This window comes from Monodon monoceros, unplaced genomic scaffold (assembly GCF_005190385.1).
Source record: "Monodon monoceros isolate NGI ecotype Baffin Bay Population unplaced genomic scaffold, NGI_Narwhal_1 Super_Scaffold_18, whole genome shotgun sequence".
Classification (NCBI taxonomy): domain Eukaryota; kingdom Metazoa; phylum Chordata; class Mammalia; order Artiodactyla; family Monodontidae; genus Monodon; species Monodon monoceros.
The window spans coordinates 67,994,973-68,067,061 of NW_021703774.1; the positions used below are offsets into that span (position 1 = coordinate 67,994,973).

General features: G+C 39.7%; 1 protein-coding gene across 4 annotated transcripts; it reads left to right on the forward strand.

Moving 5' to 3' along the window:
• Positions 1 to 11,291: 11,291 nt before the first annotated feature.
• On the forward strand, positions 11,292 to 52,129 carry FCRL3 (Fc receptor like 3). Of its 4 annotated transcripts, XM_029227203.1 has the most exons (15): positions 11,292 to 11,386; positions 11,459 to 11,591; positions 29,494 to 29,660; positions 30,584 to 30,826; positions 31,345 to 31,596; positions 31,833 to 32,117; positions 33,138 to 33,425; positions 33,734 to 34,009; positions 39,816 to 40,094; positions 40,460 to 40,579; positions 45,948 to 45,975; positions 46,852 to 46,964; positions 47,177 to 47,245; positions 48,772 to 48,803; positions 48,901 to 52,129. In XM_029227203.1, the coding sequence occupies exons 3-15, from the start codon at positions 29,591 to 29,593 to the stop codon at positions 49,042 to 49,044; spliced, it is 2,199 nt and encodes a 732-aa protein (XP_029083036.1). In that variant the 5' UTR covers positions 11,292 to 11,386; positions 11,459 to 11,591; positions 29,494 to 29,590; the 3' UTR covers positions 49,045 to 52,129. The 4 variants fall into 4 exon arrangements, with proteins under 4 accessions (XP_029083036.1, XP_029083035.1, XP_029083037.1 ...); XM_029227202.1 differs by having other exon boundaries at positions 11,323 to 11,591; XM_029227204.1 differs by having other exon boundaries at positions 11,323 to 11,591; positions 29,494 to 29,514.
• The last annotated feature ends 19,960 nt before the right edge of the window (positions 52,130 to 72,089 follow it).

The window sequence follows — 72,089 nt, forward strand, 5'->3', positions numbered from 1 at the left end:
TACCAAACATTTAGAAAAGAGCTAACACCTATCCTTCTCAAACACTTCCAAAATACAGCAGAGGGAGGAGGCCACCATCACCCTGATACCAAAACTAGACAAAGATGTCACAAAAAAGGAAAACTACAGGCCAATATCACTGATGAACAAAAGTCGTCAACAAAATACAAGCAAACAAAATCCAACAGCACATTAAAAGATCATACACCATGATCAAGTGGGATTTATCCCAGGAATGCAAGGATTCTTCAATATATGCAAATCAATCAATGTGATACACCATGTTAACTAATTGAAGGAGAAAAACCATATTATCATCTCAATAGATGGAGAAAAAGCTTTCAACAAAATTCAACACCCATTTATGATAAAAACCCTCCAGAAAGTAGGCATAGAGGGAACTTACCTCAACATAATAAAGGCCATATATGACAAACCCACAGCAAACATCATCCTCAATGGTGAAAAACTGAAAGCATTTCCACTAAGATCAGGAACAAGACAAGGCTGCCCATGCTCACCACTCTTATTCAACATAGTTTTGGAAGTTTTAGCCACAGCAATCAGAGAAGAAAAGGAAATAAAAGGAATCCAAATCGGAAAAGAAGTAAAGCTGTCACTGTTTGCAGATGACATGATACTATACATAGAGAATCCTAAAGATGCTACCAGAAAACTACTAGAGCTAATCAATGAATTTGGTAAAGTAGCAGGATACAAAATTAATGAACAGAAATCTCTTGCATTCCTATACAATAATGATGAAAAATCTGAAAGTGAAATTAAGGAAACACTCCTATTTACCATTGCAACAAAAAGAATAAATATCTGGGAATAAAACTCCCTAAGGAGACAAAAGACCTGTATGAGGAAAACTGTAAGACACTGATGAAAGAAACTAAAGATGATACAAATAGATGGAGAGATATACCACGTACTTGGATTGGAAGAACCAACATTGTGAAAATGACTATAATACCCAAGGCAATGTACAGATTCAGTGCAATCTCTGTCAAACTACCACTGGCATTTTTCACAGAACTAGAACAAAAAATTTCACAATTTGTATGGAAACACAGAAGACCCCGAATAGCCAAAGCGATCTTGAGAAAGGAAAACAGAGCTGGAGGAATCAGGCTCCTGGACTTCAGACTATACTATAAATCTACAGTAATGAAGACAGTTTAGTACTGGCATTTAAACAGAAATATAGATCAATGGAACAGGATAGAAAGCCCAGAGATAAACCCACACACATACGGTCACCTTATCTTTGATAAAGGAGGCAAGAATATACAATGGAGAAAAGACAGCCTCTTCAATAAGTGGTGCTGGGAAAACTGGACAGCTACATGTAAAAGAATGAAATTAGAACACTTCCCAATACCATACATAAAAATAAACTCAAAATGGATTAAAGACCTAAATATAAGGCCAGACACTGTAAAACTCTTAGAGGAAAACATGGGAAGAACACTCTTCAACATAAATCACAGCAAGATCCTTTTTGATCCACCTCCTAGACAAATGGAAATAAAAACAAAAATAAACAAATGGGATCTAATGAAACTTACAAGCTTTTGCACAGCAAATCAAACCGTAAATAAGATGAAAAGACAACCCTCACTATGGGAGAAAATATTTGCAAATGAAGCAACTGATAAAGATTAATCTCCAAAATATACAAGCAGCTCATGCTGCTCAATATCAAAAAAACAAACAACCCAATCCAAACATGGGCAGAAGACATAAATAGACATTTCTCCAAAGAAGATATACAGATGGCCATCAAACAAATGAAAGTATGCTCATCATCACTAATTATTAGAGAAATGCAAATGAAAACTACAATGAAGTATTACCTCAGAACGGCCATCATCAAAAAATCTACAAACCATGAATACTGGAGAGGGTGTGGGGAAAAGGGAACCCTCTTCCCCGTTGGTGGGAATGTAAATTGATACAGCCACTATGAAGAACAGTATGGAGTTTCCTTTAAAAACTACAAATAGAACTACCATATAACCCAGCAAACCCACTACTGGGCATATACCCTGATCAAACCATAATTCAAATAGAGTAATGTACCACAGTGTTCATTGCAGCTCTATTTACAATAGCCAGGAGATGGAAGCAACCTAAGTGTCCATCGACAGATGAATAGATAAAGAAGATGTGGCACATATGTACAATGGAATATTACTTAACCAAAAAAGGAAATGAGATTGAGTTATCTGTAGTGAGGTGGATGGGCCTAGAGAGTGTCATACAGAGTGAAGTAAGTCAGAAAGAGAAAAACAAATATCATATGCTAACACATATGTATGGAATCTAAAAACAAAAAAAACAACAAAATACAAGTTCTGAAGAGCCTAGGGGCAGGACAGGAATAAAGATGCAGATGTAGAGAATGGACTTGAGGGCACAGGGAGGGGGAAGGATAAGCTGGGAGGAAGTGAGAAAGTGGCATGGACATATATATACTACCAAATGCAAAATAGATAGCTAGTGGGAAGCAGTGCATAGCACAGGGAGATTAGCTCAGTGCTTTGAGTCCACTTAGAGGTGTGGAATATTGAGGGTGGGAGGAAGACGCAAGAGGGGAGAGATATGGGGATATATGCATATGTATAGCTGATTTACTTTGTTATACAGCAGAAAATAACACACCATTGTAAAGCAATTATACTCCAATAAAGATGTTAAAAGAAGATAAAAAACAAAGATACTAGATCTTATTCCAGTAACCAGCTTATTCCCGTTATCCAGGCCACTTGGTTGTTTCATCTAGCAAGCTCAGAAGAAGGAACAGAACATGATTTTACAATACAATGTGGTGCCTTTAAAGACTGGATGAAAGCATAAGGGGTGGGAAAGCAAAATGTCCACCAAGGACAAGGGTCCCCTATGTGAAGTCACCAATGGAGTGAGCTAAGGAGTAGGAGTTTTAGCATAACACCCTGTATCCATGTAAAATGTTATGTTTACCTTGACATTCCCTGTAATGGACTGAATGTTTTAGCCTGTTACCCATTCATATGTTAAAACCATATTCTCAATGTGATAATATTTGGAGGTGGAAGCTTTGTGAGGTAATTAGATTATGAGGGTGGGCTCTTCATGAATGAGATTAGTGCCCTTATAAGAAGAGGCTGGAGAACTAGTTGGGTCTCTTCCTGCTGTATGAGAATACAAGTCAGCAGTCTGCAACCTGGAAAGGGGTCCTCACCAGAACTGGACAATGCTGGCACCCTGATCTTGGACTTTCAGCCTCCAGAACTGTGAGAAATAAATTTGTGCTGTTGATAAGCCCCCTAGTTTATGGCATTTTGTTAGAGCAGCCCAAGTTGAATAAGATATCTCCTCAGGAAAAATAAGATGCATCTCTGAGTGACTAAGGAATGGGTTGAAACTTCTATCTTGTCTAAAGATGAAGAGGTTACACCTGACACATCTCATTGCCTAAGAATAAGGGAGATGGTCAGACATTGGATTCTCTGCAGAAATGAAAAATCCAGTTCCCCCCTCCCCTCTCTTTCAGACTGGTTCACTGTCCTGGCTCCCTCTTCTGTTTTTGAATGAAACAGTGTGGTTCTGATATGCCAGAGAGAAAAGGCTTGGAAAATAAAGACAGTGACTTATTACAAAGATAGAAAAGCATTATTGTTTTTACAGATGAAGTCTCAAGCTTTCCTATCCAAAATGCATTTTGAGTGACAGTGGCAAATATTACTGTACTGTTACTGGAAGAAAACTCTAAAAACAGAAATAGTAAAGAGTAGTAAGGATTGAAGTCTTAAGTAAAACCATCACTCCTGTGGGAGCTGGGGTGGATAGGAGACAGTGGTAGCAGAGCAGGTGGGTACTTCATAGGGGAAAGCTACCCATACACCAAACATGAACTGGAGTGCTTGTGGTTTGACCATGTAAGGGAGACATGGTACGTGGCATGCCTGGTTCTGAATGTCCTGTTTGCTGGGGTTGTTTCTCACCAGGTACTTTGCAGCAGGAACTGTAAATCTTACTGCTCTGAAAGCTGTTGTGATCCTTCTCTCCAGAGCTGTTTCCATGTCCTGGGCTGACAGTCAGCTCTTCTGGGCCCATTGAGGAGGGCCCAGTGACGTTGATCTCTCTTGAAAGACCCATCCCTCTCCACAGAGCTCAGATGCCCAGCTCCAGTTTGTTTCTTCAGAGATAGCAGGACCCTGGGGTTAGGCTAGAGCAGCTCCCCAGAGCTCTAGTTCCCTACCACGTGGAGTGAAGACTCAGGGTCTTACTGGTGCCATGCAGAGACAGTGACTCACAGTGTCAGAAACTGGAGCCTCCAATCTTAAATTCACGGGCAGAGTAAGTATCAGTGGGGCTGAGCATGGGGAAAAACATGAACACTGTAGCTTCAGCATGGATGGCTAGTCTTTTGTTTCTTTGTTCAACTTCTGTCCTTGTGGAAAGTAGGAGCTGGACTAGAGAAACTCTCCAAATTGCTCTTGGCATTTCATAAGAATAACAAATGGACTAAGCTCCTTATAATCTTTCTCTTCTTATTAAAGTAATATCATCAATCAAATCTTCATTGATCACCAACTGTGTGCATTGGCATTTAGTAGAGGGTTGGGAACTTTAAAAGACAAGGCTCCCGCTCTCCAAATGTCTCCACATGCTGGATTGCAACACATATGGGGCTAAAATGAAGAGTCAGAAAAGCAGAAATCAAAGTGAACTGGAGTGGTCAGAGGAGGGTGTGACAATTTGTGTTGATCCTTGAAACTGGGAATAATGGAGGAATTTTTATTGACATTATTAGGAACGTGCCTTTTTCAAGGTAGACTGATGCTACCAGTGAACTTCTTAATTCTATGCAAAAGGTATGTGTCTGCACAGTAACTCATCCAAAAAAAATGTTTCTTCTCTCATGTAGTGGATGATTCATCATGATTCTTTAATGATTGCTACCCATGAAATTAGCCCAGATCTGGGTTAGGACCTGAAAGTATCTGTATCCACATTCTTCAAGGATAATTACCATGGATTCCTTACCATTGTATACTTGTAATATGTTACATAAGCAATACCCATATTCCCACTCCTTGTATTAGAGGCTGAAATAAGTCTACCTTCTGTTCCCAGAGTACTTCATAGTCAGGGTTCTCATATGTCATCTTCTATTCAGCTAGAAGTCCTGGGCTCTAATGTAAGCTTAGATACCCAGGTCCCTGGGGGACAAGAGACTGAAGGAGGGGATCTCACCCTACTCTGCTCAGTGGCTGAGGGCACAGGAGACATCACATTTTCCTAGCACAGAGAGGCCACAGGAACAAGTCTGGGACAGAAGCCCAGCATTCCCTGTCAGCAGACCTGGAGATCCCAGCTGTGAAGGAGTACAATGCTGGCCAACATTACTATAGAGCTGACAATGGCCACAATCCCATCCAGAACAAGGTGGTGAATATTTCTGTGAGAAGTAAATTTCACTCCCATTCATCTCAGACAGAAATCCCCAAACCAAGAGCCAGGAGTCATGAGGAAATTCCAGGAGATCCCAGTGATCAGTGCTGTGGAGAACCACCAAAAACTTGAGGATGGGTTACCTTCACAAGTTAAACTGCTGACATCTTTTTTTGTCATAGCAGAAAACACAAAGGGGGTTGGGTTGGCATTAGAAGTAAATAAGATGAGAACGACAAATGATCATGTCTCTAGACAATGACCCAGAATTGATATTTCCCCAAATTTCTAAAGACACTTTGAAAAAACAACCTCTGATTGCTCTAATGGGGATACAGGAATGGAAGGAATACACAATGACCAAGAGCCAGGCCCGATGCTGAGATCCTGGTATGGGAATTCATGAGTCTAATGCAGCATCACAAATCCTCTCTGATAGCCGCCTTTGAGTCTGTTAGTTTCAACATCTTGTCCTGTCCTCACCCTCAGGGGTCCCAGGACCCAGGCTGTCATGGTGGATATGGTAGAGCTTTGCTGTGAGGCTTGGAGCTGCCCCTACATCCCCCACCCCAATCCTGTACCGGTTTTATCATGAGGACATCAACCTGGGTAGCAGCTCAGTGCCCTCTGGAGAAGGAGCATCCTTCAACCTCTCTCTAACTGCAGGGCATCCTGGAAGCTACTCCTGTGAGGCTGACAATGGCCTGGGGGCCCAGTTCTGTGAACTGGTGCCACTCTCCATCTCAGGTGGGTTGATGGTCCCTGGATAGAGGAGTAGTATTATAGTCAATGGCTTTTTATTGGTACCATACTTGGGTTTCAGAAAATAGGTGGAGGTCTAGGTGATGTCTGCTCTATGGGGGGAGTTGGAGAAGGTGAACTCCCTCAATGCCTGACTGCTTTTCTTCTCTCCACACTAACCTGAAAAGTACACACTATGCTTAAATTTACATGAATTTATATTTACTGTTTCTGCATAGTATTGGCAAGGATTCCAGGACCCATTACTGCTATAGATTGGATTTGAAAAAAAAAAGAGAGAAAAATGAAAACCTTCAAAAATCTGATCATTTATTTTCATGCTTCACAATTTTCTAAGGCTCCATGTAGTGGGCAACGTTGCCATATTACTAATTTTACAATTTGTCGTTTTTCCCTGTGTGCAGTCACTTGAGACAAAAACCATTAGCACATTCCTCCATGCTTGACTTTTAAATAAAAAGTCCAATTATTAAATGTAATTTAATAATTTTCAATAGACAAAATTAGTTTATATGCAATGGAGTAAAATGTAATTAAGAGTTTTATTTAAATAAATGAAAACAACTTAGTATAATATTTTATCTTTTATTTATCCATTTCTTCTCAGTTACCCAACTCATGACAAGAACAGTGACTCCTTTTTGAATTCTTGGATCTATTATATGGATCATAAGGGGCCATCTTCACCTGCGTGTCTGGTGGTTGATGCTGGCTATAGGTTGGGACCTCAACCTGGACAGTCAATTAGAGTGTGTATGTGTGACCCTTCAATGTGGTCAGGACTTCCTCATAACATGGTGGCCTTAGGGTAGTCAGACTTTTTATATGTTGGCTTAAGCTTCAAAAAAAATTGTGATAGTAAATCTACAACATCTCATCAACTAATTCAAAAATTACAGTATCACTTCCACCACAGTTTTATTGGGTCTTAGCACCTAACAAACTTGTCCAGATACAAGGGGAGGGAGTATAGACTCCACCTCTAAATTGAGGAACTGTCAAAAATTTTACAGCCATATATATATTTTTTATTGAAGTATAGCTGATTTATGATATTGCATTAGTTTCAGGTATACAGCACAGTGATTTGGTTCTGCTTCTGTTTTTTTTTTTTTTTTGCAGATCATATTCCATTATAAGTTATTACAAGATATTGAATATAATTCCCTGTGCTATACAGTAAACTCTTGTTGCTTATCTATTTTATGTATCATAGTTTTTATATGTTAATCCCATACTTCTAATTTATCCCTCCCTACCTCTCTCTGTATCCTCTTTGGTAACCATAAGTTTGATTTCTATGTCTGTGAGTCTGTTTCTGTTTTGTATATTTATTCATTTGTATTATTTTTTAGATTACTTACATGTAACTGATATATAGTATTTGTCTTTCTCTGCCTGACTTGTTTCACTAAGCTAAGTATTCTCTAGATCCATTCATGTTGCTGCAAATGGCAGTATTTTATTCTTTTTAATTTTACAATCATATTTTAAACATTTCCACACACACCAGCATGAATACCAGTCCATGTCTCCCAACCCCACAGGACTGTGCTAAAGCACAAGCCTCCCTGCTGCCCTTTCTGGACTTGGCAAGTGCCCTTTTAAACAAGTGGTTTCAGAAGCCAGGTTTTTCTCCCTGAGCTCCTTTCTTCTCTAATCGTGTCTCAGAATTCTTTGCTGTCTTATTATCCCTTCAGTACCTTGAAACAGACTTTTAAAAGAATTTCGCCCAGCATTTCTAGTGATCCTCAAAAGAAAGGTTAGTTCAGTTTCTTCTTCCATCATTACTGGAAGTGTAAATGCATCCACCTTTTATAACCAACACTTTCATAAAGGTGTTATGTTTTTAGCCTTTTCAGCATAACTTTATCTCTTTGTAATATATAATTTTTAAGACCCAAAACTTAGAGAATACCTCCAAATGATATATCATACTGATCCCTACTAATATTCTACTAGCCAAAAAATGTTACCAAAGACTAATTATTGGGTCTATTATGTATGGAAAACTTACACATATTATCTGGAATTATTTAAAAAAAAGTATGTTTTAAGTGTGTGATATTGTGCATGGTTAACAATCTTGGGGAAGTAGTTTGCCATGTTCATACAGTCTGTAGAGGGTAGAGCTAAGACCAGAATCCATATTTCCCTGACTGCAGAGGCTTAAACCTGACTTTGTTGCACCTCCTCACTTTATTTTCCTCTTATAAGTTTCACCAATTTTAGTAAGGCATCATTTATTAATCTGTAAGATACAGCATCTATATTAAACAGTATAAAGTTTCTAACAAAAAAAGATAGAACTATTGTATGATCCACCAATCCCAGTTCTGTGTATTCATCCAAAATAATTGAAATCAGGATCTTGAAGAGATATTAGCACTGCTATGTTCATTAAAGCACTATGCGCAATAACCATGATGTGGAAGAAACCTCACTGTCCATCAATAGATATATGGATAAAGAAAACATGGTATATATGTTACTGAGTCCAAGTTCCCTCTGCTCGCTGCATGACAGGCCAATAAATCAGGAGACAAGGTGTTGAGGCAAAGAATAATGACTTTATTTGGAAACCTGGCAGACAGAGAAAATGGCAGACTAGTGTCTAAAAAAAAACATCTTATAGGGTCTGGATGTCAGTTTCTTTTATAGAACAGAGGGTGGGAGGAGGTGAGGAAGTAAAATAAAAAGGCCATAATTCTTGCAAATATCTCCTGGAATGGCCAGCCTCGGAGAGGGGACATGCTAATTTCTTCTTTCTTGCAGCTGTTCCCAGGCGGACAGGGTCAGGTTGCTTCCCTAAACAAAGGCACTTTGGTTTAACATTCAGGCAGAGGGGCAGGGTTCCCGAAGGCAGTCCATTATGTATACACAGTGTCCTTTTAGTGAACAAAAGCAACAGGAAGCAAAGGTTAAAGTAAAGAAACAGATCCAACATGGAGTCAGGATTGGCTCTTCCCTGTTATATGTACATACAACGAAAAACTACTCAGCCTTAAAAAAGGAAGGAAATTCTTCAACTTGTGACAACATGGGTGAAACATGAGGACAATTATGTTGTGACATAGGCCAGTCACAGAAAAACAAACATTGCATTATTCCACTTACATGAGCTATCTAAAATAATCAAATTCATAGAATCAGAGTGGAACTGTGGTTGCCAGGAGGAGGAACTGAGGGGTTACTAGTCAACTGGCATAAAGTTTCAGTTAAGCAAGATTAAGTTAAGCTTTAGAGCGCTGCTGTATAACATTGTATCTATAGTCAACGATAATGTATTGCATAATAAAAAATTTGTTAAGAAGATAGATATCATGTTAACTGTTCTTTCTACAACAAAAAAAGAGAGGAAGGGAGGAAGGAGTGTAGGAGGAAATAAGGGATGGGAGGAAGGAAGAAAAGAAAAAAACGTGATGGAGAACACACCAGACTCTTTTCAGCCCTGTGGTACTACAGTCTAAGGAGAGAAAGGAACATCATAACCACGTAAATGCATACAGAAAAACAAAATTTGGTAACTGTCATGGGGGGGAAGAAAAGAATGTCATCTGGTTAAAGGAGAGGACTTCGTTCCATTATAGCCTCAGGATAGCCTCCACAAAGAAGGGAAACTTGATCAGAGGTTTCTGTTTCTAATACAAAGATGTCTTTGAATGGTCATAACTTTCTATCCTGGTAGTTAGATTGCTGAGAATGGTCTGTCTCTACGTCTCAAGCATGCATTCCCAACAGAGGTGATATCACCCTCAAAGCAGCAAAAATTGGTCCTTGTGGAGGTGAAAAAAAAAATCTTACTTTTTATGTCTATATATACATACAGCATATCTGTGCTATTAATGTTTCATAGAGGAGGGGGGTGGATAGAAAAAAAAAATCTGAAAAGGCCCCTTAGGGAAGTGCTAATGAAATAAATGTCAAGAAACCCTGGTCCAGAGTTTTTCATAGTTTCTCAAAAAATACTTATTTAATGCCTCCCTGCAAGAGAAAATTGGTAGAGGTACAAGGGATACAACAATGGGTAAGCTAAACATGGGCCCTTGAATGATAGCTGAGGAGAAGACGTAAAAACAAACAAGAAAATAGAGGAAATAATTACAAATAATGATAAAATGCTATGAAAAAAAAGCATACAGGGGCTTGAAACAGAAAATAATCAGGTGAGACCTCTTTGATTGCAAGGCCAGGGAAGGCCTCTCTGATAAAGGCTCTGGCTTTAAAAACAGAGGTTCTGTAGTATGGGCCTAACAGTTGTTCTTTCTTTCATAATGCAAGTGCCCGACTTAAACTTTGATTGCTGAGGCATCCACTTCAAAGAGCTACTTTGAATAAACACACTGCCAGCCACTAGATAAAAGGCAGCACCAAAGCCCACCCCACCGCCCTCCTTTGCCCCCCAGGCTCCTTTGTTTTAGAGATATTGGTTGATTTTGATAACTGACCATTTGGGCCTCTTGTTTTTTTCTCTTCCTGTGCTTTAACTTCTGGCTTTTATATTTTAAATTCACCAATAAAGAGTGAGCCCTCAAAACACTAAGCCCCACCCTCCACCCCAATAAAAGCTTTCCAGGACCTATGAGTAATAAACTTTTTTTCCCCAAAGTTTCTTCCTGTTTATTGCTGAGGGTGTCTTGCAATCATAATAAGAATCACAAGGGCCTGCCCAGGCACAGCACTGGTTATAGGCTGAGATGGGGCACAAAACAGTTTCCTACCTAATGCTTGTTCTTTTATCTCCTAATTTGCACAGATCTGGGAGGAATTTAGGGGCAGCTCCTTTTGTAGTTGGTGAATTTAAAAAAATTTTTCCTCCTCAACAACTTTGTGCCACTTTATGTAAAGTCAAAAGGCTTTCGTGTCTGCTTTGACCCTTTGACTTTTTGTGACTTACACCATAAAACATAGCAGGACACCACAGTCACCAGGTATGTCTATATTAGGAGCCTTATGCAGAACCAGATGTTGTATGAATTCAAGGTAATGGAAGGGTTTTTCCATTTGAAAAATGAAAAAAAGTTATTTGAATACTAGCAAATCTATAGTGTGGCATTTCAGAGAACCCAGCACAGCCTTGGAGACATTTCTCCAGAGAGAGTTGAGCTGCTAGAAGATAACTGTCAACGTCTAAAACTGCACAACTGCTGGGGTTGAAATACAAACAACATTTAGGAAGGTAGTTGTGTTAATTTTTCAGAACCCAAGGCAAAATATGATTTTTTTACTTCCCCTTTTCTAACTCTTGCAGATCTCATCTGAGTACCTCCCTTCTGTCCTCTTTCGTGGATGAGAAAGAAGCCTGGCTTGTGGTGAGAGAGACTTTCCCTGCCCTCAGCCAGGCCACATCCCCATGTTTCTGTGGCTGCTACTGCTGATCCTGGGTGAGTAGATGGGTTGGACTGGGACAGGGGTCTCAGCTCCTAATGTCATCCAGGGAAGACCAAGGAGCTTCTGTCTCTGCTTCCACTTGGGGTTCAGAGACAGATAGCAAGTGTCAAATGAAAGAAAAATGCACAACATAAAAGCTGAGAATTAAGTTTTATTAAGAAACTTACTGAGGACTATCACCCAGAAGACAGCCTCTCAGATAGCTCTGAGGAACTGCTCCGAAGAGGTAAGGGAGGAGCCAGGATATATACAAACTTTTTGCTGGAAAAACATGTAGTCAAGCATCAAAAGATTAGTGCTAATCACAAAGAAGGGAAATCTCAACTTAATGATTTTAGTGCTTTTCTCTGTATGGGAAGATGTAAGAATCAGGGGTCATTTAAAAATTTCCCTTAGGGGCTTCCCTGGTGGCGCAGTGGTTGAGAGTCTGCCTGCCGATGCAGGGGACACGGGTTCGTGCCCCGGTCCAGGAAGTTCCCACATGCCGTGGAGCGGCTGGGCCCGTGAGCCATGGCGGCTGAGCCTGCACGTCTGGAGCCTGTGCTCTGCAACGGGAGAGGCCACAACAGTGAGAGGCCTGCATACCACAAAAAATAAAAATTTCCCTTAGATATACATCTTAACTATTTAAGGACCAGTATATCCAAAACACAGAATGTTTCTTGTTTTTCTCTATCCTGAATTCCCCTTGGAGCTCCCTGTTTGTGGGCAACTGCAGTGGCTAATGGCTTGATCCTTATAGAACTGGAATGGCAGGCAACATTTTTTTCTTTACAGTGCCCTTTGTTGGTCATAAATTCGACCAAGGTTTGGGAGGCATTTCATGACCTATTTGTCCCGTGGCGCTAAGAACACTTATTCCTAAGTAAGGCGAAGATCTCAGTGATAGGCCATTCATGTGCTATATCTGAATTAGGCCCTGTTAATAACCTAAAATTCTCTGGATCATCTGTCTTACTAGTCTATTATGATCCAGGAAATGTTTTTCTCTTGTTACTTCTTCCCATATCTAGAGTTGCACTATTACAATTATTCTGTATAGAGTTATATATGTGATCATTGCCTCAAGACTTTTAGCCATCATTAATTTTGTTGGAGGCCTGGTTACACATCAGGTAATTTAAGAAACAACAATATTACAAAATAGACAGAATGTAAGTAATATAGCTCAGAGTGGAGCAGAGAGAGACAAAAAGCATAGTTTGAAAACAACAAAGAGAGAACAGATTAAAATAATGATGAGTATAACTAGTTGTAATCTGGATTGCAATAAGCTATAAAGTCCAGAGGGGAGCCAGCTGGAAAAGCCAAATTCTGGAGGGATCAGGTAGAGAGAAAAAGCTAAATATTTCATCTTTGTTTACAAAGGTATACTTTATCATTTTTTTGTAGGTCATAGTGTAAGAGGAAAGGTTTTCTGGAAAATAAATATTAAAAGTCAGTAATATTTCAGAAAAAAGTTATAAAATGCAAATTGTGTTTATTAGTTCATTCAGTCCCATGTAATTGATTCCTGCTGATCTGGATGAAGTCATCAGGTTTTCCATTAGAGTTTTGTAATTTCTTACCCAGTTCAGTGGTATGATCTACAAGTCATCAGAAACCTTATTTGTCAAAAAGTCCTTTCTGTGAATCTTGAAGATCTTGATTTTGTAAAAGCATAAAAAATGACTGTCTATAAAAGACAAAAAATTTTAAATGGCATGGTTAAATATCTGATTACAACATAACTGACAAAGAATATACAACATTCTGTGACATACAACATTTTAAGATAATAATTAGAATTATGACTAATAACACTATACCAGGACATATCGGATTTTTAGGAATTTCATATAATTTTTAGAAGTTCTATATTAATGACGTATATCCATATAATATAGCCTAAGAAAGTTTATCACAACTTATTTGACAATATTTCCCATGTAATTTAACATACTCAACAAACCTAATTAGTTTAATATCTCTCTTTGGGATGTTTCAGTGGCCCTTTGAAACATCACAAAGTTAGCTAGAAGTCAGGAGAATTCATTTGGAATTTGACTTGGGAAGTTTGTCAAAGATATCAAAAGGTTTTTAAAACACTTGGTCAAATAGGATCATAGGTCAGTGTAAAACAATACTTATTCACTCAACCAACGTGACATTAAAGATTTTAAAGGCAAATACAGAAAGCTACAACAAATTACTTAAAAGATAAAGAAACTTTACAATCTGTTATCAAAAGCAGATCAATATTCCAAGAAAACTTTGTTCTCTGACCTTGGAGAGAAAACCAAATTCTAGTTTTGTACCAGCTTACTTTTAATATTTAAACTTATTTACTCAATTAAATTTTATTTTAATTTTAGCCAGTCCTGACCATGCACAAAACTCTTTTCTCAGGGTTCCTTTCCCACAAACTTTCTGTAACTGTCTTTTTTACTTTCAGATTTAGTCCAGTGCTTTTTCTTCCTTTTTTTCTCTCCAGAACAAAATGACTCTCTTTTCCCATAACAAAATGTTCATTCTTTATGTCCTTTTCCTTTCATGCAAAGTTGTTACCCTTATTAGTTTTAATTATGTATATTAATTAGGATTCTTAATGTTTAAGTACTGTAATTTCTAGTAAAAGCTAAGAAGTAAGCAACGATGCACTGTCTTTTACATTGGCATTCTGTAGATTGGCAAACTTACAAATATTATTTATGATTTCTAAAAACATGTGCTTTTTTATAGACTATTTTTTAGTGTGGCACCAAACATTTTTATTAATAGTCCGAAATATCTTTAGTTTCTCTGCAAAATGAAGCCTATATTCAGTAATTAATATTTCAGTATCTTATTTTATTTGGAAATGGTCTAGGTATTTAATAAATTTCCATCATTTAAATTCACTTACCAAAATTCTAAAGTTTCAAGTTACCAAAAATCTAGAGAAACTATTTTTAAGTAGATATACCATAAAACATAATTATTCTTCAAGGGTTAGCCTAAAAGCTCTTACCCCATTTATATCTATTTAATTCATTTGTTCTGAACAATTATGTTTAGATTATCCATGAAAACTTTGAGACATGACACCAAGTCAGCCACCATCCCAAGCTATTTTTCTCACTGATAAATTTTATAATAGAGATAATATGACCTTATTTGACTTTTAGTAAAGCTAAGTGTAATAAAAGTAAGACATATCTGTATTAATTAAACCAACAAACTTGAACTTTAATACTGAATATTAATTTAATATTGAATATTTCCCAGATATGTGAACTTGAAATTCATTTGGGTTAGTTTCTACTACATTTAAAAATATTTAATTTGTAAATGCTACTTTTAAGTCAATTAGATAGAGCTCTTCTATAAATTTAATTTTGATAATACTATCTGAAGGTAAATATGTATCATATGTATAATGTACACACAGATGTATAAACAGACATAACTAGAGATCTCATAACTTCATTTTAAATCTGAGTCATGAATCAGGTATTACAATATAAACTTACTAATTTATAAATGACAGTTGGTGTAAGTTAAATTTATTTGCTCAGATAATTAAGGCTTTTTACTATTTGCAGAAAAGACTTTGAGATTTGTATCTGTCCTTGATAAATCCTTAAGGAGGCCGTTAATTCGATTTTGGGTGAGGGAGCCTTTCAAGCAGTTTGAGTTTGTTTGCTTTTGTTTTGTTTAGTTTTGTTTTGTTTTTACATCTTTATTGGAGTATAATTGCTTTACAATGGTGTGTTAGTCTCTGCTTTATAACAAAGTGAATCAGTTATACATATACATATGTTCCCATATCTCTTCCCTCTTGCGTCTCCCTCCCTCCCACCCTCCCTATCCCACCCCTCTAGGTGGTCACAAAGCACCAAGATGATCTCCCTCTGCTATGTAGCTGCTTCTCACTAGCTATCTATTTTACGTTTGGTAGTGTATATATGTCCATGCCACTCTCTCACTTTGTCACAGCTTACCCTTCCCCCTCCCCATATCCTCAAGTCCAATCTCTAGTAGGTCTGTGTCTTTATTCCTGTCTTACCCCTACGTTCTTCATGACATTTTTTTCCCTTAAATTCCATATATATGTGTTAGCATACGGTATTTGTCTTTCTCTCTCTGACTTACTTCACTCTGTATGACAGACTCTAGGTCCATCCACCTCATTACAAATAGCTCAATTTCGTTTCTTTTTATGGCTGAGTAATATTCCATTGTATATATGTGCCACATCTCCTTTATCCATTCATCCGATGATGGGCACTTAGGTTGTTTCCATCTCTGGGCTATTGTAAATAGAGCTGCAATGAACACTTTGGTACATGACTCTTTTTGAATTTTGGTTTTCTCAGGGTATATGCCCAGTAGTGGGATTGCTGGGTCATATGGTAGTTCTAGTTGTAGTTTTTTAAGGAACCTCCATACTGTACTCCATAGTGGCTGTACCAATTCATATTCCCACCAGCAGTGCAAGAGTGTTCCCTTTTCCCCACACCCTCTCCAGCATTTACTGTTTCTAGATTTTTTGATGATGGCCATTCTGACTGGTGTGAGATGATATCTCATTGCAGTTTTGATTTGCATTTCTCTAATGATTAATGATGTTGAGCATTCTTTCATGTGTTTGTTGGCATTCTGTATATCTTCTTTGGAGAAATGTCTATTTAGGTCTTCTGCCCATTTTTGGATTGGGTTGTTTGTTGTTTTGTTATTGAGCTACATGAGCTGCTTGTAAATTTTGGAGATTAATCCTTTGTCAGTTGCTTCATTTGCAAATATTTTCTCCCATTCTGAGGGTTGTCTTTTGGTCTTGTTTGTGGTTTCCTTTGCTGTGCAAAAGCTTTGAAGTTTCATTAGGTCCCATTTGTTTATTTTTGCTTTTATTTCCATTTCTTTAGGAGGTGGGTCAAAAAGCATCTTGCTATGATTTATGTCATAGAGTGTTCTGCCTATGATTTCCTCTAAGAGTTTGATAGTTTCTGGCCTTACATTTAGGTCTTTAATCCATTTTGAGCTTATTTTTGTGTATGGTGTTAAGGAGTGATCTAATCTCATACTTTTACATGTACCTGTCCAGTTTTCCCAGCACCACTTATTGAAGAGGCTGTCCTTTCTCTACTGTACATTCCTGTCTCCTTTATCAAAGATAAAGTGACCATATGTGTGTGGGTTTATCTCTGGGCTTTCTATCCTGTTCCATTGATCTATCTTTCTGTTTTTTTGCCAGTACCATACTGTCTTGATTACTGTGGCTTTGTAGTACAGTCTGAAGTTAGGGAGCCTGATTCCTCCAGCTCCGTTTTTCGTTCTCAAGATTGCTTTGGCTATTCAGGGTCTTTTGTGTTTCCATACAAATTGTGAAATTTTTTGTTCTAGTTCTGTGAAAAATGCCAGTGGTAGTTTGATAGGGATTGCATTGAATCTGGAGATTGCTTTGGGTAGTAGAGTCATTTTCACAATGTTGATTCTTCCAGTCGAAGAACATGGTACATCTCTCCATCTATTTGTATCATCTTTAGTTTCTTTCATCAGTGTCTTATAATTTTCTGCATACAGGTCTTTTGTCTCCTTAGGTAGGTTTATTCCTAGATATTTTATTCTTTTTGTTGCAATGGTAAATGGGAGTGTTTTCTTGATTTCACTTTCAGATTTTTCATCATTAGTGTATAGGAATGCAAGAGATTTCTGTGCATTAATTTTGTTTCCTGCTACTTTACCAAATTCATTGATTAGCTCTAGTAGTTTTCTGGTAGAATCCTTAGGATTCTCTATGTATAGTATCATGTCATCTGCAAACAGTGACAGTTTTACTTCTTTTCCGATTTGGATTCCTTTTATTTCGTTTTCTTCTCTGATTGCTGTGGCTAAAACTTCCAAAACTATGTTGAATAAGAGTGGTGAGAGTGGGCAACCTTGTCTTGTTCCTGATCTTAGTGGAAATGCTTTCAGTTTTTCACCATTGAGGACGATGTTGGCTGTGTGTATGTCATATATGGCCTTTATTGTGTTGAGGAAAGTTCCCTCTATGCCTACTTTCTGCAGTGTTTTTATCATAAATGGGTGTTGAATTTTGTCAAAAGCTTTCTAGCATCTATTGAGATGATCATATGGTTTTTCTCCTTCAATTTGTTAATATGGTGTATCACGTTGATAGATTTGCGTATATTGAAGAATCCTTGCATTCCTGGAATAAACCCCACTTGATCATGGTGTGTGATCCTTTTAATGTGCTGTTGGATTCTGTTTGCTAGTATTTTGTTGAGGATTTTTAAATCTATGTTTATCAGTGATATTGGCCTGTAGTTTTCTTTCTTTGTGACATCTTTGTCTGGTTTTGGTATCAGGGTGATGGTGGCCTCGTAGAATGAGTTTGGGAGTTTTCCTCCCCCTGCTATTTTTTGTAGGAGTTTGAGAAGGATAGGTGTTAGCTCTTCTCTAAATGTTTGATAGAATTCACCTGTGAAGCCATCTGGTCCTGGGCTTTTGTTTGTTGGAAGATTTTTTTTTTTTTTTTTGTGGTATGTGGGCCTCACTGTTGTGGCCTCTCCCACTGTGGAGCACAGGCTCCAGACGCGCAGGCTCAGCGGCCATGGCTCACGGGCCCAGCTGCTCCGCGGCATGCGGGATCCTCCCGGACTGGGGCACGAACCCGCATCCCCTGCATCAGCAGGCGGACTCCCAACCACTGCATCACCAGGGAAGCCCTGTTGGAAGATTTTTAATCTCAATTTCAGTGCTTGTGATTGGTCTGTTCATATTTTCTATTTCCTCCTGATTCAGTCTTGGCAGGTTGTGCATTTCTAAGAATTTGTCCATTTCTATCAGGTTGTCCATTTTATTGGCATAGAGTTGCTAGTAGTAATCTCTCATGATCTTTTGTATTTCTGCAGTGTCAGTTGTTACTTCTCCTTTTTCATTTCTAATTCTATTGATTTGAGTCTTCTCCCTTTTTTTCTTGATGAGTCTGGCTAATGGTTTATCAATTTTGTTTATCTTCTCAAAGAACCAGCTTTTAGTTTTATTTTTCTTTGTTATCATTTCCTTCATTTCTTTTTCATTTATTTCTGATCTGATTTTTATGATTTCTTTTCTTCTGCTAACTTTGGGTGTTTTTTGTCCTTCTTTCTCTAATTGCTTTAGGTGCAAGTGTAGGTTGTTTATTCTAGATGTTTCCTGTTTCTTAAGGTAGGATTGTATTGCTATAAAATTCCCTCTTAGAACTGCTTTTGCTGCATCTCATAGGTTTTGGGTCATCGTGTCTCCATTGTCATTTGTTTCTAGGTATTTTTTTATTTCCTCTTTGATTTCTTCAGTGATCACTTCGTTATTAAGTAGTGTATTGTTTAGCCTCCATGTGTTTGTATTTGTTGCAGATCTTTTCCTGTAATTGATATCTAGTCTCATAGTGTTGTGGTCAGAAAAGACACTTGATACAATTTCAATTTTCTTAAATTTACCAAGGCTTGATTTGTGACCCAAGATATGATGAGTCCTGGAGAATGTTCCATTAGCACTTGAGAAAAATATGTATTCTCTTGTTTTTGGATGGAATGTCCTATAAATATCAGTTAAGTCCATCTTGGATAATGTATAATTTAAAGCTTGTGTTTCCTTATTTATTTTCATTTTGGATGATCTGTTCATTGGTGAAAGTGGGGTGTTTAACCCTACTATGAATGTGTTACTGTCGATTTCCCCTTTTATGGCTGTTAGTATTTGCCTTATTTATTGAGGTGCTCCTATGTTGGGTGCATAAATATTTACAATTGTTATATCTTCTTCTTGGATCGATCCCTTGATCATTATGTAGTGTCCTTCTTTGTCTCTTCTAATAGTCTTTATTTTAAAGTCTATTTTGTCTGATATGAGAATTGCTACTCCAGCTTTCTTTTGGTTTCCATTTGTATGAAATATATTTTTCCATCCCCTTACTTTCAGTCTGTATGTGTCTCTAGGTCTGAAGTGGGTCTCTTGTAGACAGCATATATATGGGTCTTGTTTCTGTATCCATTCAGCCAATCTGTGTCTTTTGGTGGGAGCATTTAGTCCATTTACATTTAAGGTAATTATCAATATGTATGTCCCTATTCCCATTTTCTTAATTTTTTTGGGTTTGTTATTGTAGGTCTTTCCTTCTCTTGTGTTTCTTGCCTAGAAAAGTTCCTTTCTCATTTGTTGCAAAGCTGGTTTGGTGGTGCTGAACTCTCTCAGCTTTTGCTTGTCTGTAAAGGTTTTTATTTCTCCATCAAATCTGAATGAGATCTTTGCTGGGTAGAGTAATCTTGGTTGCAGGTTTTTCTCCTTCATCACTTTAAATATGTCCTGCCAGTCCCTTCTGAATTGCAGATTTTCTGCTGAAAGATCAGCTGTTAACCTTATGGGGATTCCCTTGTGTGTTATTTGTTGCTTTTCCCTTACTACTTTTAATATGTTTTCTTTGTATTTAATTTTTGACAGTTTGATTAATATGTGTCTTGGCATATTTCTCCTTGGATTTATCCTGTATGGGACTCTCTGTGCTTCCTGGATTTGATTAACTATTTCCTTTTCCATATTAGGGAACTTTCAACTGTAATCTCTTCAAATATTTTCTCAGTCCCTTTCTTTTTCTCCTCTTCTTCTGGAACCCCTATAATTCGAATGTTGGTGTGTTTAATGTTGTCCCAGAGGTCTCTGAGACTGTCCTCAGTTCTTTTCATTCTTTATTCTGCTCTGCAGTAGTTATTTCCACTATTTTATCTTCTAGGTCACTTATCCGTTCTTCTGCCTCAGTTATTCTGCTATTGATCCCATCTAGAGTATTTTTAATTTCATTTATTGTGTTGTTCATCGTTGTTTGTTTGCTCTTTAGTTCTTCTAGGTCCTTGTTAAATGTTTCTTGCATTTTGTCCATTCTATTTCCAAGATTTTGGATCATCTTTACTAACATTATTCTGAATTCTTTTTCAGGTAGACTGCCTATTTCCTCTTCATTTGTTAGGTCTGGTGGGTTTTATCTTGCTCCTTCATCTGCTGTGTGTTTTTCTGTCTTCTCATTTTGCTTATCTTACTGTGTTTGGGGTCTCCTTTTTGTAGGCCGCAGGTTTGTAGTTCCCGTTTTTTTTGGTGTCTGTCCCCAGTGGCTAAGGTTGGTTCAGTGGCTTGTGTAAGCTTCCTCATGGAGGGGACTAATGCCTGTGTTCTTGTGGATGAGGTTGGATCTTGTCTTTCTGGTGGGCAGGTCCACGTCTGGTGGTGTGTTTTGGGGTGTCTGTGGACTTATTATGATTTTAGGCAGTCTCTCTGCTAATGGGTGAGGTTGTGTTCCTGTTTTGCTAGTTGTTTGGCATAGGGTGTCCAGCATTGTAGCTTGCTGGTTGTTGAGTGGAGCTGGGTGCTGGTGTTGAGATGGAGATCTCTGGGAGATTTTTGCTGTTTGGTATTTTGTGGAGCTTGGAGGTCTCTTGTGGACTAGTGTCCTGAAGTTGGCTCTCCCACCTCTGAGGCACAGCACTGACTCCTGGCTGCAGCACCAAGAGACTTTCACCCACACAGCTCAGAATAAAAGGGAGAAAAAGTATAAAGAAAGAAAGAAAGAAAGAAAGAAAGAAAGAAAGAAAGGAAGGAAGGAAGGAAGGAAGGAAGGAAGAATGGAAAAGAAAAAAAAGAAAGAAAGGAGGAAGGGAGGGAAGGAGGAAAGAAGGAAGTAGGGAAGGAGGGGATGAAGGAAAGAAGAAGATAAAATAAAATAAAGTAAGATAAAATAAAGTTATTAAAATAAAAAATAATTATTAAGAAAACAATTTTCTTTTTTAAAAACAAGAAGAAGAAAAAAAAACGGACGGATAGAACCTTAGGACAAATGGTGGAAGCAAAGCTATACAGACAAAATCTCACACAGAAGCATACGCACACACACTCACAAAAATAGGAAAAGGGGAAAAAATAATAAATTTTGCTCTCAAAGTCCACCTCCTCAATTTGAGATGATTCGTTGTCTATTCATGTATTCCACAGATGCAGGGTACATCAAGTTGATTGTGGAGCTTTAATCCGCTGCTTCTGAGGCTGCTGGGAGAGATTTCCCTTTCTCTTCTTTGTTCTCACAGCTCCCAGGGGCTCAGCTTTGGATTTGGCCCCGCCTCTGCGTGTAGGTCGCTGGAGGGCATCTGTTTTTCGCTCAGGCAGGACGGGGTTAAAGGAGCCACTGATTCGGGGGCTCTGGCTCACTCAGGCCGGGGGAAGGGAGGGGCACGGAGTGCGGAGCGAGCCTGCGGCGTCAGAGGCCGGCATGACGTTGCACCAGCCTGAGGTGCGCCGTGTGTTCTCCCGGGGAAGTTGTCCCTGGATCACGGGACCCTGGCAGTGGCGAGCTGCACAGGCTCCCCAGAAGGGGGGTGTGGATAGTGACCTGTGCTCGCACACAGGCTTCTTGGTGGCGGCAGCAGCAGCGTTAGCATCTCATGCCCGTCTCTGGGTTCTGCGCTTTTAGCCAAGGCCCGGGCCAGTCTCTGGAGCTCCTTTAAGCAGCGCTCTTAATCCCCTCTCCTCACGCACCAGGAAACAAAGAGGGAAGGAAAAGTTTCTTGCCTCTTCGGCAGGTCCAGACTTTTCCCCAGACTCCCTCCCGGCTAGCCGTGGTGCACTAACCCCCTGCAGGCTGTGTGCACACCGCCAACCCCAGTCCTCTCCCTGCGCTTCGACCAAAGCCCGAGCCTCAGCTCACAGCCCCGCCCGCCCCGGCGGGTGAGCAGACAAGCCTGTCGGGCTGATGAGTGCTGGTCGGCAACGATCCTCTGTGTGGGAATCTCCGCTTTGCCCTTCGCACCCCTGTTGCTGCGCTCTCCTCCGCGGTTCTGAAGTTTTCCCTCTCCGTCACCCGCGGTCTCCGTCCGCGAAGGGGCTTCCTAGTGTGTGGAAACCTTTCCTCCCTCACAGCTCCCTCCCACTGGCACAGGTCCCGTCCCTATCCTTTTGTCTCTGTTTATTCTTTTTTCTTTTGCCCTCCCCAGGTACGTGGGGACTTTCTTGCCTTTTGGGAGGTCTGAGGTCTTCTGCCAGCGTTCAGTAGGTGTTCTGTAGGAGTTGTTCCACATGTAGATGTATTTCTGGTGTATCTGTGGGGAGGAAGGTGATCTCCGCGTCTTACTCTTCCGCCATCTTCCCCTCGTTCCTTGTTTAGTTTTTATTTATTTATTTATGTTTTAGATAGGTAAGAAGTGGATTTATTTATTTACTTTTAATATTTTTGATTAATTTTTATTGGAGTATAGTTGCTTTACAATGTTGTGTTAGTTTCTATTGTACAGCAAAGTGAATCAGCTATACACATACATATATCCCCTCTTTTTTGGATTTCCTTCCCATTTAGGTCACCACAGTGCATTAAGTAGAGTCCCTGTTCTATACAGTATGTTCTCATTAGTTGTCTATTTTATACATAGCGTCAGTAGTGTATATGTGTCAATCCCAATCTCCCAATTCCTCCCACCCCCACCCCTTTCCCCCTTGGTATCCATACATTTGTTCTCTACGTCTCTCTGCTTTGCAAATAAGATGATCTATACAATTTTTCTAGATCCCACATATATGCATTAATATACGGTATTTGTTTTTCTCTTTTTCACTTACTTCACTGTGTATGACACTCTCTAGGTCCATCCACGTGTCTACAAATGACCCAGTTTCATTCCTTTTTATGGCTGAGTTTATTTAGAGAGATACACTTTCCATAGGCAGAATGCTATTCGCGTCTCAAAAGGCAAGACGGCCCTGGGAGAAACACACACCACAGACAGAATGTGGGCCATCTCAGAAGGCAAGAGCACCAACAGTTTGAGTTTTATTGATAAAAGGCCTCTTTTTTCCTTTTTTCCCTCTTCAGCTTCAGGTTCAACCTGATTGAGCTAATTAGGCTCAGTCTCAGGTCACTGTGGGCTGTATTTACATTTCTGATTTGTAGATTGGCAAGACAAAGACAGTTGCTTTTAATTCCCCAAAGAACTGGTCTGCTGCCTAAATGATATTAAAATATTGATTTGCCCAATTACATTTTCTTTCATTTGCTTTTTTAATATCAGCAAGAAGATTTTTCACTAAACTGGAAATCAAGAGTTCTATGTTCTAGAACTTTGGGATTCAATTTATCATGCCTTCAAAAATTTATGCACAAGGTATTCTACAAAGACCCTCTTTGTGCATGCACAAATTAAACAGAGCAATTTACCCTAGGGGCAAAAAATATTTATTATTGCTTTTATTAGTCCCTGAATGTTGGGGCCCCGTTTTTACTTTATGCTGTGTGGGCACAGGTAACTATATTGGTTTCTTTCTTTTTTAAAAAAATCAACTTTTAATTAAATTAATTATTTATTTTGGTTGCACTGAGTCTTAGTTGCAGCTCTCCAGGTCCTTAGTTGTGGCATGCAAACTCTTAGTTGCAACATGCATGTGGGATCTAGTTCCCTGACCAGGGATAGAACCCATTTCCCCTGCATTGGAAGGCGGATTCCTAACCACTGTGCCACCTGGGAAGTCCCTATTGGTTTCTTTTAGTATGTTTAATTAATACTGCCTAAGGGGCAGATTTATATGCCCTGTCTTATAATACCAGTCAGGGGAAGCATTCCTCATAGAGATGTAATGTCTATCCCACAGTACAATTAGACAAAAGAGATGTAACTATCTTATATAAATCCCATTCAAATACATCAGTTTTTATAAGATTTTATTTCAAATTTATAACTATTGTACCTTTAACTTAAGCCTCCATTAGGACCCCATCAACAAGTCTTGGTCTTACAAGGAGTCCAGAAACTTTCCTTTTTATCCCCTGGCCATTTTATCCATTTTTGTATAAAAAGCTTTGGGGTTCCCAGTGAGGGGTCAAACCAAGGGACACAGGCCCTTTTGTTAATCTTAACTTCATTAATTGATCTCACTGTTGTCCCAAGCAAATGCTAGTCAGGTATCTCAGTGTAATTTTCTTCCAGCCTTTAAATTTTGTTTCAAAATAGGGGTTAATAGAGTGCACTTTAATGTTGGGGGGACTAATTGGGGGGTCCCTTTGGTCTATCCAACCCCAGGTAGTCAAAACTTTTGTTTTAATCCTATCAAAATCCATTTTATTTATCCCATTTCCTAATAATCATCTAAAGATTTCCATTCTGTTGGGATAAGTCCCTTTAAAATTTTCACTTCGTTGGGAAGAAGTCTCTTGACTTTCCCCTCAGTTTCTTCTTATTCTCCTGTTAATCAACCTAATTAACATTAATTAAGCTAATGTTTTTATTAGCATCTGCAAGAACCACTGAAGGGAAGCTGAGACCACAAATAAGGCTTCCTAAAACATTTTTATTTGTTAGTTTTAAACTAAGAGAGGTTTTTTTTTGTTTTGTATTTTTGTTTTTGTTTTTTTTTTGCAGTACGCGGGCCTCTCACTGTTGTGGCCTCTCCCGTTGCGGAGCACAGGCTCTGGGCGCGCAGGCTCAGCGGCCATGGCTCACGGGCCCAGCCGCTCTGCGGCATGTGGGATCTTCCCGGACCGGGGCACGAACCCCTGTCCCCTGCATCGGCAGGTGGACTCGCAACCACTGCGCCACCAGGGAAGCCCTTAAACTAAGGGAGTTTTTAAGGTTACCTGTTTTACTTATGTATGTATATATATATATTTTGCATCTACCTTTTAATTTGGTATTTTCATAGGCACCAATAAAACAGCTGTTCAAAATGAGAGCTCTCTAAAAATTTAGCAATTTAGAAGTTTCTCCAATTTAAAGAATCCAATGTCTGGCCATTGATGAATAGTATCTTAATAGCAACTCAAACCAGTAAGACGCAAGAGGCAACCCCACAAGAGAGCGCAAAGAATGCAGCCTTCTTAAAATACAGAAAGTTTACTCCCCATAATAGTCTAAGAAACTAAAGGTCTTTTTTGTGCAGGTACACAAAACAAAGGTTGAGATGACAAGGCCCCTTATGGGCTGGGACTCCTTATAACAAATTTTCCTGAGAGCTGGCATAGCCAGACAAGATGACTGCTTGGAATCCCAATCTATTCAGCTGGCTGCCAAATGTACACCATATGTGTACCTTCCGGATGGCAAAGACCAAGCTCTCGAAACACGGAATAAAATGCCTAAGAAGATCAGATATAACATTTACATCTCAAAAGCACAGGGAGAGAAATGCAAGTTCCTCCTAGAAGGGCTTTTGTTCCTTTAAGGTCAAAATTTTGAAAAGATGTTTTATCAAGCTGGCTTTCTTCTAATCATTTTTAGAATGTCAAAAGAACCCTATCTTGGCCATTTTAGGGCAAGATTTCCTTTAATTCCCAATTAAACAAGTATTCAATATTTGTAAGTATAAATTCCATATGTACATAAACATGGCTGGAGTGTTAGTTGGAGGCTGGCTTTCTGATGCCCTTCATTTTACCCAGCCCAGAGGCTCAGTGTCTTTCAACTGAATAAATCCTTGTATCTTTTAACCAGGCTCCCCCAGTATCTTTAAACCGGGGTGGAGGTGATTTTGGAGAGGCAAAAGTGAGTGGTGGCATGAAGCGAGATCTTAATTCCCTGCCCAGGAATTGAACCCGGGTAGCCTGGATGAAAACCAGGAATCATAGCCACCACACCCCATGGCTCTTGCCCCCAGTGAAAAATGCATTTCTCATGGAGGTAAAAACTGTAAAAACAGGTACAAAGTTTATTATTAGAGACATAGCACAAGTGGGAGACAACACAGAGAAACAGTTTGTTTAGCAAGGCAGAGATGCACGCCCCGAGAGAAAAGGTGTGGGCATCCTCCCTAAGGAGAAGATAAAGAGGCAGTTAAGTCGTTTATATAGGGCAGTTCTTCCGGGTCTTTGTTTACCTTTGGCCAATTATCTGGCTTCTTTTTCCACACCTGACCTGCCCTAGGACCCTCCCCAACATGTGTGTGCAACTTTTTTCCAAGTTGGATTTCAGCCCAAAGGCCTATGGGGTGGCCTTAGCATCACATATTATGGGGTGGTGAGCCCTCCTTTTTGACCCTAAAGGAGACTTTCTGCCCATGTGCAATGTGTTCCTTGCCCCAAGAAGGGGAAATGTGTGACCTCTTGACCCTTTACTCAAACAAGGTTTAGCCCCTCTCTGTTCCAGCCATGACTGTTATCTTAAGGTGGCCCCGAGCAAGGGCAGCCGGGGAGGGGGACACAGGATGCTGGAACCCAGCAGATCCTCTCCTGTTATTCAGCTGTACACACCCTGCATGCATACACATACACACACAAACACACTTGCACACATGTACACATGAACAGAACTGAACACAGAGTGGAGACTCCCAGCCTGGGCGGCGTGTGGTTGGGCTTGTCAGATCACCCCTCAGCTTTTGAAGGTGTCCACAGGAGATGAAGCCTGGCTATTTACACTGTCTCTGTCATTGCTTCCATTTCGGAGAGCAAACAGGAGACTGATTTTCAATGTCTAACCTGGAGGCCATCTATCTCCTGTCCCAGGAAATGCAAACGGAAGTCTAGCTGTAAGCGTCCAGCCCGAAGCCCATGTTTTCCTGCCTCATGAAATGTAAATGGGAGGCCAGTTGTAAATGTTTAACCTGGGGCCCATCTATCTCCTGCCTCAGGGGGAGGGGGGGACAAATCCCTATTATATACCACAAAATAGAACTAACTCAGGATCATCAACCAATAATTGGGAGATCCTACAAACAATAAATGCTGGAGAGGGTGTGGAGAAAAGGGAACCCTCTTGCACTGTTGGTGGGAATGTAAATTGATACAGCCACTATGGAGAACAGTATGGAGGTTCCTTAAAAAACTACAACTAGAACTACCATATGACCCAGCAATCCCACTACTGGGCATATACCCTGAGAAAACCATAATTCAAAAAGAGTCATGTACCAAAAATGTTCATTGCAGCTCTATTTACAATAGCCAGGGCATGGAAGCAACCTAAGTGCCCATCAACAGATGAATGGATAAAGAAGATGTGGCACATATATACAATGGCATATTACTCAGCCATAAAAAGGAACAAAACTGAGTTATTTGTAGTGAGGTGGATGGACCTAGAGACTGTCATACAGAGTGACGTAAGTCAGAAAGAGAAAAACAAATACTGTATGCTAACACATATATATGGAATCTAAAAAAAAAAGAAAAAAAATAGTCAGAAGAACTTAGGGGCAAGACAGGAATAAAGATGCAGACCTACTAGAGAATGGACTTGAGGATATGGGGAGGGGGAAGGGTAAGCTGTGACAAAGTGAGAGAGTGGCATGGACATATATACACTAGCAAACTTAAGGTAGAGAGCTAGTGGGAAGCAGCCGCATAGCACAGGGAGATCAGCTCAGTGCTTTGTGACCACCTAGAGGGGTGGGATAAGGAGGGTGGGAGGGAGACGCAAGAGGGAAGAGATATGGGGACATATGGATATGTATAACTGATTCACTTTGTTATAAAGCAGAAACTAACACACCACTGTAAAGCAATTATACCCTAATAAAGATGTTAAAAAAAAAGAATATATGAAACATTATGCTGGGACTCTATAAAGCCATGGACATTATATCATGATTATATGTTTAAGTAGCTGAAAGTCATTTGTAGTCTTAATATGCATGGATGATATAATAAAGGACATGATGAACATGGGCCTTAAACCAAAATAATAATAATAATAATTGTGAGATCCGAGAACCAGGAGAGACTCACCCAAATTTCTCTAAACTCATGGAAGAGGCAAATGGGCACAAGAGGCTCTTGCTGGTACCAAGGCTCCTGATCCTCAGGCAAAGGAGTGAAGTCTGCTCTGGGTCCCTTTGTGGTCACCAAAACTATTGACTGAAAGAAAACTGCACAATGTGAAATCTGAGTTAAGTTTTATTTGGGGAAATTATTGAAGACTATAGCCCAGAAGACAGCCTCTCAGATAGCTCTGAGGAACTGCTCTGAAGAGGTAAGGGAGGAGCCAGGATATATATAAACTTTTTGCTGGTAAAACATGTAGTCAAGCATCAAAAGATTACTGCTAATCACAAAGAAGAGAAATCTCACCGATTTTAGTGCTTTTCTCTGTATGGGAAGATGCAAGAATCTGGGGTCATTTGAAACTTTCCCTTAGATATGCATCTTAACTGTCTAAGGGCCAATATATCCAAAGCCCAGAATGTTTCCTGTCTTTCTTCATCCTGAATTCCTCAGAGTACACTGTCTGTGGGCAACTACAATGGCTAATAGATTGATCACTGTAGAACTGGAACGGCAGGCAACACTTTTTTCTTTACACAAGAGATGAAGAATGAGCAGAGCTGGGTCCCAGGAAAACCAAAGCCAACAGAGCAAACCAAGTATATTACCCTTGATTCTTCAACCATTTCTTTTTCATCTCATCGGAAGCTTGGATGTTTCTTTCCACCAAACCCCTTCTAAATCCCTCACATAAACAATTATTTTCAAAATTCAGTTGAGTAAGGGAAGATCTACTGAGAAATATGACCCCGCTTCCTGAGACTTTAAGCCAGTATTTAGCCAGAGATTGAAAATGTAGGAGGAAGAGTACCCAAGTAATGAGGGGAGGAGAAACCATTTCTCCAAGGCCTTTTCTGTCTCTACATGGCTGAGTTCAGGCTAGGGAAGACAGGGGGGAATGAACTATGAAGCTGCTAAGTATTAAATAGCAAAGAGAAGAGTCAGGATTGTGGGTACAAGTCATTCATGTTTATACAATAAATTATAGGCTATTCTTTTTTGTTTCTTTGTTTGGGGACTATGGGTATCATAGAATAGGGGCAAAGAAATGGGAAGGAAAAACCGAAGAAGTGGTTGTGGCTGGGTTGTTGGAACACTTCTCAAATTGTGTAAGTGAAAAGGTTTGAAAAACATTGCTCTGTGCTAACCTTTACATCTTGGCTCCCTCACAGCTCCTGGAAGAGATCAATCAGGTCAGTTTTCCCTTTTCTCTGTTCCTCCTGGTCTCTGGGCATTGGTCCTCCCAGCCAGCACTGCCTGGACCCATAAATGAGGCCTGTGGTGATGTGCCAACATCAGTGGTATTGCTACTCCGAGGTCACACCTGTTGCATTAGTGGGTGAGCAGACCCTCCTCTGACTTCTCCAGTCTTCAGTTCTTTCCCTATTACCGAATGTCACAGTGCGGAGGGGAAGGAAATATTTGCAGAAGGAAAGGCAGAGGCAGGAGGCTGATATTGAGAGAAACTCAGATCTGATCTCCTCTATTCCCTAAGACCCCTCTGTATGTCCAAGCTGGTGCCACTATCAAAGAACATAGAAATATATCCTATTCACAGTGGAAAATGCTAAAGCCAAATCTTTATACATCTCCAAAAGAAGCTCATGTCACTACACTGTTTCAATTTCTGGTCCCATTGGTTAGTTGCAATTATATATACAAATATGATTATGCAAGCAGTCCATGCCCCTTTGTTCAAATTTTTTATATCCTGTATCAATTACTGATTATACTCACCTTAGGCGGAGAGTAGAAAAATGTTGCCTTCCCCATAGACTCTCAAATTAAGCAAAGTTTAAAAGAATTGTAAGTGAAACAAATCTTGTTCATTAGATATTAATAACCAAGTAGGTACTGGTTTTTCAGAGTCTAGAAACTGCTTCTGAGGTATATACATCGCAGGCTGACTTTTACCTTGACAGGAATGTATAGGACAAGAGCATTTCAGAATCAGCCCACCTTCAGAGGCCCTCACAGTGTTTGCCCAACTACGAATCATGTCTCCTGAACTTTTCTGAGCCCATACCAGGAACCTGAGACCTATCCCGCATGACACCTACCCACCCACTGCTACTAGGCAAAAAATGACAGAGAACAGATTCTGTCCCAGGCAGTTCCCCAAGTTGTGTCTGCTCCATTTCCAGCCCTGGTCCTAATAGGATTTAGCCCAGAAAAACTCCTAGTTGCAGCTGGGCCCTTCCTTACGCTCCACCCACCTCTCATTCACCTTTACCTGCCTTCGTCTTTCCATTTCCTATTCAGGAGTAACTCCAAAAGCTTTTCTTCTCCTCAATCCTCCATGGTCCACAAACTTCAAAAATGACAGAGTGACTCTCACGTGCAGAGATTCCCTTTCTCCAGCCCGAGGAGACATATCTTGGTATCATAATGATCATTTGTTGGATAATAAATCTGAAGAGATCCAAATACACAAGACTGGATATTACAAATGCAAGACTCGAAGATCTTCTCCCAGTGACCCCGTACATATGGATTTTTTACCTGGTGAGGAAAGAAAGGAGGGAGCCTCTGAAATTAAACCACTGGGCAGGATGTCTAAGGGCTAGGCTAATGCAGGGAGCCTAGGCAGGGCTGTAAACAGGCATGAGGATATTTGATGTATTGACCCCAGTGGGGAAAATAAGGAGATAGGACAGCAACAGGATGCTGCCTTGTCCATCCTCTCCATCCAGAGAAGTATTGGTAAGTATTGGTAGGAAGTATTGGTAAGTATTGGTAAGTATGGGGGAAGTCACCAGGAAAAAGGGACTTGTGTCTGAAGAAATGTATGGTATAAAACTTCTCTTTTAACAATATGTATGAGGATTTCTTAAGGATATTTTCTGGAAATTAGTTCATTATCCTAGGACAAGGGAGAACTGGGTTTTGGGATCATGTGGAAATGTTGATGGAGGACAGTTGCAGGTATGTATAGGATTGCAGCTCTTTCTTCATGGGCAGAAATGAGTTTGAAGAAACAAGCATCAGGAAATAAATTGATTGCATTCCTCCACTCTTTGCAGACAGACTGATCATCCAGGCTCCACACCCTGTCTTTGAAGGAGATGATGTTGTTCTGAGATGCCAGGGGAGAGAAGCAACAAGTGAAACAGTTTTATACAAAAATAAAAAAGAAATTAGGAAGAGTTATATATCAAACTTCACACTAAATTCAGTCTCCAGGGACAATGGCAAATATCATTGTACTGCTTCTAGGAAACACTTTTGGGGAATAACGAGAGACATTTCAAAACCTCTAACAATTCAAGTTCAAGGTAATGACTGCCCTCCTGTGGGTAATAGGACTTGGCAGGGAAACTGTGTGAGGATTTAGGGAGGGGCTCATCAGTGGGGATTTCATGAAAATCCTCCAGTCATGGGAGGGAGATGGGAAGTGGTTCCACCTACTTGGGTCTCTGTGTTCTGATAGCTGGTGCTGAAAGCACACGTGCATCTTTCCAGGAGCCCTGAGCCTCACTACCTTGGGAACTGTGCTTGTTCTTCTCTCTAGAGCTGTTTCCCCCTCCTGTGCTGACAGCCAGACCCTCCCAGCCCATAGAGGGGAGACCGGTGACCCTGAAATGTGAGACTTGGCTCCCTCCACAGCGGTCATACATTCAGCTTCAATTCTGCTTCTTCAGAGAAGACCAGGCCTTGGGATCAGGCTGGAGCAGCTCCCCAGAGCTCAACTTACCTACCATGTGGAGTGAAAACTCAGGGTCTTACTGGTGCCAGGCAGAGACAGTGACTCACCATGTCAGGAAAAGAAGCTTGAGATCCCAGATACATGTGCAGAGTGAGTGTCTGTGGGGCTGCACTTCCAGAGTCAGAGCCGGGGAGAGGAGAGGAGAGCAATGACATTTCCTGCTCCCTAGGACACTGAACATAACAGAGAGGAGAATTTCAGCTGTCCTGGTATCCTTCTCTCTTCAGGTTCAACACTGGCCTAATGTCCCTAGAACATTCTCTTCCATCTAACTCAGTTAATAACAGTTATTGATCAGTTACTGGGTCCCCAACCCTGTGGGGGGTTACAGAGCCTTACAGGATATGTTCTCTCAAGAGTCAACAGATAGGGCTTCCCTGGTGGCACAGTGGTTGAGAGTCCGCCTGCTGATGCAGGGGACACGGGTTCGTGCCCCGGTCCAGGAAGATCCCACATGCCGTGGAGTGGCTGGGCCCGTGAACCATGGCCGCTGAGCCTGCGCGTCCGGAGCCTGTGCTCCACGACGGGAGAGGCCACAACAGTGAGAGGCCCGCGTAGCGCAAAAAAAAAAAAAAAAAGTCAACAGACACAGATGACCACAAGCAGTCTTTAGAGGTCCCTATGCTGCTTCCGTTTGTTGACCTAAACATATTCCAAAATAAAAGTGGAAGATAAACATGAACTGGAATAATCAGAAAAGAATATGAGAAGATGGAGGTGAGACTGGAGAAGAGTCTTGAAGGATAGGAAAGGGGTTTGAATTTCAGGATAGAAGTAATATTCTCAGGGTTCACTCTTATTTTGTGATCCATCAGTGCACCAAAGATTCCTTAGATATAAATGTAAATAAAATGTGACTGCAGTCAGCATTAGGTTTAAGAAGATCCGGAGCCTAGTCCCCACATTCCCCAAGAATGGGAACTGTTGTATGTGGTGGGAGGGGTGTTTCTGCCTTTATAATAACATGCACAATTAATTCCTTATTGCCCACTTTGGACTCCTGCTTATTGTACCTGCTGCTATGGGCTTGTTCGTGACAGAACCAGCCTTCTCCTTGACCCTGAAGTTTCTGCCATGAGAACCCTCATGTGTCATCTTGTGTCCTCCCAGGAGTCCCTGTGTCTGATGTAAATCTAGAGATCCAGCCCCCCGAGGGGCAGCTGATTGAAGGAGACAATCTGCTCCTTATCTGCTCAGTAGCCAACGGTACAGGGACTGTCACATTCTCCTGGCACAGAGAGGGCACAGTGAGAAGTTTGGGAACAAAGACCCAGCGTTCCTTGTCGGCAGAGCTGCAGATACTCACTGTGAAGGAGCATGATGCTGGGAGATACTACTGTGCAGCTGACAACATTCACGGTCCCATCCTCAGTGAACTGATTAGAGTCACACTGAGAAGTAAGTTCCCGATTCCTTCTATTCAGCCTCGGTTCACAAGCCAGGGTTTAGGCTTTCTATCAGCCATGAGGCTCTTTGGAAGAAGGCAAAGGAACAGAGTTGTGAAGATTTAGAAGCTAACCAAGGAATGGCAAAGATGACAAAAGTTGAAGATATTTTACTTGTGGAGAGGACCGTAGTGATGAAAACAAAATTATCTAGGATTACTCTTAATGGTTCAAGAGATATATCTATATTTAAGTTTCTTGAGTGGGGTTATGAGTCTGTCACAGCATCAGAGTCCTCTGACAGTCTACTATCTCTTTCAGTTCCAGTATCTCACCCCGTCCTCACTCTCAGGACTCCCGGGGCCCAGGCTGTGGTGGGGGACATGATGGAGCTTCACTGTGAGGCCCAGAGAGGCTCTCCCCCGATCCTGTACCGATTTTATCATGATGGTGTCAGCCTGGGGAGCAGCTCAGTTCCCTCTGGAAAAGCATTCTTCAAATTCTCTCTGACTGCAGAACATTCTGGAAACTACTCCTGTGAGGCTGACAATGGCCTGGGGGTCCAGCTCAGTGACAGAGTGACTCTCAGTGTCACAGGTTAGTAGGGATGCCTGCAGCAATTACAGCCCAGAACAGACTGTGTCTTCTCTTTTGGGCTACTTGCTGGTGTGACATTCCAGCAGACTCCCCACTTTTTCTTCCTCTACCTGAGAGTCCTGGGATTCTTTCTTCTGACTCTACATTCAGGAACTTAGGCCATTCCTAATGGTTTTTCTGCATTTATCAAGATGATCATATGATTTTTATTTTTTATTTTATTGACGTGATGTATCGTGTTGATTGATTTGCAAATGTTGAACTACTCTTGCATACATGGAGTAAATCCCACGTGATCATGGTGTATGATCCTTTTAAAGTACTGTTTTATTCGGTTTGTTAATATTCTGTTGAGGATTTTTGCATCTATGTTACCTGAGATATTGGCCTGTAATTTTCTTTTTTGTGTGTTGTCTTTGGTTTTGGTATCAGGGTGATGTTAGCCTTGTAAAATAAGTTAGGAAGTATTCCCTTCTCTTCAGTTTTTTTGAATATTTTGAGAAAGATAGGATTTACAGCACCTTTGAATGTTTGGTAGAATTCACCTGTGAAGTCACCTGGTCCTGTACTTTTATTCTTGGGAGGTTTTTGATTTCTATTTCAGTCTCTTTCCTAGTGATTGGTCATTCAGATTTTATTTTTTTATGATTCAGTCTCAGAAGGTTGTGTGATTCTAAGAATTTGTCCATTTATTCTAGGTTGCTCAATTTGTTGGCATATAACTGTCCACAGTATTCTTGTATAATCCTTTGTATTTCTGGGCATTCATTGTTATAGCTTCTCTTTCATTTCTGATTTTATTTATCAGAGCCTTCTCTCATTTTTCTTAGTGAGTCTAGCTAAAGGTATGGCAATTTTGTCCATCTTTTAAAAGAACCAGGTCTTAGTTTTTATCAATATTTTCTATTTTCTTTTTAGTGTATATTTCATTTCTCTTTGAATCTTTATCATTTCCTTCCTCCTACTGACTTTTGGCTTCATTTGTTCTTCTTTTTCTAGTTCCTTTATGTGCAAAGTTAAATTTTGGTATGTCATATTTTCATTTTCATTTGTCTTCAGGTATTTTTTCAATTCACCTTTGATTTCTTGTTTGACCCAATAGTTGTTTAGCAGCTTGTTGTTTAGTCTCCACATATTTGTGATTTTCCAGCTTTCTTCTTGTGGTTGATCTCTAGTTTCATACCATTGTGATCAGGCAAGATGGTTGATATGATTTCAATCTTCTTAAATTCATTGAGACTTGTTTTGTATTCCAACATATGGTCTATTCTTGAGAAAGTTTCATGAGCACTTAAGAAGTATGTGTATTTTACTGCATTTGGATGGAATGTTCTGTATAAATTTATCAAGTCCATCTGGTCTAATGTATCTTTTAAGGCTGCTGTTTCCTTGTTGACTTTCTTTCTGTACGATCTATCCATTAATAGTGGGGTGTTACAGTTCCCTACTATTATTGTGTTGCTGTCAATTTCTCCCTTTAGGTCTGTTAATAATTGCTTTGTATATTTTGGTGCTCCTATGTTACGTGCATATATATTTATCACTATTACATCTTCTTGATGAATTGTCCCCTTTATCACAATTAATGTCCATTTTTGTCCTTTGTTATCTTTTTTGGCTTGAGGTCTATTTCTTCTGATATGGGCATGGCTATACCCACTTTTTTTTTTTTTTTTTGGCTGCCATATGCATGGAGTATCATCTTCCATCCTTTCACTGTGAGCCTATGTTGGTCTTTAAAGGTAATGTGAGTTTCTTGGAGGCAGCATAGAATTGGGTCTTATTTTTTACTCCATCAAGCCACTCTATGTCTTTTGATTGGTGAATTCAACCCATTAACATTTAAGGTTATTATTGATAAAGGAGAATTTAGTATTGCCATTTTACCTTTCATTTTCAGGTTGCTCTATATCTCCATTGTTTTCTTCCCCTTAAGTTTCTGCCTGCCATTTTGGTTTTGTGGTTTTTTATGATATTTTTCTCAGTTTCCCTTTTTTCATGTTTTGTGTCTCTGTTCTAGACTTATATTTTGTGGTTACACTGAGGTTTGCATAAGACCTCTCCTAGATAAAATAGTCTGTTTTCTGCTGATAGAATCTTATCTTCATTTACCTATATGGGTTCCATCCTTTTCCTCTTCCCTTTTTATGTTTTTATTGTCTCAAATTATCTCTTTTTGTATTGTGAGTTTTTTACCAAATTGAAGTAGCTATAGTTATTTTTCTGGCTTCCCCCCTTTTACCTTTATGCTATAATAAAGTGTTTAAAACCTATTCTGATAAAGAGCTGCAATTTTCTGATTCTGTCTATTTCAGTTTCCTCAAAGTTTTGTATACTTTTGCCTTTTTGTTTTTTGTAGAAGAGCTTCTTTCAACATTTCTTGTAAGCAGAACCAGTGTTGATGTATTCCCTCAGCTTTCATTCATATGGGAAGGTCTTTGTTTCTCCTTCATATCTGAATAATAACTTTGCTGGAAAAAATATTCTTGGGTGACACTTTTTATCTCTCAGTATTTTGAGAATGTCATTCCATACCCTCTTGTCCTGTAGAGTTTCTGTTGAGAAACCTGATGATAAGCTCATGGAGATTCTTTTGTAGGTTACCATCCTTTTTTCCCCCAGGCTGCCTTAAAATTCTTCCTTTGTGATTGACTTTTGACAATTTTAATATAACATGTCTTGTAAAAGGTATTTTTGCATTGAAGTAATTAAGTGTTCTCTTAGCTTCATGGATTTGTATATCCAGTTTCTTTCCTAGGTTTGGGAAGTTCTCAGCTATTATTTATTTAAATATACTCTCTGTTCCCCTCTCCCTGTTTTCTCCTGGGACACCCCTTATACTAATGTTGCCTTTCCTAAAAGAGTCAGATAGCTCTTGGAGAATTCCCTCATTTTTAAATTATCTTATTTATCTCTCCTCTTATACTTGTATCATGTCTAGATTTCTATCTTGAGATTGCTAATTCTCTCTTTCATATAGTCTGATCTATTTCTAGTGCTTTCCAAGGCATTCTTCTCAACATTTATTCAGTTCTTCAATTCCAGAATTCCTGTTTGGCTCTTTTTTAGAGTTTTAATATCTCTGGTAAAGTATTTCTTTTGTTCATTAATTTTATTTCTGAGCTCATTAATCTGACTTTCTGAGTTTTCTTGTAGCTTGTTGAGTTTCTGAATGACAACTATTTTGACTTTCTTTGAATTCTTTCTCAGTTAGATCACAATATTTCATGACTGTAAGTTTGGTTTCTGGAGAATTGCCAGTTTCTTTTTGTGGTACAGTGTTACTGTGATTCTTCATGGTACTTGATGGGTGGTTTCTCTGCTGGTACACTTGATGTGGTGACAGTTAGAAATCAGAGGCCTTTCTTTTGTTTTCCAGTAGGTGGTGGTATGGCATAAGTTTCTGGTTTCTCTTACCTAAGCTGTCTCTGGCTATGTTTGAGAGTAGTCACTTTCCATCCTCCCCTTTCTCTATAAGAAGTGTGGCTCTATTATCGCTTCCTGTGCCTCCGGAGTTACTGCTGCTTTGCTCCTGAAGTGTTGCTGTTATCATCACCTGGTGCCCCAGGATGGTGGGCTGTTCTCTCGTGTCTGGGATCCCTTGAGTCATAGGCTCCACCAATGCAGGCAAAGCAAGGGGGTAGTGTGGGAGCTAGGGTCAGGCTGGCACCTATACCCTTTCTGATGTCATAAGGTTTGTGGGCTCTGCCGCTGTGGGTTGAGGGGCAGGGGCTGGCGTCATGGGGCACTCATTAAAAAAATGAGTAAAGGACTTGAATAGACATTTCTCCAAAGAAGACATATAAATGGCTATTAGATACATGAAAAAAATGCTCAACATCACTCATTATTAGGGAAATGCAAACCAAAACTACAATGAAATACCACCTCATACTCATTAGGATGGGTACTATAAAAATAATAGAAAATAACAAGTGTTGGCTAGGATGTGGAGAAATTGGAATCCTTGTGTAATGTTGGTAGGAATGTAAAATGATGAAATCATTATTGAGAACACTATGGAGGCTCCTTGGAAAATTAAAAATAGAGCTACCATATGATACAGAAATTCCACTTCTGGGTATACATCCCCCAATGCTGAAAATATATTCTCAAAAAGATATTTGTACACGTGTGTACAGAGCAACATTATTCATAATAGCTAAAACATGGAAACAACCCAGTCCGTTTATCTGTTGATAACCCAATATCCATTATCAATAGATAAATGGATAAGCAAAGTGTGGTATGCACATAATATGAAATATTACTCAGACTTAAAAAGAAAGAAAATTCTGCTACATGCTACAACCTGGATGAATCTTGAGGTCATTATGCTAAGTGAAACAAACCAGTCAAAAAAAGACAAATACTGTATGATCCCACTTATATAAGATGTTTAGGTTAGTCAAAATCATAGAAACAGAAAGTAGCCTAGTGCTTGTCAGGGGGTGGGGAAATGGAGTATAAGGAGTTATTGTTTAACGGGTATAGAATTTCACTTTTAACAAGGTAAAAAGTTATGGAGATGGATGGTGGTATTGGTTTCACAATGTCATGAAATTATTTAATACCACTTAACTGTACACTTAAAAAGTTTATGATGGAAAATGTTAAGTTAAGAGCATTTTACAGCAAAAAAAAATTGGATAAAAATATATGAGGTGGTGACATGGGTGGAAAGACACACTGAGATGTGCAAAGAATGTATAAAGCCTTACCCCTGAGACCCTTCGCATTTGGCCCAGGTCACTATATATTGTAAAGGATGTACAGAAGGGTGAATTATTCCCATTCAATGGATTGTCTCCATGCTCCCTCCCCTTTAGCCAATCTCAGATGCAAAGCAAAGCTTAAGATCCTTACCAAACTTCTCTTGCCAATGAAGCACACAGCTTATATCTAAAGCACTGCACACAGATTGGCTCATCCAGGTTCCCTCACAACTTAGCAGAATCAGCAATCTCACAGTTCACATTTCACATTAATTAATTATTGATTAACAATTCCATATATTAATTAAAAACATAGTGATTTTCTGTTTTTCCTGGCTGTCCTATTTCTATAATCACAAAGTAAAATGGAAATCATGTTGTTATTGCTGTGTCTGGATATTTTGGGGCCAATCTGGATCAATTTTGTCATCCACTCATTCACGAATTGTTGATGAACTATTACATGCCAAGGCAAAGTTCCAGCAGCCGGAAATACAAAAATGAACAAACAGATAAGTCCTCATCCTTATGAAACGTACGTTCTATTAGAGGAATCAGATATACAACAATGATAGATGATAGATAGATAAATAAGAGAGAGATACATAGATACATAGATTGATAGATGTTAGTATTAATGCTATGCAGAAAAATAAAGCAAGGTAACTGGGTAAAAGGTAATGAGGTCTTACTTCAGATAGGTGTGGAAGTCTAGGTTTAAAGCTAAGTCTCAGGAGTCAATCAATGATATGGAGAAACAAACCTTGCTTTTAGTTATTATTTCTATCAGTAATAGTAGCTAACATTTATCGAGCATTTTACATACATGATTCTTATTACCATAGCTTGTGATATAATTATTATTAGCTCCATTTTACGAAGGAATAAACTGAGACTTGGAGCTAGTAAAAAGTTTTTAAAACATCAAGATCACAGGGCTAATAAAGAGCAGAGACGGGATTTAAACTCAGGTTTTCCTGAATCCCAGGTCTCTGTTCCTACTACTAAACTAAACTAAATATTTCCTTTATTAACTTATCTTGTACACATACTTAATTAAAGCTGCTCATGAACTATGTTGCTTCCCTCAGTTCCAGTGTCTCATCCTGTCTTCACCTTCCACCCTGCTGGGGTCCAGGCTATAGCGGGAAATGTGTTAGAGCTTCGCTGTGAGGCCCAAAGAGGCTCTCCCCCGATCCTGTACTGGTTTTATCACAAGAATGTCACCCTGGGGAGCATCTCGGACCCCTTTGGAGGAGGAGCATCCTTCAACCTCACTCTGATGACAGAGCATTCTGGGAACTTCTCTTGTGGGGCTGACAATGGCCTGGGGGTCCAGCGCAGTGAGATGGTGACACTCAGCGTCACAGGTGGGTTGGTGGTACCTGGGCTATAGGTTACATTTATAAGCAATAAAATATTTCTCCAATAGACTGTAGAAATTCTCCCAGTGCCAGAGTTATTAACATGAAAACAAGGCTTGAAGCTTCTGGAGACTGGTACTGATTTCATGGGGGTGGGGGAGGGAAAAGGAATACATTTTAATGTTAGATTCTGGCAATCACTCATGTGCTATTATTTTGAAAATTACGAATTATACTGTAAATGATTCAAATTGAGAAATCAGAACCTGGCAAAAACCTGTCCTAATATATCGCTAGCCCCCACCTACATGTTTTTTGTCTAGATAAAAAAATATTTGGCCCTGAACTCAAGTATAGGTCTCTTTACTTAGGGCCTCCCAGTAACAAAATAACGCTTATCACCGAGGGGGTCACTGCAGGGCTGCTAAGCATCCTTGGCCTTGCTGCTACTGCTGCTCTGGTGTGTTACTTCAGGACCCAAAGGAATTCAGGTGAGTGACTATATCTTACTCTTTGATGTTGTGACTTTTGCCATTGCTGTAATAACTTGGACTTGTGTAGTATATCCTATAAAGGTCAATTATTCCTTTCCAAGTACTAAGCCCTCAGTTCTAATCACTGCCACTCTGTGGCAGTGACAAAAAGGTACAACAAATTTCTTAATGAAGTTACTACTCCATGTGTTTAATTTGAGACTTAAATCAGAGAACAGAGTTTAGCTTCCATTTAAAAACTAGAAAGTTAAGTATTTACTGTTCCAACCCCAGTCCAAAGCTTACTGAAAACAAAAAGAAGGAAAAACAAAGTCCTCCACTTGTAACAACAACAAAAATAGACAATAGCCATAAGTACAAACCATAAACTCTGAGCTATATTTGAAAAGCATATAAAGACAGTGATATTTATTAGTAGATAAAATTAATAGATATTCTGAGAATGAAATTAAAATTTTAATTTCTGATTGTTGCTAGTATATAGAAATTCAGTTGATTTTTGTACATTGATCTCATATCCTGCAACCTTGCTAAACACACTTATTAATTCTAGTATTAGTTTTGTAGATTCCATCAGATTTTTCTGCATAGATGATCAAGACGTCTGGGAATAAACATAATTTTACTCCTTGCTTTCCAATCTGGATTCCTTTTATTTCTTTTTCTTGCCTTAATGGACTGGCTAGAACCTCCTGTACAATGTTGAATAGAAGTGTTGAGAATAGACCTACTTGTCTTGTTCTTGAACTTAAAGGGGGTAAGTATTTGGACTTTCACCACTGCATATGATAATATTAGCTGTGGATTTCTTGTAGCTGCTGTTTATTAGGCTGAAGAACTCCCTACTAATTGTAATTTGCTGACAGTTTTTACAGAAGAAATGACAACTGTTTTTTCTACATTGATTGAGATGATCATATGATTTTATCTTCTAGTCTAGTGATACAGATTTTGGATTTTGAATGTTGAACTGGCTTTGCATTTCTGGGGTCAACCTCACTAGCTTATAATTTTTGAATTTGATTTGCTAAAATCTTTAAGAACGTTTGCACCTATGTTCATAAGGGATATTGATTTGGTAGTTTTATTTTCTTGTCATTTCTTTTTCTGGCTTGATGTCTAGGTAATACCCACTTAGTTATCACTTCCAGAATTCTTCATTCCTTTTTGTATATACATACATCCATATGGTATCATTCTCTCTCAGTTTGAAGGACCTCTTTTTAACATTTCTTGTACTATGGGTTTGTTTGTGAACTTGATTGACAGTGTTGCTGAAGTCTTCTATATCCTTTCTGATTTTCTTTTTACTTGATCTATCAGTTATTGAGAGAAGGGTATTGAAATCTTCAACAATATTTGTAAATGTTTCCATTTCTTCTTGCAATTCTATCACATGTGCTTCATGTATTTTGAAACTTTATTATTAGGTGCACAAATATTTATCATTGTTATGTGTTTTTGATGAAATGACCACATTATCCTTATGACCTTTTTATTCCTGTAGCATCATTTACTCTGAAATATTCTTTGATATTAATATATTAATATAAATAATGTTAGCATGATATTTATTTTTTCTACCCTTTTAACTTATTTGTGCCTCTATTATTATTATTATTTTTTTTTTTTTGCGGTACGCGGGCCTCTCACTGTTGTGGCCTCTCCCGTTGTGGAGCACAGGCTCCGGATGCGCAGGCTCAGTGGCCATGGCTCACGGGCCCAGCCGTTCTGCAGCATGTGGGATCTTCCCAGACCAGAGCACGAACCCGTGTCTCCTGCATTGGCAGGCGGACTCTCAACCACTGCGCCACCAGGGAAGCCCTGTGCCTCTATATTTAAAGTGTATTTTTATAGATAGCATATAGTTAACTTGGATTTTTTAAATCTAATATGGCAGTCTCTACCCTTTAATTTTAAAAATTTAGACCATTTAGATTAATGTGATTATTGATAGGGTTAGGTCCCTAAATCTATTATTTTGCTATTTGTTTTCTATTTGTCTCATCTGTTCTTTGTTTTCCATTTCCTTTTTTTTTCTACCCTCTTTTGGACCACTTGAGTATTTTTTATGATTCCATTTTATTTCCTTTTTTGGCTTATTATCTATATAACTCATTGCTTTGTTATTTTAGTGGTTGTTTTAGAGTGTATGGTATACATATCTAACTTATCACAGTCTACTTACAAGTGACATTATATCACTTCATGTATAGCATAAGAATCTTACCATTGTGTACTCCATTTCTCCCCTGCCTGTTACATTGCTATTAATTTTGTAAACAATTCTCTTTTAAAGAAGTTTACATATAATTTTAAAATATTATACATTTACTCATAAAGTTACCACTTCCAATGTTCTTCATTCCTTTTTGTATATCCATATGTTCATCTGGTATCATTTTCTTTCCACCTAAAAGATTTCTTTTAACATTTCTTGTAGTATGGGTCTGCTGGTGGTGAATTATTTCAGCTTCTGTATGTCTGTAAAAGTCTCTGTTTTGCATTCATTTGTGAAATATATTTTTACTTGCATAGAATTCTGGGTTGAAAATTTTGTTTTCTTTCAATATTTTAAAGATGCTGTACTGTCTTCCTGTGTGCATGATTTCTAACAAGAAATCTGCCATAATCCTTGTCTCTTTCTTATGTGATTGCTTTTATTTTTCTCTCTGAATGTTTTTTCATGGATCAGAAATCTTTGAGTGCATAGACTGTTTTATTCAGTGCTTTGGGTGCTTATAAGGTTTCAAGACTTTATATCTGGAATTACTAATCCTTTACTTTCTGTCTTTCTCTGTGGTGTAACATGAACTCTCTTTTTCTGTCATACCAAATGGTTCTGTTTTCCTTTTTCAGGGCTCATATTGAAAATCAAGCAAATAAACAAATAATTGGGTCTCAATTTAATGAAGGCTTTACATACTTTCCTTAATGATAGTGGTTAAGCATTGTCTTCTGACTTCCACTTTCAGGTCAATCAATGAGCATCCATCCTTCCTCTTCTTTGTACAAAAAATGGCATCATCATTTTATGACTGATATTTAAAGCTATTTAATAGTTTCTTAAATAATATTACATATACAATTATGTGTGTAGCACTAACCCTGATAGTACTCATCACAAAATCTGTCACTCATGTAGAGTCTATTATATGCAATTTTATGGTGTCTAATTCTCTCAGTTTTTCAGTATGTACATTTCACTTCAATTCTACCAATATCATTATAACCATATTAAAGATGAAGAAATGAAGATTTGGAGAAGTTAGAAACCTTTCCAAATTCATGTGTATCTACTAAGAGTCAGAGTTAGGTCTTAACTGGGGTCTCCCTAGCCCTTGAGTCCATATACTCTCCATTAAATCTTGGTGACTTGTAAAAGGCTGGTTGTACCTCCTACTTTAAAAATTACTTTTCTATCTCATTACCTATCTGGATGTCATTTATTAATCAGTAACATACTAGAAGTGCAGACATTAGAACCTCAGTATTGCAGTTGATAATATTAAAAAGACAGGTTGCTCAGTCAGTACAACACCAAATAACACAAGGGAAGGAAAGATTACCAATCATTATTTAATGTGATCCATGAGGGCAGAAACTCAGGAGATTCTGTCCTCTATATCTAAGGGAAATGTTTTTTTAAATAGCAAACTCAACTAAGGCATTCTGACAGTGTCAATCAGAGGGTCTCTGCCTTTCACATCTCAAAATCTTGTCTACTGTGCTTCCCTCATAGCAAAGTCTTCTTTCTCATTATTGACCAGTCTTCTCAGGGAAGAGCTCAGCCCTTTCAAATTCATCTAAAAGTGAAGGACTCTGGTCCTTAAGCCTGAGTGTTTCCTCCAAGTTACCTAAGGGAGTGATATATTTATTGACTCTATAACTGCTTGGAATTAAATTCCAGTAATGTAACTCTCCAGACTCCAGTCTCCTTAGCTGTGTAGTGGTCATAATAATCGTATATACCTTTTAGGTGCTATGAGACAATCTATGTAAACTGCTCAGCACAGTGCCTGGCCCATATATCTTTAGTGAATACTAGCTTATATTATAAATAGCCACCTTCTGGGTCTGTTTTCCTTTATGCAGATGAAGAGATAATCTGACTCTCAGAGGCATCCTGGGACTTAGTTAACCTGCTTACAAGTAAGGGTATTAGTGGTTGATTGATATGGTTACAATGGCCCTGAGGAGAGAGGTATAGGCCAGGATCACGCTTACACACCTCTAGTTTAACTCAGGACACCTGGTTCCCAAAGATGGGGCTTGTAGGCATTAATCAGTCATTTTCCATGAGAGGTAAGGCTGAATATGTTTACTTTGGGAAATAACTTGTATCCTCTAAGACCAGTGAGACAGATATAGAGCCACAGATAAGTAGGCAAAGGGCAGAGAAGGCTGTACTGGGCAGGCCAGAAAGATTTCAATATTTTTGTGTTGATGGAAAGCTGGCATATTTTCAAGGCTGATGGAGTAGGCTTCCAAATTAGGTTTACCTGTAGTCACCTATTAAAAAATCGTCAACTTGTTTTTCTTTTAGTCCTCATAGTACACAGTTTAATTTGTTCAGTCGTTTAACAAATCTTTACTAGATATTTTCAACCTTCTAGGCACTGGAAATAGAAAAATAATTAAGACAAGTTTTGCTCCCTCAAGTAACACACCTTTTCACGAAGGAGAGAGTTAGAGGCAAACACAGAAATAGATAATTAAAATACAATATAGTAATTTTAATATTGCAGGGTTCTATGTGCATGGATATAGGTCACTTAATCCAGCCTGTTGGCATCAGGGAAAGCTCTGGAGGAGGAAAGATAAATTGGTATTAGCCAGGTGAAAGCGAAGGAAAGAAGGGGTATGGAGAAAACAATATGCACCCAATGTTGTTGACATGGATTTGCAAGGTCAGAGATAAAGAAAGGTCTGGGCTTATTCTGGTAGTCCTATTGAGTCATACTTGTGTAACAAGTATTAATTTTAACCCCCCTCTAGGCCTCAGTCTCCTTGTCTCTACCTCATAGGGCTGCAGTGAGAATAGAGAAGTGGGAATATGGGAAGCACTTGATCTAGAGTTAAATATTAAGTTGTCTCTCTTCTGCTACTTCGTCACAACTACTTAGAGTTCATGCTGCTATTACTGATTGAATGATGGAGAATAAGTGTGATTCTGTGCAAATGTCTCTCCAGACCCCACCTTCTTTATCTATAACATGACATAAGGGGTGGAGCCGGATGTTCTCAAAGATTTGCCATAGCTGAAATCTAGGCTGAATTTGATTTCTGGGAAAGGATATTCTAACATAGAGCACATTGTCCACAGAGATCACTTATCATCAATGTTCCTTTTTTCGTTTTTCAGGAGGACTTTCCACCACTGGAACACCTAGGTGAGGTCTCTTCTTCTTGTGCTGTCAGCATTTTCATTTTATTTATGCTCACAAGATAGAACATGGAATTATGTACATTAAAAATATTTTACTCATTTCCTATTAAAATTTCAAATTCTTATGAAATAAAAAATGTGATTAAGAAGGCCACTTTCGATCATAGTTGTGAATAATACTCACTTATACCTACTTATACACAGAATTAATATTATTTACTATCCATGGTTAATTTATCTCCTTCCTTAAGTGTGCGCCAGTAGAGAATTGATCACTGATGTCTTAATGATATCATCTTTCATAAGGCTACATTTATTCACTCCCTTATTGCTCATTTCCCCACTCATACACTCATTCAGGAAACAATTATTGAATGCTGGCAATGTTCAACTCACAATATTAACTGCAGAAGGAAATGAAATTGGAAAAATATACTTTCCCTGAAGATTCTTCATAATATTTTACAGGAAAGGTAGATCATTGTAATATGAGGTAGAAAACTGAAAGGAACCTAAAAAATGACAAAGGTCAACTTCTGTGGAATGCAGAAGCCTTTGTGTACTAATGTTGAAACATTTAAACTTTTGAAAGCAATAAAAAATAGGCAAACACAAGTGTTTACTCTATCAAAGGGTCCTTGATCTATGTAGCCTTTGTCCTCTGACCTTGCCTCAACTGGCCTTCTCTGTAATGCTGCCCTGGCTCTGTCTTGTGCCATACTTCTGACGTTTTCTCAAAAGAAGCATGAAGACTCAGAGTAGCAGCCATGATATTTTCACATGAACCATGCTGAGCTCTTCCTGGATATTGATTTTCCTGAGATTCTGTGTAGTCCACAAATACTTTTCTCCTTTTTGTCTCTCTCCCCTTCTGTCACAGTTACAGTCCCAGGGAGTTTAAGGAACCTTCTAGAACCTCCAACACAGACCCCCAAGAACCCACTTACTCTGAACCACCAGACCCAATGGAACAGCAGCCAGTGTACAGCAATGGTGAGAACTTCCTAAGGAACAGAAGGCTCCAGGGAGGAACAAGGGAGGGAAGAGAGATTGAGCAACAGTCCATGGTTCAGTCATATTCAATATAAAAATGTCATTTCTGGCACTATGTCAAGGTTAGAGGTGGTTATAAACTTGGTGACTGGGAAGAAGAGTTTATAGTGTGAGCTCTTGACTGCAGCCAACTGTGATCTATTGTTTTGCAGTGGATCTTGGTGAGAGCGACCTGGTTTATTCCCAGATCTGCAGCATCCAAGATACAAAAGAAAATTCAGGTGAGACACAAGTAGAGGTAAGGTGGCAGTGTTTTATCAAATCCAGCAAGGGGTTTTTGATCAAAGAGTCATCTCAATATGAATCCAACATGAGAGGCATTAACTGCTCCTCTTATATTACCAATCCTATAATCATATCCATTCCCTCTTACCTGTCTACACTGCCACCATTACCTCATAAACTCTTTAAGGACAGACACCTTATTTCTTTGCTAATATATCAGTAGCATATAGTGTTATGCTTAGAAAATGTTAGGCCCCCTCAAATTTTTCTTTAATGAATGAATGAACATAGGCATAATAAATGAACATAATAAATGAACAAAGGCATAATAAATTAAGCCTTTAATTATCTAATGTGTAGACAATTGTAATTCTCTTAACTGGTCTCTTTATTTCTAATCTCATTCTCCTTCAAACCTTGTAACGACCTGTTTCCAGCGTGATCCCTCTGAGATGCACAATTGATCACATCATTGTCTAGGTTAACTGCCCTCAGTGATTCTCCATTTTAAAGCATGACCCTTGCCTTCCCCTGTGATTTTGTCCCTCCTCTAAGCTCTGCCTTATGTCCTTACTTTAGCCATATTGAACTCTTAACATTTCTTTGATCAAACTGGGTTGTTTTGTGCTTTGGTGCTCATGCTTCGTATTTGTCTTGTAATGTTCTTGCCTCTAGTTTGTCTGTGACCCTTGCTCACATTTCAAGAAATAATTCAGTTACCATCGTGAAACTCAGTAATTCCCACCGGCCCTCCCTATCTCCTAACCTGAGAGGAACTGATTACCCTTTGTGGCAACAGCATAGTTTAATACGTATTTTTATCTTGGTGCTCATAATACTTCTTGCATTTGTTTCCATGTCTATTTCTCTATTTCTTTCCTTAAAAATGATAAGATTCTTAATAGTATGGACTGAGTTTATGTCATTTTCCCCACTTTATGGCTTACCAATGCTTAATAGAAGGTCATTGTTCACTGAATGCTTATTGGCTGAATAACTAAATGAAAGAGATCCAAAGAATCCCTTGGAAGGTTAGGAGAAATACACACACACTGAATTTTCTCAATGTTAGCACTGCATATCTTTGGCTTACTGGGCATTTTCTGTTTGGCCTTAGAATGCCAAGTCCCTATTGGAGCTGCCTCCTCCAATTTCTCTGTGCAAAGTGAAGTGAATCATATTTACTTCCTTCTCCCAGATGATCAATGTAGCCATAGAGACCCTAAATAGTAGTAGGGAGGTGGGAATAACAGAGTTGCTCTGCTGGGGTTGTGATGAGCCGTGGAAAAAGGAAGATATTTTCAAGAAAGTCATTCTGGGCATTTTATGGGCAGAGGAAAGGCTTTATTGTTTGTGTGAGGGTGAGATTCTTGCTCTGTGAGGGCTTTGGAAGAATTCAGCAGAGGAGACAGGAAATGAGTCAGCAGAGGAAAGATTGGCTTGGAATGCACTGTGAGTAGGTTGTAAGTTACAATGTATTACCCACAGTTTAATACTTTTCTTTCCTCTTCCCATCCAATAGCAAATTCACCAAAGAAACACTGGGAGGATAAGGTGGGTCATATTTCCTGGCTTTCTTTCCCCTCTGCTCTTCCTCACCTACATTTAGGTACTTACTATTTGTGTTTTGTTTTGTTTTGTTTTCCACTAGGAGCCTGCAGTCATCTATTCAGAGTTGAAGAAGGCACATCTAGATGATTCTGCAGGGCTGGCCATCAATCAAGACAGGGACCTTGAAGATGCTGCAGAAAACTATGAGAATGTCCCATGTGCATTGTCAGCCATAGACCACTAGCTCTGTACCCATAGTGGCTCACAGAGACCCTGAGAAGCAGCCTGTGTCATTATCTCTGTTATCTCCAGCCATGCTACCTCTTTCCCCCCAGGGCTCAGCATCCCAAGAGGCTGGGCTATAGGGGACATCAGGCTGGGTGAAAGTTCTGCCAACTTCCTCTGTGCCTGAGTCTGTGTATTATCTAGGAACATAGTGAGCAGCATTTGAGTAAATTCTGCATTCTTTTCACAGTAGAGACACATGTGAAGGCAGGGCAGTTGGGCCTTCAGCTCCCAGGCCTGTTGATGAGAAAGGAGAAATGGTCTAGCCAGGATCACGAGGATGCAATCGTGACCAGCTGATCTAAGTGGGATCAAAATCTTTTTATGTACTATCTCTACATAAACAGTTTGTTCTAAACATCTTGTTTCCATTTTTGTGGGGTTGATAGTGGCATGGCTGATGTTCTGTTGTACATGCTTTGTTCCAGTTACCAAATTGGAAACAACCAAAAAGCTTTGTTCTAGCCACATATATACTATTTCTTCATGAACTATACATCAGTATTAAGATTTTTTTAAATAACACATTCTATTTAATGGGAGAGAGCTTCCAAATTGTCTGATTAGATAGTATAATGTGGACTGAATTGTATTCTCTCAAAATTCAATGTGACTATACTTGGAGATAGGACCTTTAAGGAGATAATTATGGTTAAATGAGGTCATAAGGGTGGCCCCTAATTGAATTGGACTGGTGTCTTTCTAAGAAGAAGAGGAGACACCAGAGCCCTCTCTATCTTTCTTCATGCACACAGAGGAAAAGCCATGTGAAGACACAGCAAGAAAGATATCTGCAAAGCCTGAAGGTGGCAAGAAGAGAGGTCTCGCCAGAAACCAACTCTGCCAGCACCTTGATCTTGGACTTCTAGAACTGTGAGAAAATAGATATCTGATGTTTAAGCCACCTAGTCTGTGGTATTTTGTTATGGCAGCCGGAGCAGACTAACACAAATTTATACATAGATACATAGATGACAAATGATTGATGACAACGATGATGATGATAGATAGATAGATAGATAGATAAAGATAGATGCAGGTATATGACACACACACACATACACACTGCAGCCCACACAGAATTTGTAGTCTTCAAGATACTTCATCTCTCATAAGATCAAACATTCCTCCTACAAGTTGCAGCTCAGTTTTACTGTTTAATTATTCAACATCCACTATTTGATGGCTACAGAAGCATCAACATCAATCTTGGAAGGTCAGTAGAGCCAATGATTTACATGACTCAGATGGTAAAGCTTAGTGTCACTCAGGAGCCCTCATGACCTGAGCTGGCAGTGGGTGTAGAGATGCAAGGCAATTAGTAGGCTCAAAGGAAGACATCCCCTTCCATTGCTCAGTGACTCCTTATCAATTCCTCAATTGACTGACAGATATTGGGTGTCTACCAATGAAGAAAAAACATTTTTTTAAGTATGCCAGCAAAAATGTCAGAAGCAGTTTTATTCATAAGTTCTGCTGAGGCAGAAAAGGAATAATTAAAATTGTTAGCCTCTATCACCTAGTGTTACACTGAAATTTTTTAGCTTTGAAAACAATAGACCTTAAGGAAAGAAGGTAGAAGTTCACTGAGGACTGATGCACCTCAACTGATACAATTTATGGACATCATTGATTTTACACCAGCCGTTGTTGATAACGTTAAGTAAATAATGAAATGATGCTTTGCAAACCTTGAAAACAACTCAAGCATAAAAGTATTGTGTATTTCAAATTTTATGTTTTTCCCCTTGGGTGTCAGAAGCTTAGACATCAGGAAGTAAAACATATATCAAAATGCAATCTGATTTGAGGCTTTTAGCCTTGACTAATGAATTCAACTAACAAGATCATTTGCCAAGGGAAAAAATGATTGCCTTCTTAAAGAGGAAATACATATTTTTATTATAAAAGAGGGACTTACCATTCTAGTTTCCATATTAGTAGGTACAACATGCAATCCATAATGTATGCCTGGCCTTTAGAGGGAGAAAGGAATCCAGGTGTAGTCTGTGTCTGTCCTTAAATTTTGCTCCAAATTCCTCCCCACCTTGAGCTCCAGAACGAATAAGGTATACAGGAGAAGGGGAACATGACACTAGATCCAGCTGTGGGAAACCCATCTAAAAGAGTTGTGACAAAAGGCAGGTTTTCTCTCTTGACTTCAGAGAGAAAAAAATCCTTAAGGGAGAAAGACAGGATTGAGGTAGCTTCCCACGGACAGTGAGAGCCACTCTCCAGGAGTGCATGCAAGAGGTGCAAGCAGCACCAAGGACAGCAACCTATAAGACGGACAGAATCAGGAAATGCCAGCAAGAAATGGGGACACCAGAGGGGCTGTACAGCCTACAGAATAGTTCCGAGTGTATGGAGGACCTCCCTCCCCAAACCCCTTATGCAGATCTTCAAACTAAGGGCAAATAGTAGTACCTGTAAGCAGTCAGGGAGAGTCGAAGGAATATTTGAGAGAAGATTCATGAGGCAATTATTTTCCCAACTAGTCAGGAAGGTAACAGTTGAGGCATTAAGATTCAAGACATTACTATAATTACTTTCTTTACATTTATTTTATTTTTTTTACAAATAATTGAATAATTTATGCAGAGTAAACTGCATAGATTTAAAGTATACAATTTGATGAATTTTGACAAATATATGCACCCATGAAGACACTACCACAATCAAGATGCCAAATATCTCCATCACCCCCCAAAGTTTCCTTATCCTGTACGTAATACTTCTTTCCCTCCACCTTTATCTTATGCAGTCATTGATATGCTTTCTGTCATCGTAGATTACAGTGTATGCTGTAAGATTTTATATAAATAGAACCATAGAGTATATACTCTTCTGTGCCTGGCTTCTTTCACCAAGCAGAAAGATTTTGAGATTCATTCACATTGCTTCATGAATCCATAGTATATATATATATTTTATTGCTGAGTAAATATACCATTATATGTATATACCACTTTTGTTATCCATTTACCTGTTAATGGACATTCGGATTGTTTCATTTGTCATTATTAAAAATAAAGCTGCTATGAAAATTCATGTACAATTCTTTGTGTGGACATATGTTTTCATCGCTCCCTTGTAAACACTCTGGAGTATAATTGCTGGGTCACATAGTAGATTGATGCTTCACATTTTAAGAGGCTGCAATACTCTTTTCCAAAATGGCTGTACCATTTTACATTCCCACAAACAGTGTTTGATAGTTACAGTTGCTCCACATCCTTGCCAACACTTGGCATTTTCAGTTTTTAATTTTGGTCACTCTAAAGAGTTTGTAGTGTGGTATAGTGTTATCTCATTGTGGTTTTGATTTCACTGATAATCAATGATGTTGATTATCTTCTCAATTCCCTATTAGCACTTTGTAGGTCTTCTTTTGTGAAGTGTCTATTCACACATTTTACCTCTTCTTTATTGGATAGTCTTTTTTTTTTTTTTTGCAGTATGTGGGCCTCTCACTGTTGAGGCCTCTCCCGTTGCAGAGCACAGGCTCCGGATGCACAGGCTCAGTGGCCATGGCTCACGGGCCCAGCTGCTCCACAGCATGTGGGATCTTCCCGGACCAGGGCACGAACCCGCGTCCCCTGCATCGGCAGGCAGACTCTCAACAACTGCACCACCAGGGAAGCCCTACTGGTGAGTCTTCTTTATGATTGAGTTGCAAGAGGTTTTTTTGTTTGTTTGTTTATATGTCCTGGTCTGATTTATGTGTTGCAAATGTTTTCTCCATGTCTGTAACTTGCCCTTCATTTTCTTAATGGTGTCTTTTGAAGAGAAGATATTCTTTTATTTTTGATAAAATCCAATTTATCTACTTTTTCATTTTATGGGTAAGCTTTGTGTTTTTTATATAAGAAAGTATACCCCAAAGTCAAAAGATTCTTTCCTATTTCGTTTTCTAGAAATTTTATAGTTTAACTCTTACATATAAACCTAAGAGCCATTTAGAGTGAAAATTTTTGTGTGTGTATTGTGTGAGGAAAAATGTTCATTTTTTTCTTGTGAATATCCAGTTGTTCCAGCACTATTTGCTGAGTAAACTTTCTTTTGCCTCTTTATAATTTGAGTTCTTTGTCTTCTTATTACTGAGTTACTGGAGTTCTTTATGTATTTGGGATATGTATACCTTTGTCAGAAATGCTTAGCAAATATTTTCTCCTAATACATGACTTGCCTTTACATTTTCTTAACTGTACCTTTCAAAAGCAAACATTTTTAATTTGATGTGGTGGATTTATAGTCTAAATCGTTACCAGTTCCCCAGCCCAACAGCTATTCCTTGTTTCTACATATTCACATTTCCCAATCATTAACTCTTGAGTCAGCCTTTACTTCAAACGACAAGGTCACAGGGGTATGTACGTGATTTCAATACTGATCTCTAATTTAATTACATTATTATTGGAGAACATTCTATTATTTCAGTCATTTCAGACCTATTGGGACTAGTTTTATGACCCAGTATATAATCTGTCTCGATGAATATACCATGTACACTTGAAAATAATATATATTCTGCAATTTTGGAGTGTCCTATTCTATAAATATCAATTAAGTCGAGGAAGTTGAGAGTGTTGTTCAAATTTTCTGTGTCTTTATTGAGTTTTTGTCTAACGTTCTTTCAAGAGCTGAGAGAAGAATGTTAAAAATTTCCTACTACAACTGTGGAATTATGTATTTTTCCCTTTTTATCATCAATTTTTGTGTCATGTATTTGAGGCTCTGGTACTAGATGTATACACATTAATAATTATGGATTCCTGAAGTTGTCTCTTTCATCATGAAATTCCATTTTATCTCTAATAATAATCTGTCTTGAAATCTATTTTATCCAATATTAGTGTAACCACTCCAGTTCTCTTATGCTATTGTTTGAATAATGTATATGTGTCTATCCATTTACTTTCAATCAGTGTCTTTATATTCCAAGTGTGTTTCTTGTAAGCAGTGCATAGTTGGGTCTCACTTTTTTAAGTATTCAGATAATTTCTTTCATTTCATTAGTGTTTAGACCAATAACATTTCAGATAATTATTGATATGGTTGGACTTATTAACTTTAGTTTTTGCTTCCTATTTTTCTCTACTGTTTTTCTGTTCCTTTGTTTTTCCCTCTCCCTCTTTCTAATTATTTGAATATTTTTAGTATCCTATTTTAGTGTGTTAAATATGGCAATTTTATTATCTTTTTAGCTATATGTCTTTATATTATTTTTAAAGACTGATCTAGAGATTACAATATACATTCTTAATCTTTCCTGATCTGCTTGAAATTAGTATTCTACTTCTCCATAGAAAATGGAGAAATGAAACCATATAGGTATCTTTATATCCCTGCTCCTTGAATTCTTTATGTGATATTTGTCATAGGTACTACATTTACATACATGTAAAAAAATCACATAAGTCATTGTTGTAATTTATGTTTTAAGTAGTCACACGTATTTTAAATAACTTAAGTAGAAAATTATAATCTTTTACCTTTCTCCAGATATTTCAATGTTCTTAACTTTTCCTGAAGATCCAATTTGCCCTCTGATATGATTTTCCTTCAGTACTCAATATATTTGGACATTTTTCATGCTGTTAAGTATTCTTCTAAAACATGAATTTAATAGCTATAATTGCATGATATAGATTCTCCCATTTTAGTATATTTCATTTTTTTTCTACTTTTGTAAAAACTTTGGGGTGTAACTTTTGTCTGTATCTCTGATTATTTTCTCACAATAAATTCTTATTGGGAAATGGAGTATAAAGAATGTTAAAGCTCTTAATCGAGTACAACTTTATATTTTATTGTTCCAGAAACGTGTATGTGTTCCAACACTGGGTGGTGTATTTATTTTTTTTTTACAAATATGATAACAGAAGCTATATTTGATGGTTTACATTTTATTTGGTTATTAGCGAAGTTGAATATCATTTTATGTGTATGGGGTAGTGTTCTTTTTTTTAAACCAATAGTCAGTTTGTGATAATATTTTTATATTTTTTTTAGCAGTTGGAACCGTCTTTTCCTAGTGAACTGTGTGATTACTTTATGAACTAATGATACTAATCCTTTACTTATTATGTGTGATGTAGATATTCATGGTGTGTCCTTTGCCTTATACTTTTGTTCATGGTATTTTAATATGCCAAAGTTATCTAATAGAATATAAAGATATATTCATTTATGAAAATGCCCTCTTCCAGCCATGGGTGAAGAGACAGGACATCTGCTGACACTTCTCTAAATTTCTCAAAACATGAAACCAAAACTTGGTCTGAAGAGAGGAAATACCCATGTGTAATGTGGAAGACATGCCACTTCTTGAATTGCATTCTCCAAAGCAGGGTATCTTGATGCTCAAAAATCTCTGAAAATTAGGTGTCAGACAGAAAGAATTAAGAATACGGCCCCCTAACTGCAAACAACCTAACAGCAAAGGATGATTTCAGAATCATGGACTAGGGTTACTGCTTAAAAGAACCATAATCCTTGGGTCATTCAGCCTAGAGAACAGCTTCATTTTTCCAAAAGCAAGTATGGTGGAATATATATTGGAGCATCCACTTTTGTCTGTGCTACGCACTTACAGGGGACATACTCTTAAGATGCAAGCCAAAAACAGTGCCTTGTTGGTGAATAAAGAGACATTTATATCAAGGATTATAACTTACAATGAAATAGCCTCTCACAGGTCCCTTTGACATTTCAGTTTCCTCCCAGTACTGTCCTTCTAGTAGATGAAATCATATTTACACATTACTCTCTCTGACAACTGTAAATTCTTCTCTCTCCCTTCCTTGGTTTGAAGGAAGTTGAATGGATCTATCTACACAAGCCACTCTTAAAATAAATCTCTCCCCTCTTCTCTATCGATGGATAATTAATGTGATTCTGCTTCAACAACTGCTAATTTCTTCAGCCTTTCAGCTAGGACTGGGCTGCTTTACATATGGTGTGAGGGGTAAAAAAGGAATAGAGGGAAGTAAGCACAAAAGGAAGAAGTAGTGGTTAGTAGGTTGCTGAGGAAGTTCTCAGAAATTTGCAGATTGAAAAGATTGGAAAATGAGCAATTCTGTGCAAGTGTCTGGTTTCTTTTCTTTGGCAGTTCCAGGGAGAAGGAAAAAAAAAAAAATCTGTGACTTCCGTTCCTGCTTTATGGTCTCCAGGCAAGGTCCACTCCCTTTATCAGCAACCAGAAAACTCATATATATCTAGCTAAGCCCCTTCTCTCTAACGGCTACAAGAGTGAGGCTCCCGTCACTTGAGGCCAAGAGACTTCTGTGGTTACACCCATCTGCACCCCAGTCTCCTGCCTGTCATTCTGTGTGAGCAGGGTCTGCCCTAAAAGGTAACCCTATCTGCTGAGGAATGCTAATGAGGGAGGGATAAGACCTCTTCAAAGAGAAGGGCAGGTTTTACAAGTGGCTATTGATGGAACAATGTCTGTGCCATCAATCTCTTTGGGATTTGGCAAATGACAGACTTCGGTGAGATGGATCCTGAAAACAAAGGGAATCTGGTAGAAAAATCCATGATCCATGTCCAGAATAAAGTAGTATCCTTGTGATTATCATCTGTTTTCAATAGTCAACCCAGCCATTTAGATTTAGCTTCCCATTAACAAGGTGCCTCAACTAGTTCTTCATACAAACTTTTTTTTTTTTGGTCCCTCAGTACCTAATGGAAAGAAAGGCCCCTAACACCAATACGGTAAAGAGGAGAACCTTGCTCTCCACACAGGTTTCAATCTACTGAAAGTGGAAATAGCTCTTTACTCATAAAATATCGATAGGACTCTTCTGGTATCAGGGAATGTGGACCAATTTATGTGACCTTAAATAGAAGTGGGAAATTATTATTAAAAAACAACTGCTTTTAGAATACTGACCGGAAAGGTCAGAAACAAATTGGAATCGGAAAGTCGGGTGCTGTGGGAACCTCAGCACTAACCTGCCCCTGAAACCAGGCAGACTCGTCCACCAGCCCCCATGTGTTCTTGGACAAATACTCAACTTCCTTATGCCTCAGTTTTCTCATATTAAAATGAGAATAACAATATTTTGTGAGGATGAAATGAGTTAACTTGTGCCAAGGGCTTGGAGCTATGTCTGAAATTTACTAAACACTCAAATAGTAGCTGTTGTTACTGTTGCTATTGTTGTTGCTTGCTTCATTTTATCTAACCACATATTTTGATTTCTATTTTGTTTCTTTCATAGAAAGCCCCACTATCTGAAACTATCTCATTTACATAATCGTTTATTGGTATATTTGCCTTCTCAGCTAGTATGTAAGTTTCTTCACAACCTCAAGGACAGTGGGTGTCCTGCTGTGTGCCCTGTTTGCTGGTGCTGAGAACTCTCAGCTTGTTTCTTACCCAGACTTGTACTCTGGAAACTGTAACAGTGTCTCATCCCCAGGGCTGGTTCTATCTCCCTAGCTAAATGCTGGACTTCCTACCCCAAGGAGGGGAGGTCCTTGAGCCCCAACTCTAAAGATGAATTAATCAGAATTCATTTGGTTTCAAGTCAGACTGAGAAGAGGACCATTTATAATGCTTGAAGTTCTGTCCCTTGTAAAGATTCCCTTCATCACTTTTTTTCAGGAACAATCCTAGTTGGAGTTGTAATGTTGTAGCAGTTCACTTCCAATTAATTTAAGTATTTTGTGCAAAATCGTCATGAAACAAGCCCTAGTTTTTCTTCTTTAGTTAACCGGTTATAAGGAACTCTACATGTGGGCTGAGAGAGAGGAGGAAATGAGGCAAAAGTTGGTGCCATAGCAGCCTGAGCTACCTGCTCACACATCACACAACTTATTTATGCCTGTTTGAGCCTAGTTTTGTTTTGGTTTTTTGTTTGTTTGTTTTTACTCTTGAGGATGGATTGCTGCTGTGCATATACAATATGATTATCTAAAATCTATCTCATGATTTTGTGGTCACTTGATGTCCCACGGTTAAGCATTCAATTTCCTGTAAGACTCAGTAAGAAATCAGATGCTACTTCTCAAAAGAAGAGTTATCTCAGGAGTTATCTCTAGAAGAGAGTACATAGTTTTTGTCTAAAATCTTAGGACGCTATGCTGTAATTCTCCTCTCCTGGCTCCTCGGATGCCCCATGCAACATCCATACTTGCCACAGTCATCTCAGGCAACATCAGATTTGCAGGACTGTACCCCTCCCATGGTTGAGCAGCTTCCATGGCAACGTGGGCTTGCTGCAGACTCGTCTTTTGCCCTGGACCTCACTCAAAACTGACAGTCGTCTGGTCTCCTCAGTGATTGGGTCACAGCAGTACACTTAAATGAGGAATACGTTGCCTCCAAAATGAAAAAGAAAATCTACCAAGGATTTTGCCTCTTCTTTAGTGATAAGGGGGTGTTAGGTGCAATAACTGGCTTTGGCGATGTCCTGAAATGGGGGTAATAATATCATCTAAGTTACAGAGGTTTCGGGAGAAGAACATGAGATACCTGGCACAATGTATGGCATTTAGTAAGTCCTTAGTAAGTATTAGCTCAGAGGATGATTCTGTTTATTATCTCAGCAAGACTGCATAGAGAATGCCTTTTCAGACTTTTAAAACCTTTTTCCTTCTTCCCATCCTCACCACTGCACACAGCAATCAGCAGAGTCAGAAAAGGATAGAGATGACATTTGAGGTAGCCATAACTGTATTCATATCTATTATAAAAAGCAGCTATCAAATTCAAGAAGCCAGCTTAGATCTCTACTGTAAAAAGTTAATGAACAGGAACTGCCATTAAATAGAGTCAGAAGACCAGCAGGGGGAGCTCTCACACCCTGTGATGGCAGCAGAGCCGACCGGGAAGAAGAAAGACCTCTTTTAGCAAGGACTCAGCAGTTAATGAAGTCATGGACTCTTTTTACTGCAGCCCTCTCAGCTTCCTTTTCCCTCTAGAAAAGCATTCTCCTTCCCTCGCTGTGTGGGGACTTGCATATGGCTAACCGTGGTTGCAGACCCTGAATTGTAATTCTCTGCTGATCCCAAATAATCCCACCTTTGCTGGAGAAATACCTGGCGGTCTATTTCTTTCAGGTCAACAGTACAAACAGCTGTTGTGTGTCTAAGTCATTTTATATGTAGTTATATTCCAGTGAAGTCCTAGACAATTATTTTTTTACAGTTTTTAGCAAGAAAGTGACAAGAAGTATCCTTGGTCCATACCTGCTGTGTATGTTTGTGTGAATGTGCATCAGGACAGGGGTGTGGGGAAGGACAGGGGGTGGGTACAGTGACCTCCACCCCCAGGAGGATAACAGGCCTTTGGGTTCCTAAGTACCAAACCCTCCATAATCCCAGAAAGAATAAACAGGTCTTCCTGGGTTTGTGTGGGCTAAGAACTTCCTAACAGACAATTCAATTTTTACTTTCAAGAAGGAAATGGATACTTTGAGTTCAAAAGGCAAAGGCAGTTGTAGACCTGGTATGAGAATAAGGGGAAGGAAAAGAAACAGAGGCTTTGGGTCCAGGAAAGAGGTAGTCATCTGCTCCTGAACAGATGGAGCTCCTGAGTGGCACCCCTCACACTGTTTTCAGGATCTGTCTGTGTCCCAAGAAGTCCCAGGGTCAATCAATTATAGGCTCTACTACTGGGAGGGACATCTTGAAAGTGTCCAGCAGTGGTGGCTAAAACAGAGGACCCATCCCCGAGGTACTCTTTCCAAGGAAGCCCTCCTACCACATGAGTGATAACATTGTCACTCACGGGCTTCGGTGTACTGAGCACCACTTACTGTGGAACTGCAATAGGACACATCCCAGGACTTGTAAGATCTATGTGATCACTAAGACCCACTGGGTGGAAGAGTTGGAGTGCATATGTAAGCAGCTCTTTGCAGTAAACTGCCCTCAGCAGGAAACCCCTTTTCTTGTCACTTTAGCAAAGCTGTATTGTTACTTTTTTTTTTTTTTTTTTTTTGCGGTACACGGGCCTCTCACTGTTGTGGCCTCTCCCGTTGCGGAGCACAGGCTCCGGACGCGCAGGCTCAGCGGCCATGGCTCACGGGCCCAGCCACTCCGCGGCATGTGGGATCTTCCCGGACCGGGGCACGAACCCGTGTCCCCTGCATCGGCAGGCGAACTCTCAACCACTGCGCCACCAGGGAAGCCCTGTTACTAACTTTTAAACCAAGCACCCCCTTGCTCTACTCATCTCTGGCTCTAGCAGACCTTTCAAATCTTTTGATCACACAATACTTCTTTGGTTCTTTCCTAGATCAAAGAAGTAGAAACGAAGAATAAGTAATTAATAGATGACCATATCTCTTCCTTAGCTTTGTCTTCAGTAATATCATGAACAAACTTTATGACCAAACTGTGTAAACAAGATAACATCTAGAGGAAGATCACAAGAAGTAAATGGGCCTGCATGCCATGGGGGATAGCCATGACCCTGACCCCCTATCTCAAAGATTAACTGAGATTATTTCCTTTTTTTCCTTTAAAACGTTCATGGTCTAGCAGAGTCTTCGGAGGTAATTTTTTGGGGAAGCTGAGTCTACCATCTCCCCAGATTGCCGGCATTCTGATTAAAAGCAACTTTCTTTTTTACCAACATTTGTCTTTCTTGAGTTTGAGTTTTGAGTGGAGAGCCGCCAGACCTAATTCGGTAACACATATACTCTGGAGGTGAACTGAAACAATTTGGTGCACAACGAGTATGGGACAGACAGATATTCCCCTTTCATTCGTTTATTTCTTGTATGTGTCAGGTGCTAGTTTAAGAGTTTTCACATAGTAACATTTAATGGAGAAGTTGAGATTTCTGCTCAAGGTGAGAGCCAATAGGCCCTAGAGCACATGAGTGTGTTTGCAGGGTGTGAGCAGAGTAGAAACTACGTATAAGGAACCACATGAAGTATAAACAAGTGATAGATGAGAAGCATTCTGTTGAAAGACATCAAGTAAGTTTTTTGATCCTAACAGGAAAATAGATGATATGTCATTCTCTATCAAGGCTTTCTCCCCTCATTAGACTAGAAACTACATGAGGGCAGGGATCATTAGCTTGGTTCAACACAACATGGCCAGGGAGATATAGGTCACCTATATAACTCAGCCCATAAGACACAGTAAATAAACAATAGATAATTGTTAAAGGAATGAATGAAATCCCCCAGACACAGAAACTAGGGAGACTTGAACTGTTATAATGGGATACCAAGTCTTACAGTTCCTGGATGACTCCTTGACTATTTTAGCTACGTTGTTGACCTATATTTAAGCAGATATATAAACAAGAGAACAATTTCACTTCCTTAGGACCCACAACAGAGGAAATGGCAATTAGCAAATAGCAGTGTCCTCGGCTTCCCCTTTTCAAAATCTCTGGGCCACGCTTATTGGTGCCACTGTGGACAGCCTCTGTCCTCAGATCCAAGTGCAACCATCAATTTCCAAGAGGAACTGCTTCTGAGTCTCCTGGAACAAGACTCCATGCTGCTGTGGATTTGCTGCTGGTTCTAGGTGAGCGGGCACCACAGAGCAGGACCTGGATGGGATGGATTGTTCAGCCTCCCCAGAGCACTAGTCTCAGATGCCCATAATTCCCTTGGGCTCTGCCCTCAGGCATTCTCTAGGGGTAAAATGGACTGGGAAAGCTTTCCTTGGAATGTGGGCCCCTATCATCTTAAATAAGAATTTAGCAGTGTGTCAAAATAAAAATGATGACAATAGAAATGTTAATATTTTTTGAGTGCTCTCTAGCAATTTGCTTGTGTTAAGTATTTTCATCTTACACTAACTACTACTGAGTAGAATTTGTGTCAGAATTGAAGAATAGATAAATCAACAGTTAGTATATAATTAACCACATCAAAATGCTAAATAGGAGAAAAATTATGGTGACAACAGGTGCCAAAGGTATTAGAATAGGTATAAAAAAATCAATACCTATTCCTAAAATAAGTATCACAGAACAGAAGACTACCTACCTAACATAACAAAGAAAACCTGTTCTAGATTGACAGCCAATATTATACATAACAGAACAAGACTAAAATTGCCATTCAAATTGGAGCTAGAACCAAGAGGCTTGCTATCATTATCATTTGTCATAGTTTTTAAATTTTGCCAGTACGCTAACATTAGTAGCAAAAGTAAGAGGCATACACATTGGAAGGCAAGATTTAAAATATATTATTCATTCTTTATTCATTCCCACCACACTTATTTGGCATTTGCTTGTTTGCTATTGTGTTATGAACTATGCAGCCTCTATTCTTGATTATATCATCTATGTGGTATAGTTTGAAGTACATGAATATGAATTAATTAGGAAGATTCAAGATAAACAACCAGAACAGTGACCTCCTTGAATATTATCAAATATTAGTTTGAGATTATAGCGAAGAAATTCCATCTAAAATAGCCACAAAAGTGAAAAAATAGGAGTGATAAAAATGTTTTTTGACTTATAAAAGGAAATCTATAAAACTGTACAAAGAAAACTTCAATGAATGAAGACGTGTCATTAGTCTGGATAGGAACACTAAGGTAGAAGTGTTATAAGGATGTCAGTTCTCCCCAAGTTGATTTATAGATTCTATATAATTTCAATCAAACTACCTGAAGAATTTTCCTTGGAACTCAATAAAATGTTCAAAACCTTATCTGGAAAAATCTATTGGTGAGAGTATCAAAGAATAGATTTTTTTTTAAAAAAAGAGTAACATTGGAAATCTAATTCATATATTTAAAAAATAGATTCTAGAAAAATATAAAAAGATGATATTATGGGTACAAGATATAAATATAGATCAATGGAAAATAATAGAAATCTAGAAATACATTCAATTACATATTAGCTTAATTTATGGTAAATAGACATCATCACACAATAGATATTTACAGATTCCACTGTAAATTTTAAAATAAACCAGATAATTAAGAAATAAGTGTATTTTTTTTAATTCTCAAAAACATGGAAAATGCATTAAGACTGTATTGGATTTTTATACAGATTATGTCTTCCTAAATATTGAAGTAGTAGAAAATTCAGAGAAGATTTTCTAAAATAAACATTTGATATGTCTGTAATATGATAATAATACAACTATAATAAAAATGAGTATTACCTTTGGAAAATATTTACAGCTAATAAGGCAAAGAGCTGAGATATGATGCAAAGAATTCATATAAATTGGCAAAAAAACTTGAAAATGTTTTGGGTAAATGGATAAAGATCATGATGATCTACAAAAAGACACTTCCTGCAGCAGTTGCTTACTGGATCACCCGCTTCACAAAAACCATCGTTTATCCCTAAAACCTAGCAGAGTGCCTGGCACGTAGCTGCACTCAGTTAATATTTCTTGTATGAATGAGTAAATCCATTCAAGAAACACAGATTAAAACATGGCGGTACAGTTTACAGTCAATAAATTTGCAACAGCAACAATAATCCCAGAGGGCCACATGCTGGTTTCCCAGTGCAGGAAGATTGAGTGAAGCAGATGCAGTCACATTGCTCCTGGCAGCGGAAGTGGTAAAGCATATCTGGAAAGCCAGTTAAAAAATGGCATGTATGTTGACCTAGGAATCCCAGTTCTGGGAATCTAAAATAAAGGGGTGAGCATGGAGAAGAGAATATGCACCATGATGTTCACTGTATTTATTATAATATGATAATATCAAAGAAGTGAAAGCAGAATTCTAAACTGTGTCTTAACAAGCACTAAAATTAGGTTAAGATAATACACATACAAGAAAAATGTTTGGAAGGAAATAGTGAAATCTGATGAGCTGTGGAATTGAAAATATACATGGGAAGTTATGTTTTTTTAATATAAATAATATTTAAAATATTTGAAAAATAAGGGTTTCAAACTTCAATTCTGACAGTAGGCTTAGCATTTTTACTTTGATGTATCCCTGTTACATTGCAAAACTACATAAATGGTCTTTTGTTATTCGGTAAAAAGAAGTTTGATACCCACTTCTGTGTTCTTAACAATTCTCTCTCTTCCCACTGTAATAGCCCTATTACACTGTATTGTAATTTCTTATCAACTTAGCATCTCCTCCATTAGACTGTAATTTTCTTGAGGGTAGGGGCAGTGTCTTATTCTTGGTAACTGTAATATTTAGACCCGCTCCTGGCACAGTAAGTATTTACCAAACGCTTGTTGAATAAATGAGTGCGTGAACAAAGAAGTTGCTTCCACTGAGTGCCCTTATAAAGGGACAATCCCCCAGATGAGAACTTGGCGAGATCAGACTTCTGCTAAACCCTTCTCTGGACACCAAAGTCAAAACAGAGAGCAGGTAAGGGAGACCAGTGCCGAGAAAAGGGAAGAGCTAGACGTCTTTCTCCACTGTTCTTCTTGCCTCTGGGCTATTCCACACTAACGTCTGGGACCAAAAAAGAGAACTGCTGAGTAGCCAATAGGCCCTGAGGATGAACTGAAGAAGTGTCCATCAGCTGCTTGGGTAGGGACAGGGCAACATAGAGAAGGCAAAGAAAGGCAGATAAAGTGGGAGTGTGCAGCTGAGGACGGGATCCCTGTACTGGGCTAATCTCTCATGTCTCTCTCTCTTGCAGTTCCTAGCTGAGGAGAGTCCTGTAAGTTCCTCTTTGTTTCTTCTTCATCGCCTTGGAGTTATAGTGCCCGGCACAGGAGCCTGGGGAAACTTGTACCAATCCTTCTCCCCACAGCTGCAGGGAAGGGTCCCCCTTTCCCCTAGGCCCAGTCATTCTAGTCCTATCTACCTCTCTGTTCCTGGCACCTTCCCGCTCTGCTCTGCTCAAGAGTTGACTTTCTGACCTCTTCTGCAAAAGGAGGAGGACGCACCTGACAAAGGAAAGACAGGTAAGGAGACAGTGTCTTCACCTGGTTGCAGGTGCATGAAGTGTCCTGGGAGCACCCCAGCTGGAAATCCATTTTAGGAACAGGGAGGCAGCTCTGCCAGAAATATTCACAGGAACTCTCTCACCCAAATCTTTGACCCAGGCTCAGAACAAACTCCTGTCATTTCCATCCTTTTTACCTACAAACTCAATATTTCATATTGACCCTGTTTCAACTTGTTATTTCCTGGTCTGAGCAAGAGTCAGAGCTGTTTCGGGGTGTGGGAGGAGGAACTGTTTACTCATTTGTCTGATTCATTTCTGCCCTGATACTCATAAAGAATCATACGAAGGGGCTTCCCTGGTGGCACAGTGGTTGAGAATCTGCCTGCCAATGCAGGGGACACGGGTTCGAGCCCTGGTCTAGGAAGATCCCACATGCCGGGGAGCAACTAGCCCCGTGAGCCACAATTACTGAGCCTGCGCGTCTGGAGCCTGTGCTCCGCAACAGGAGAGGCCACGATAGTGAGAGGCCCACGCACCGCAATGAAGAGTGGACCCCACTCGCCGCAACTAGAGAAAACCTTCACACAGAAACGAAGACCCAACACAGCCATAAATAAATAAATAAATAAATAAAATTAAAAAAAAAAAAAGAATCATACGAGGACGTCCCATAACTACCCCAGAGCAATGTGGACTCCTTACTTCCTTGGCACCAGCCAAGCAAGGGTTGAGGGTTTTCGCAACCAATCCAAACTTAGGGTCTCTTCTTTCTATTTCTCTTTCTTTCTCAAGCAGAGAGCATGGTTTAGTAGAAAGACTATGGCCTTAAAATTCAGCGACTGAGGTTCAAATCCTATCTTTGCTACACTCTAGCTCTGTGACCATGGGCAAAATGGCCTGATCCCCCACTGACTTACATGTTTACAAATTAGACATGATGATAATGACCCCATGGGTATTCGTGAGGATTCAGTTACCTCATGTAAAGAGTATAGCTAGGTGCCTCGCGCCTAGTGGAAACTTGATTCATGACAGGTTCGTTCCATCTGCTGCCCAACCAAAAGCTGTGCTCTCTTCCATCCTCCAAGGACCACCATCTTCCAAGGCACAGTGGTAACAATGACATGCAAAGCATCCCTCTACCCAGGAACAGAGAGAGCATGATGAGCCTATGAAAGAATATGGACTACAAATTTCATTTCAAATGCTATTTAAGAGACACATCCTGGAAAGCACCAGTGCTGTACCCTGAACTTGAGTCCCAGTGACCCTGTGGTCTCTTCAGGTGAGGGAGAGGAGGGTCAGGCTTCAGAAATCACCTGCTCCTGAATGAGGGGTAAAATTCATGAGGAAAAAGCGAAACTGTCATCGAAGAAACTATGAATGGATAGGTTTTGTGGGGAAAGTGAGTGCAAGATATCAACAGGCACCCAGAGGATGGAAAATCAAGGAGTGAATTGAGTGTCTACTGTCTATTGCAGACTGGCTGATTCTCCAGGTCCCACACTCTATCTTTGAAGGAGATAGAGTGATTCTGAGCTGCTGGGGAAGGGAGGGAGGGGAATTGAATGAAATTAGTTACTACAAGGATGGGAAAAAACTTGCTGCTTGACGTAGAGAATGGACTTGAGGACGCGGGGAGGGGGAAGGGTAAGCTGGGACGAAGTGAGAGAGTGGTAAGGACATATATACACTACCAAATGTAAAATAGATAGCTAGTGGGAAGCAGCCGCATAGCACAGGGAGATCAGCTCGGTGCTTTGTGACCACCTAGAGGGGTGGGATAGGGAGGGTGGGAGGGAGGCTCAAGAGGGAGGAGATATGGGGGTATACATATATGTATAGCTCATTCAGTTTGTTATAAAGCAGAAACTAACACACCATTGTAAAGCAATTATACCAATAAAGATGTTAAAAAAAAAAAAGAAAAAACTTGCTGCTTTTACAAGGAACTCAAGCTTCAGCATACCAAAAGCGGTCTCCAGATACGATGGCTTATATAATTGCACTGCTTTCTGAGAAAGGTTATGTATCTCTGTGGCAAAGAACTTCAAACCTTGTAAGGGTCAAAATTCAAGGTAACGACTACACTCCAGGTATAGCAGGGTTGGGTGCAAACCAGGCTCGTCAAGGAGCGGGGAGGTGGAGGGTGTGCTCATCAAGCTTCCCTAGAAAGCCATGGGTAGAAATTATGATACTTCAGTTGTGCCAGGGAGTTGGGTGGTGATTCTGTTGGCTTGGTTTTGTAAGACCTATTTGATAGTGCTGAGAACATAGATGAGTCTCTCCAGGTGCTCTGAGCCTCGCTGCCCTGGGATTATGTTTGTTCTTCTCTTTAGAGCTGTTTCCACCTCCTGTGCTGACAGCTAACACCGTCTGGCCCACCAAGGAGAGTCTAGTAACCCTAACCTGTGAGACTCCGCTCTCTCCACAGAGTCAGATGCCCAACTTCAATTTCACCTCTTCAGAGATGTCTAGGACCTGGGGTCATGCTGGGGCAACTCCCCAAAGCTCCAGACAGCTGCCAGGTGGAGAGAAGACTCAGGGTCTTCCTGGTACAAGGTACGGAAGTGACTTCCTGTGTCTGGAAACTGAGCCAGAGATTCCAAATTTATGTGCATAGTGAGTTTTGGTGAAAAGGGCCACTGGGGCTGGAAAAAGGGAGGTAGGGCAGGGCGTTATTCAGACCTTAGTTCCTTCTTTTCCCATAAGATGGGGACGGGGATCTGTTCCAGAGAGATCCTGAGGCTATCCTGAGCTCCTCTCATTTCTAAAAATGCTTTAGGACTGGAATGGTTACCGAGAGGCTTCAAGAATCATAAAACTTCATGGGCTTCCCTGGTGGCACAGTGGTTGAGAGTCTGCCTGCCGATGCAGGGGACATGGGTTTGTGTCCCAGTCCGGGAAGATCCCACATGTCGCGGAGCGGCTGGGCCCGTGAGCCATGGCCGCTGAGCCTGCGCGTCCGGAGCCTGTGCTCCGCAATGGGAGAGACCACGATAGTGAGAGGCCCGCGTACGACTAAAAAAAAAAAAAAAAAATCATAAAACTTCAGTATGTCCACCACAGTCCTCTTAACTTTACCTTTCTTATTGTAATATAATCAGATATATACTGGGTGCCTATTATTATGCTATAGAGGCTTTGCAGGGAGCTGACAGTCAGCTAGAGAGTGGCCTAGTACCTAATCCAACACAATAGGATTTGAGAGAACAGAGAGACCCATTTTATATCGGAGCAATTAGAGAAGATAGTATTGAAGAAGAGGGTCTTGAGGTAGGTCTGAAAAGAAGGGATAGAAGCAGTTTATCATCTTGAGTGATGTCCCTTTAAAGGAGGGCTAATATTTTCCATTATTCTTCCTAGCTCTCAACACAAGACTTCTGCCTATTGTCACCAAGCACAAGCCCAAAGATTTTTCCCTGGCATTGCCCATCCTGGCCCCCTAGGGGAAATAAGCTCCTGAAGTGAGTACATTATGAGATAAGGAACCTCATGTGACCGAAGGCTGAGAAGTGAGAATCTTGCCTCCCACAGAAATATACTCAGGATTGACACCCAGCATCCCCAATTCGTACTCTACAAAGATCTCTGTTTTCTGATCTTACTCAAAATTTCCAACTCCATCTGCTGTCACTTTTAGGGTGATACCAACCACTTCAGCCCTGATGTTCCCAAGAGTCAAGCCTCACCTGCTGTCTCCTGTTCACACAGGGAGCCCTGTGTCTTGTGTCTCCGTGGAAACTCTGCCCGCAGAGGGCAGGTGATTGAAAGGAAGACACTGGTCCTTGTCTGCTCTGTGTCTGAAGGCGCAGGGGACATCACCTTTTCCTGACACAGAGGGGACGTGAAGGAGAGTCTGGGGACCAAAACTTGGCATTTCCAGGGAGCAGAGCTGGAAATCCTTGTTATCACGGAGGGCCAGGCTGGGGGATACTACTCTACAGCTGACAACAGCTATGGTTTCATCCAGAGTGAGGCAGTAAATATCACTATGAGAAGTGAGTTCCATCCACCCACAGTTCAGTCAGAGGTACTCAAAGTGGGCTCAGGGAACCTTTGCGTCACGAGAACATCTTAAGGTAATCATAGGGACAAGAGCTGTGAAGAGCTAATTCTTTTCTGATAGAGGCAGACCTTCCAAAATAAATATCTGCTTTAGGAGAACTACAAATTCGGTAGAAAAAATAAGATAGTAAAGATGAAAGAGATGAAAGAACACTGCTGCTGTCAGCCAGCTGGAGAAAGGCTTCCTTGAATTCATCCTCACAGCTCTGGGGTAAATGCCTCTACAGCTGTGCTGTTCAATACAGTGGCCGCTCGTCACATTTGGCTGTTTACATTTAAATTAATTAAAATAAAAAATTTTCTCTTTTATTCACACTAGTCACATTTCAAGTGCACAACAGCCATATGCGTGTCGTGGCTGCCATACTGAGCAGCAGGGCTATAGAGCATTTCCACTTTTGCAGGACGTTCTGTTGGACAGCCCTGAGCTAAGGATTAAATCTGGAATGTGGGAACAGAGGCAGGGGTAGATGGTGAACTGTCAAGAGGAAGAGACCCTCTCTGACAGCCCGCGGTCCCCCTCAGGCCCTGTGTGTTGCCCTGTCCTCACCCTCAGGGCTCCCGGGGCCCAGGCTGTGGTGGGGAACGTGATGGAGCTTCTCTGTGAGGCCCGGAGAGGCTCTCCCCGATCCTGTACTGGTTTTATCATGAGGATGTCAGCCTGGGGACCAGCTTGGCCCCATTTGGAGCAGGAGCATCCTTCATTCTCTCTCTGACCACAGAACATGCTGGAAACTACTATGTGAGGCTGTCAATGGCCTGGGGTCCCAGCGCAGTGAGGCACTGCTATTCAATGTCATTTGTGTGTTGCTTGAGCTTGGGTTACACGTTTCCCTCCCAGAGGAAAGACTGTAAGCATGCCGGTCGATGAGAAAGGGCATTTGGTTAAGATTGGGGTTCCTCAGGAATTCCCTGGTGGTCCAGTGGTTAGGCCTCCGCACTTTCACTGCCATGGCCCAGGTTCAGTCCCTGGTCAGGCAACTGAGATCCCACAAGCCATGTGCCACAGCCAAAAGAAAAAAAATTGGGGTTCCTCAGTGACTCATACTGGAAATAGAGACTACTAGAAATTGTGAAAGTTAGCAGCCAGTCTCACACTAGCCTGAGAGGAGTGGATTACACTCCAGGTCATTGGACAAATAACTGAACATCCACTTATCCATTTCAAACTAAGGCAAAACTCACTGGGACCCCTGCCCCATCCCTGACCTCACACCCCCTCCCCCGCAGTGTCAGCAGATGTCCAGCTTGAGTCCGAGGCCTCTCTCCTCAGAGCCTGCAGAGGACAAGAGCCACCTTCTGGCTGCAGTGATGGCGGGGAGGTGGGGGGAGTCACTGCTTGGTTTCCTGAGAACTGCTGCTCTGTTTTTTACCTAAGGTTCCAGAGGAAGTCAGGTTTGTAACTTCTGCTTTTACTCTTTGTTGCTCTATCACTGATTATCACCAAAAATACTGCTTGGGTGCAGCAGGTGGCATACACGTAGTCTGGAAGCTACCACCCAGTGGGTGAGGCTGTCAGTTAAAGTAATTCAACCCTCCAAGAAAGTGCTTTACATATGTGAGTTCAAGTGAGACTGATTGCCCATTTACATTTGTTTATTCAATAGGACTGGGACAAAATAGCTATGGGTTAGAAACAATCTCCATGAAGATGCATAGACAAAAGAAATACAACAGGGAACTAGATTTGAAAAGAAATAATCTGAGTATTCTAAGTACTATAGAATATAATACAATGGGTGTATTAAGTACAGTATAACTGGCATATTAATTATAATATATTATAATATACTGTATTATGCATACTTATATATGATAATGTATAATATAATAGAAAGAGCCTTGGATTGGAAGTAAAGAGATGAGTTGTAGCCACAGTTCTGCCACTTGCTGGGTGGGATATATTAAAAACCTACCAAGACAATGGTTTTATCTCTCTGACCATTTTCTTTCTCTGAAAATGGGGATATTAATGCATCCTCTCCTTGCCCTCATAGAGGCATTCTGAGGATAACATGAAGTACAGAATCATTTTATATAAAATGTCTTACTTCATTTACTCATTTAGTTATACCTCTAATTCATTCCATGAAGGACTTGAGAAAGCTTGTGACAAAAACATTGACAATTAGAGAAGAATGTCAAAGAGAGAATCAAGCCCGTGGAAAACATAAATAGATGGAAGTCAGCCACAGCTTGCTTACCTCAGCTTGTACTCACACAGACACAGGTCCTAGGCTGCCCTCTTGGTAGCAGGAGGGTGCTGGCTGCTCCAAGCCTGCCTCTTGTTTAATGCTCAGGATCCAGATGGCTCCTGCAGAAGTCTCAAGGAGAACTTGGGACGAACCAGCCTGGAGCATGAATGGCACATGTCCCACCCTTCACAGGAGTAAGGAAGGAGGAGGCAACCTCACCCAAATCTCATGAACCAAGCACAATTGTCATCTAATAGGTGAGGGGTGCCCCCCCCGAAGAAGACTTTATTGGATACACAAAGCCAGCTAAAATCTTGACAATAGACAATCAGATATCACTACCTTGACTCCAAGAAGTCACTTGTTCCAAAATTAATATAGGCTAGGTCCTTTACCCACAATAGAATAATCACATTTTCTCTCCCAATTCAGCCCCCTTCCATCACCTTTTTCAATTTTTATGCCCTAAGAAGAGCTGTTAATCCCAAGAGAGGCTTTTTTTTTTTTTTCGATACGCGGGCCTCCACTGTTGTGGCCTCTCCCGTTGCGGAGCACAGGCTCCGGACGCACGGGCTCAGCGGCCATGGCTCACGGGCCCAGCCACTCTGCGGCATGTGGGATCTTCCCGGACCGGGGCACGAACCTGTGTCCCCTGCATCAGCAGGCGGACCCTCAACCACTGCGCCACCAGGGAAGCCCCCAGGAGAGACTTTTGATGTTTTTCTCTGGGGAGTCTTTCCACTACTTTTACCTTTTTTAAAAAAGGCTCTTGTAATATTATGCCATAATGTACTTACTAGATGGATTAGGGACGCCCAGCATATTGGTGCCAAGGACAGCACTTCCATCCTTAGAAGCCCTCCAGATATCAAGCAAGCTCACATAAAGACAATGTCAAAAGTAGAGAAAATC

What these genes read in the sequence shown, in the direction of transcription:
- FCRL3 (XM_029227203.1), top strand. Translation starts at nt 29,591, where the DNA reads ATGAGGCCTGTGGTGATGTGCCAACATCAGTGGTATTGCTACTCCGAG. An exon ending in GGTGACACTCAGCGTCACAG is followed by an intron (nt 40,095 to 40,459) that starts GTGGGTTGGTGG and finishes CTCTTTACTTAG; the next exon opens with GGCCTCCCAGTAACAAAATA. An exon ending in CAGGACCCAAAGGAATTCAG is followed by an intron (nt 40,580 to 45,947) that starts GTGAGTGACTAT and finishes TTCGTTTTTCAG; the next exon opens with GAGGACTTTCCACCACTGGA.